General features: G+C 37.1%; 3 protein-coding genes and 2 non-coding genes across 5 annotated transcripts in view; 2 read left to right on the top strand and 3 right to left on the bottom strand.

Moving 5' to 3' along the window:
• The first annotated feature begins 8,077 nt into the window (after window positions 1-8,077).
• Window positions 8,078-12,299, top strand: LOC147277716 (uncharacterized). The gene is made up of 3 exons (XM_086255702.1): window positions 8,078-9,386; window positions 9,522-12,114; window positions 12,161-12,299. The coding sequence occupies exons 1-3, from the start codon at window positions 8,078-8,080 to the stop codon at window positions 12,297-12,299; spliced, it is 4,041 nt and encodes a 1,346-aa protein (XP_086111828.1).
• LOC147277717 (small nucleolar RNA R71) lies at window positions 8,465-8,571 on the bottom strand. Its single transcript, XR_015124130.1, has one exon. It is a non-coding gene; the product is annotated as a small nucleolar RNA R71 (small nucleolar RNA).
• An 8,829-nt stretch (window positions 12,300-21,128) lies between the features above and the next one.
• TRNAT-UGU (transfer RNA threonine (anticodon UGU)) lies at window positions 21,129-21,201 on the bottom strand. Its single transcript has one exon. It is a non-coding gene; the product is annotated as a tRNA-Thr (tRNA).
• Window positions 21,202-32,055: 10,854 nt separating this feature from the next.
• On the bottom strand, window positions 32,056-35,498 carry LOC147277714 (uncharacterized). Its single transcript, XM_086255701.1, has 6 exons — window positions 35,356-35,498; window positions 34,987-35,301; window positions 34,593-34,880; window positions 33,039-33,977; window positions 32,855-32,935; window positions 32,056-32,350 (listed from the first exon to the last, which is right to left on the bottom strand). Exons 1-6 carry the CDS (start codon window positions 35,496-35,498, stop codon window positions 32,056-32,058), a joined length of 2,061 nt encoding a protein of 686 aa, XP_086111827.1.
• A 24,288-nt stretch (window positions 35,499-59,786) lies between these two features.
• The window catches only part of LOC147277713 (protein BYPASS1-LIKE-like), a 1,789-nt gene continuing 418 nt past the window's right edge, over window positions 59,787-61,157 (top strand). Inside the window, exon 1 of the mRNA XM_086255195.1 lies at window positions 59,787-61,157. This exon is cut by the window's right edge and continues 418 nt beyond it. Within this exon, the coding sequence (XP_086111321.1) occupies window positions 59,953-61,157 (1,205 nt within the window). The 5' untranslated portion in view covers window positions 59,787-59,952.

Below are 61,157 nucleotides of genomic sequence, written 5' to 3'. Positions count from 1 at the left end.
GTAGTCGCACCGACTGAAGTGGGTTGGGTTTTGTGAAACTTTTCTCTTTTTTAATTATATATTTTATGAAATTGGTTAATAATAATTTATAATTAATATATTTTGTGAATATAATTATTTGGTTGTAATAATTGGTTAATATCAAAGCTGTTTTCATTATTTTTGTTTTATATAATTGTTTTTCAATTACGTTACCAGACGCCTTTTCATATTTTGAGAATGAAAAATTTAATTTGTCATTTTCATTTTACAATACAGTTTTTTAAAAATTGTTCTGTAAAACATTACCAGACGGACCCTTACAAACTCATAATTTCGTAAGAAAATTACAAACTCATAATTTCGTAAGAAAATTACAAACTCATGATTTTATAAGAAAATTGTTTCCTGTGTATTATTTCTGTCATGTTACACCATATGATATATAAATAAATTTGACTATAGAAAATTTTGTATTTTGATAATGAAAAATGAACTTGTCAGAATTTAAGAATTAAAAATATCTTTATATATCATGCATATTTGTATGATAGAATTTTTCTTAAATAATGGTATAGATCTAATGAGGAGTGCTCTTAAAGCTAACTGCACTACAAGAAATGTGAGCAAAGCCCACCCTCAGCTAGGAACTAAAGTTTCCAGCTGGTTAACAAGTTAATACGAAACTAATTATGGTTTTGGACCTACCACGTAATTAATCTTTTAAGCCGAACTATTCATTTTTTAGGTCATACTCCAAAGATTATCATTGCAAAAAATCAACTAAAAATCGGAAACATTTAGCATCTAATTGTGATCAAATAAATAGATGATCATTGTTTTCAATAAAAGCATATAAATAGTTGTTATTATAATCAAATGGCGAAATGATTTCCGATTTTGAAGATTTTATACTGAGTTAATTTTTGAAGTATGACTTAAAAAATAAACGATTCGAATTTTAAGATTTCATTGTACGGTGGGCCCAACAGAGTAGTTAACATTATATTAACTTACTAACCAAATGATTTTAGAGCGTTCTTTATAACCATATTATAATCAAATTTGAACACTTGTTATATTTCAAGTAAATATTTATGCACTCAAAATTCTTACATAATACGAAATTGCACAAATTTTTCTCTCAATAAAAATATGAATCTTGAGCGCCAAGAAGGGAAGAGCCCTATGTACGTAAATGAAAGAAACATGAAAGTAACAAGTTTTATATTTTTTTCTTCTCTTTTTCCCTCTTGAACACGTGCGTAATTGTTGAAAGAGATAACACTTCATCCAATATTTAAATGGGTGAATGATGGGTTTGTGGGTTTCTTGTTTTTTAGGGCAGAGACATACCCATGATTTATTGTAGAAAGGAGACGTGTGAATAGAGCCAAACATGTATATTTCACACTTCATGCCATATAATTTTCTCAATATTCTATTGAGAATTGTGGCCTCAAGGCCCTCAACAATATAAAGTTATAAACAATATTTCAAAGGACAACAACTTGGGGCATACCAATTTAATAAGATGGACAACAACTTGTGGCTGCCTCAGGTTGTTCATTGTAGGCCCGCACTTTTGGTACATAGGTTATTAGTTCTATGTTTGTATTTTTCAAGAAAAAGACCAAGTGGTTACACAATTAATTATCACAACATTTCTGAAGATTCAAGACTAAGTGATTACAGTTATTAAATATATAATTAATTGAACATAAAAATTTGACCACTATTCATTGGTCTAATGATATATCTCTTTACTTTCTTAAAGAAGCTCTCAAATTGAATTCTATCTTTCGAGCATTTTTTTAAATAAAAATCATAAAATTTGAAAGTAAACAGCAATAAATTATTTTGTGAATGTTTTTTTTTTTTTTTAAATAAAGTAACTGTCATGCATGAGTTTTGAACTCAAGATCTCCCCTTGACAAAGAAGAAATTAAATGTCATTTACATGATCGATCAAATGATCATTTGCAATTATTGGGGCATGATAAGTTGATTTTTGTTTCATTAAGTAAACATTTACTTTGTAGTTAACTTTTTTATTACTAGATAGGTGATAAAAGTAGAGTAGAAATATTATGATGAAAAATGCAAGATAGTGAGTAGCTTGGAAGTGGGCTGAGGTACTTACCAGATTATCTTTGAAGTAAATAAAGTAAAGATGACATTTTCTATATTCCATTAACGAAAATGACTTCTCTTAATAAAATTATAGATTTCAATTCTTAAAAAATAAATCATAGATTTACGAAATAATTTTTATTACCTTGTATGATGTATATCATGTATTTTTCCAATGGAAATCTGTTTAGTTCTTGAAATTTGAAAGCTATAACAAGTGGACAATCAAGCTGAGTATTAGACTATTAGTATTAGCCTAGTTTGGGATGCAAGCTGGCTTTCTTGTAAAATAAAATTGGCATGTCATTTATAATAAAAAACTATTCACGATATTTGTAATTGTGTTATGTGTATAAAAAGTGAATTCCAAGAACCAATGACGATGATGTTAACTTTTCATAAAGAATATTTTTCAGATTCGAAACTTATTGAGAAGTCAATGGTATGTACCACTCTGCATTTCCCACAACATAAAAATTAATGGATGGAGACTATGGAGTTACTTGGATATGAAGTCCCCACCAAGTCTTCTCTATGAATTTACCAGAACAAAAAAAAAAATCTTTCTAAAAGTTAAGAACATAATACTATTAAGCTATATTGTCCTTTTCTTTTCCTATGGCCACTATTCAGCTATTGTTAAATTACCAGAATATCTTAATTGTGATTTTATGGCAATGACAACTTTTTCATTGATTGAAGTCACAAATTATTATTATTACTTTTTTACTCTCTACAGTATAACGGTTTAGCCCAAAAACCATAATCTGAAGCCTTAAATCATTATAAAACCTAAAATCTTATTTCATAAAGTCACCATTGTGACTGCACATGCATGACAGTCACACCTCTCACACCCTGAACTCCGGGTATGTGACAGAGGTACCCACCTTGAGTATCCCAAGAGATCAATACCAAACCACTGGTGTTGATCCCTAGAAATGCTCAGGAAGGGTTGAGCTTTTTTTATTTATTTAAATGGATCGGGTTAGATCAGAGTACTCATTACACAACAGAATCTTTAAGAAAACAATAAAATTAAAATAAATAATAGATATAAAATAACCAACCCGCTAGTGTGAAATAGTTAAATCAACACCTCAGAAAGGTAATTACCAAAGTATAAGTAAAACTCACATGAGTTACAAAATGATTAAAATAAAATAACATTGTTCAAAATGGGTTCTCAATATAAAACGCACATGTGAAAGTAAGAATTACTATGATAGCATGGAGCATCTGTCAATTTCTCAATCAATGACTTCCTCGTCGAAATGCTAATAAAAAGATTACGTGATTTTCTTTTATTATACTCATCGAAGAAGTCATTGATTCTTTAGATGGGGATTCATATTGATAAGTTGTGAAGAGTTTAACCATAGATAATCTCTTAACCATCCCATCAAATAAGTGGAAGACTCATAAAACTGTGAAACGTTACCCTGCCATAATGTGATGTGCTTCCAATGCCAATAAAAAGTTTTAGAACAAGAAGAACATTCTCCTATTATTGGAAAGGAACCCATATTTGGTGAAATAAGTTTATAATCTTAAATTATTACACTGGATGTTGCAGAGGTGAGCTATCTTTGTTAAAATTTGCCCACCCGACTCTTTGGTCTTAAGCTTAAGAATGCTGGTTTTAAGAATGATCGAGTGATTGCCCTTCTCCGACCCTTACTGCCCAACCGACCCTTACTGCCCAACCGACATTCGAGTAATTCTGCTTCGTCCACCGTCACTCACGCGAGGGCTTCTTGCTAGGCGGAACGCTCCCCTACCGATGCATTTTTACATCCCACAGCTTCGGCTGTAGATCGCTTAGCCTCGTTCATCTTCGGCGCAAGAGTGCTCGATCAGTGCTACAATGGCCGGGACAAAGGGTCGGGATCTTGCGAGGGTGGCTAACTCCAAAAACTCGTCCTCAGTTTGAATTGTAGGCTACAACTCGCCTACATGAAGCCGGAATCTCTAGTAATTGTCGTTTGAAGAGAAGAAGGATCCCAAAGAATCGATCTTTCTTTTAGTTGTTGAATCTCTCTTTGATTGATCAACGTGTGATATTATGAATCCTTATTACTAATGGAATCGAAATGACGAATGACCCCCTTTTTGCCTTTGTTTGGGTCTAATACAATAATGCGTGCATCACAAATACGATATTTTTGTTATGACAATGTGGTGGAGAATGGATGCGAGATGTAGACTTTCATTTTGAGTAGGGTTCTCGAAAAACAAGTAATTTCTTATGGGCCTTTATTCTGTTTTTAGGTTTATTGGGTTTTTTATTGGTTGGAACGTCCAGTTATTTTGGTAGGAATTTTACATCTTTGTTTGTGTTAAGGGTCCTCGATATGTAACTGCTCAAGACTAGGGGTGGGCATATTAACCGCGGACCGCCAAAACCGGCCGAACCGCATCGCAAAAAAACTGTAAAAAACTGCGTTGACCAAAAAAGTCAACACCGTCAAAAAAACCGAACCACACTGCTTCTCTTCGGTTCCGGTTCCGGTTCTACACCTTATTTAACCGCACCGAACCGAACCGCACCGCATACTTGCAAAAAATATATTTTTTTATATTTTTATACACATATTGTCATATACACCATTTTATATATTTATATATATATATATTTATACCATTTTTATATACTTTTTATACACTTTTTGTACACATTTTTATACACTTTAGATCCTAAACCTTAAACCCTAATAAAATATTAAAATTAATATTAACCTAGCTATATTTTACGGTTTAAACCCTAAAATATATTTTATATAACCCTATGACCTATTTTATAGATATATAATATAATAATAAATTAATAATGTTTTAGTATATAATTTTAGTTATACCCATTACCCTATATAATAAAATTAGTATATTCTTTATATTCTATATAAAAAAAATTAGTATATTATTTATAGTTTATACTCTATATACTAAAATTTTTAATTGTTTATAGTTCTAGGGTATAATATATAGTTATATACTATATAAGTGTATATAGGGTATATGCCATATAAGGTAATAAGGTATAGGATTTAAAATTTATGGTATAAGGTTTAGGATATTAGGGTTTATAGTATAAAGATTTAAAACTTATGGTATAGGGTTTGGTTGCAACTCATCTCTCATTCTCTAAACCCTAAACCATAAAGTTTAAAATTTTATATATTCTATATACTCTATATAGTCTAGTTACATAAACTAGTTTGTCCAACCAAACCCCAAAGTCCCAAAACTTGTTAATTAGGATGAGTTTGCATCAATAAATAATTGGGCTTAGGCTTAAAAAAACAAGTGTGAGGCCCCATTAGGCCCAGAACCGTGGGGAGAACCGCACCGCACCGCATTCAAAATGGTTTGGTTTGGTTCGGTTTTTTTATTTTTTTCACGGTTTTAAGCACCGAACCGCACCGCCTATTCATGTCTGATGCGGTGCACGGTTCCGAGGGAAAAGTGAGTCGAATCGCACCGCACCCACCCCTACTCAAGACATTATCTACCACCTTATGTGGAAATCGTTGATAATCTACATCATATAGCTAACCTAACAAAACCAATTAATTTGTGTATTTAATTACAAATTGAGAGGAATCACGGATACCGTATATAAACACCAAAATCTCTGTGTTTTCACACCGAGAATTCTTTGCAGATAAAGAGATGCCAAAAGGGCTTCTTACTTCCTGATGAGCCTTCGTTTTCGATATAGGATGATGAGAAGATAATTTGGGTCTTCAGGTGCTCCTTTGATTCGTTATTCGCCCTACCACCATGAAAAAATAAGTCTGAAGATTCCCTGGTGAGGATATTCCTCTTAGGGACTCCGAAGCTTAAGTTAGTAAGCATGTTTATATCAAATCCAATGTATATCAAGTTGTTCTCTTGTTCGTCCCTGGTATCCTTGTCCTTATCGAGCTTTTATACTATCAACTCAAGGTGGTTGATTCCTAGAAAGATGGAGATAACCTCTTGATAAGATGAATATTATACTACATGTATATACCTCTTTCACTTAGTTTTTGTGCCATTTTATTAGAAGGTTGTAAGTGTTTTTGATACTTTCTCACATTTTCTGTCTCAGGAGCAGCATAAGGGCATTTGGTGAAAATACATGCAAACAGAGGAATTTTTGAGTAAAGTCGGTTGGAGATGAAAGAACACATCTTGAAGTTCATTGTGTGATTTTTGTAGATTTTTCCACCCAGCCAATTGATACAGTTTTTCAAGTGAAGTCAGCCCAAACTCCAGACTGGACAGATTAAACCTCCGAAGCTTGCGTGTGAAGAAAGTCCATTCTAAAAGCATTATTCAAAGAAACTTCCTTCTTGACTTTGGAAGCTGACATCCATACCTTTCTAACGCCATCTGATTCATCAAATTCTAAGATGATTTGGTCATCCAACGTTCAAAGGCGGTGCACTGCTGAGATGTCCAACTAAGAATAGGAAAGTTAAAATTAGTAACTTATTATTTTAAGTTTCCCTCTCTGCCAAGGATTGCTTGGACGGTCTGGAAGTCCCTATGGAGTTAGGATTCTATTTTCAAAAACCTATAAGAGGGATGCCCTAGTAAAAAGGAAAGGGGACGAAGAGAGAAGGATTTGCTGGGAGCTGCGTGCAACAGGGGACATTCAGCCTCTGTATTTGCTGTCAAGGGTGTCTTTATTTTCTCATGTTTTTATTCCATATGATTATGCAGAACTAATCCCTTTGCTAGGGTGAGGCCGTGAGCCTTAACATGAATACGTAGAGTTTTCTTTCGGTTGCTTAAGTGTGGTCCATGTTTACTTTGATATTCTCAATTACTGATTTTATACTATCTTTGTGTCTTGATGATTGATCATCATTAGGGTGTTTAGAAAAGTGATTTGATGCAATTTTGAATGAATGTCACATTAAAAATTGGCCATAGCTTCTTGTGATTGAGAATTGTAATTTCTCTTAAGGCGAATGTCACGCGCGCTCTTAAGGATTGCATGGTTTATCAAAAGGTTTCCACAAAGTTTAATGAATCACTCATATTCAAATTTGATCTAAATGTCATGGACGAATTGCATGTTGTGGTATACGTTTTAGCTCGAATGTCACGAGTAAAGCCTACATAAGGGAAACCTAACCTTCAAAGTGGCGTGTGTTCCATCACTTAAGTAATTGAGAGAGATACGTAGGATTGTTAATGGTGAAGGCTGAGCCTTAGTGCTTTGTCAATTTGATTTTCTTAAGTTGTTCTCGCTACCTCTTGTTGCTATTTTTGCGTATTTTGTTAGATCATTAGTCTATAAATCAATTCCCCATTTTAGATACTTTGTCTACATCACGTAGGTTAGGACTTTAGTATTGTTAATTTAGTCCAGTTTATAGAGTTAACTGAGTTAAATACCCCAAAACTCATCCACTGTTTATACCAGTCCCTGAGGAGATCGACCTTGCTTGAGCCGTTCTATACTACAACAACCTTGTTCTCTTGCAAGTATTTTGTATGGTTTGACCCTTGTTTTGCAGGTGGTAAAATCACTATCAAGAAATTGGCGCCGTTGCCGGGGACTGTGCCAACAGTTCCCGAGTTTTTGTGTTTATTTCGCTTAGTTAGCTAATTACTCGTTACTTTCTAAAAAAAAAAAAAAATCAAAAAAAAAAAAAAAAAAATTTGCTGTTTAGTTGGTTCTTTTATTATTGTATTTTGTGTTCTTTATTTGTGACATATTATTTTGGTTGTATCTTCAGGTTATAGGTAGTATATGGTGATTGGAACAAGGTCCCAGAATCAAACTCTTGCTGCCTACGACCCTGAACCAGAGAGAACTGCAAGGAAGTTAGCTAGAGAAAGATATTTAGCACAAGATTCCAGCCTAAGTGACACTTCTCTTGCCAATCTGTTTCGTGAATCTGAGAATAGCACATCTATTGTCACACCATCTTCATTACCATCGTCACAGAGACCACTTGTCGTAGCTATGGCTCTTGCTTTACCTGCGGCAGGACAACCCTTGAGGAATTCATTGGCAGCAAGAGCCAATGCACTGCCAAGATGCATCACCTATCCAGCTGTGGAGGACGGCACCACCTTTGAAATTAAGCCTCACATCCTCAACATCTTGCCCTCGTTCCATGGTTTGCCAAACAGCGATCCTAACATGCATCTGGCTGATTTCCTTGAAGCGTGTGACAATACCATAATCAGGGGTTTCTCATCTGAAGCTATCAAGTTACGCCTTTTTCCGTTCTCCTTAAAGGACAAGGCCAAGACGTGGCTACATTCACTCCCTGCAAATAGTATTACAACGTGGGCACAACTGCAAGATAAGTTTCTCAACAAGTTTTTCCCTTCTTCCAAGACTCTTGCGCTTAAGAAAGAAATATTAGCCTTTGCCCAAAAACCGAATGAGTCGTTCCATGAAGCATGGGAAAGGTACAATGAACTCTACGTCAAATGCCCTCACGCTGGGTTTGATGCTGACCTTCAAATGAACATCTTTTACGACGGTCTCAATGCAGTCACGAAGAGCCAAGTTAATGCATCCGCTGGAGGGTCTATACTGTCTAAATCAGCAAGGGAAGCTTTTGAATTGTATGATATGATGGCATCTGAATCCCAACAATGGACAGAAGAACAAACCCAAAAGAGAGGAGTTTTCGAAATGTCTCAAGGTTCTCCTCATGTTTCTGCCCAAATTGCTAAGTTAGAAAAGACGTTCAACGCAAAGATTGATGCGTTATTGCAGGCTTCTTCAATACCAAGTCCACAACAGTCATGTGCCATATGTAGTGAATCAACTCATGACGTTACACAGTGCCCCAACAAAGACAGTTTTCCAGAGCTTGTGCAAGAGCATGTCAACATGATGAATAATTATAATAGGCCTAGGAACGACCCCTTCTCCAATACATATAACCCAGGGTGGAAGAATCATCCCAATTTTGGTTGGGGTGGCAACCAACAAGGCCGGACATATCATCAGCAACCATATCAACAAGCAGCCGTGCCTCCCAAGCCTTCCATTGAAGATCAATTGTCAAAATTCATGGAGGCTACTCAAAAATATATAGAGAGCAATGCACAAGATATGCAAAATGTGAAGGCATCCATTAAAAACCTAGAGCAGCAGGTTGGGCAGCTAGCCCACCAAAACAGTGAGAGAGAAAAAGGACGGTTTCCTAGCCAACCCGTGCCAAATCCGAGAGGCCAAGAGCACTGCAAAGTCGTCAGGACATTAAGGAATGGGAAGAGCTATGACAATAGACATAGGGACTTGAATAATGAAGATTCAGAAGAAGAGGAACTCTTGGAAGAAGTGCCAGTTAGCTTGCCAAAGGCCACTGCCATGCCAAATCAGGAACCTAGTGACAGCAGTGATATCCTAACCCGACCAGCAGCAGAGGATGCCAAAGCCCAGGCACGGCCAGGCCACATTCCGCAGGTTTCTAGCACTCTTTTTGCACCAAGTGACAGCCCAGTTTACGTGCCACCACTGCCATTTCCTCAGAGGCAGCAACAACGTTCCAAGGACCAACAAGCCATAGAGTTCATGAAGACTTTAGCTAAGGTCCAGATCAATTTACCCCTGCTGGATGCAATAAAACAAATTCCATCTTATGCCAAGTTCCTCAAGGAGTTGTGTTCCAACAAAAAGAAATTTTTAGAATATGAGAAGGTGATTTTGACGGAGCAATGCAGTGCAGTCCTTCTTCATAAGCTTCCACCTAAGAAGAAAGACCCAGGGAGTTTCACTATATCTTGCACGATTGGTAATCTTGAACTTCAAAAAGTTCTAATTGACCATGGCGCTAGCATTAACCTTATGCCTTACTCTGTATTTAAAAAGCTAGGGAAAGGGGAGCTGAAACCTACCTCAGTTAGTTTGCAATTGGCGGACAGATCTGTCACTTACCCAATGGGCATAATCGAAGATCTCATTATTAAGGTGGATAAATTCTATATTCCAGCTGACTTTATAGTGCTTGACATGGTAGAGGATGATGACATCCCTCTCATTCTGGGCCGACCCTTCATGGCCACTGCCCGGACACTTATTGATGTTGAAGCGGGCACTTTGACATTCAGAATACAGGACCAGTCAGTTGTATATAAGTTGTATGAGGCCGCCAAACTCCCATCTGAGCCTGAAGAGTGTTTCCGTGTTGATGTCTTGGATGGGATAGTACATGCCCATTTTGTTTCAAGATCTTCTCAAGATGAGTTACAAAACTGCCTTACCAGCCATGATGCTAGTTTTGACATGGAAGACGAAGTCGTGGATCTCATTGCTGCCCTAGACAAAGCACCACTTCAGTACCCAAAGTGGCGACATGTGTATGAGAGTCTTGGAACACCTAAGTCGGCCCTTCCCCCTTCCATTGAGCAAGCTCCCAAATTGGAGTTCAAACCATTGCCGTGCCATCTCAAGTATGCTCACTTAGGGTTGAATGAGACTTTACCTGTCATTATTGCTGCTGATCTTAATGATACCGAGGAAGAAAAATTGCTAAGGGTGCTGCGCAAGTATCAAGGTGCGATTGGGTGGACTATCGCTGACATCAAGGGCATTAGTCCGTCCATGTGTATGCATAGGATTTTGATGGAAGACGAAACCAAGCCCACTATTGAAGCTCAAAGACGTCTAAATCCTATTATGAAGGAAGTTGTCAGGGCTGAGGTGATGAAACTACTGGATGCAGGCATTATTTATCCTATATCTGACAGCAGGTGGGTGAGCCCTACCCAAGTAGTGCCGAAGAAATCTGGCATTACTGTGATGAAGAATGACAACAATGAGCTCGTGCCTACAAGAATGACCACCGGATGGCGAGTTTGTATTGATTATAGGAAGCTCAATGCTGCTACTAGGAAGGACCATTTTCCTTTGCCCTTTATTGATCAGATGCTCGAAAGGTTAGCTGGGCATTCACATTATTGTTTTCTAGATGGTTACTCAGGTTATAATCAAATTCCCATTGCCCCGGAGGACCAAGAAAAGACCACGTTCACGTGCCCTTTTGGCACCTTTGCTTATAGGCGTATGCCTTTTGGTTTGTGCAACGCCCCGGCCACTTTTCAACGGTGTATGATGAGCATTTTCTCCGACATGGTTGAGAGAATCATTGAGGTCTTTATGGATGACTTTTCAGTATTTGGCGATTCTTTTGATATGTGCTTGGATAATTTATCTTTGGTTTTGGCGAGATGTAGGGACACTAACCTTGTTCTGAACTGGGAGAAGTGCCATTTTATGGTTAAGCAGGGTATTGTGTTAGGGCATTTAGTCTCAAGTCAGGGAATTGAGGTGGACAAAGCAAAAGTTGATGTGATAGCCAAACTGCCGCCACCTGCCTCTGTGAAGGATGTGAGGTCCTTCCTTGGACATGCTGGGTTCTATAGGAGGTTTATTAAGGACTTCTCCAAGCTCAGCCGGCCTTTATGCAACCTCCTTGCAAAGGACGTCCCATTTGCGTTTGACAAAGCATGCCTTGACGCCTTTAATGCATTGAAACAACTTCTTATTTCAGCCCCCATCATTACAGCCCCGGATTGGAGTTTGCCCTTTGAACTTATGTGCGATGCCTCTGACTATGCTGTAGGTGCTGTCCTTGGTCAGCGACGAGACAAGCTCCCCCATGTTATATATTATGCCAGCCGCACCTTAAATGATGCTCAACTGAATTATGCTACTACAGAGAAAGAATTACTTGCGGTGATTTTTGCTCTTGAGAAGTTTAGATCTTACCTAATTGGTGCTAAGGTCATCGTATATTCCGATCATTCTGCTCTCAAGTATCTACTGTCTAAAAAGGATGCCAAGCCAAGATTGATTAGATGGGTCTTACTTCTGCAAGAATTTGATTTGGAGATCCGAGATAAAAAGGGAAGTGAAAATGTGGTGGCAGATCACCTCTCTCGGATTGTCAATCCAAGCAATGAAGAGGAGGATTTACTTCCACTCCACGAAAGTTTTCCTGATGAGCAGCTTTTCAGTATCTCCCACCATGTGCCATGGTATGCAGACATTGTAAATTATTTGGCGTGTGGAGTTGTTCCTCAGGAATTCAGCTCTCAACAGAAAAAGAAGTTCCTTTCCACAGTCAGATTCTATTATTGGGACGAGCCCTATCTCTATAAGCATTGTGCAGATCAAATCATTAGAAGATGTGTACCCATGGAAGAGCAAGAGAGCATTTTGAAGTTTGCGCATCACTATGCATGTGGGGGGCATTTCGGCCCAAGAAGGACAGCAGCCAAAATATTGCAGAGTGGCTTCTTTTGGCCGTCTCTTTTTAAGGATGCATATACTTGGTGTCGTGCATGTGATAAGTGTCAAAGAGTTGGCAATCTATCTCAAAGAAATGAGATGCCCCAGCAGAGTATTTTGGTGATTGAATTGTTCGATGTGTGGGGCATTGATTTCATGGGGCCTTTCCCCTCTTCACATGGCAATCTGTACATTTTAGTCGCTGTGGACTACGTTTCTAAGTGGGTGGAGGCAATAGCTTCTCCAACGTGCAAAAGTTCTGTGGTGTTGGGTTTCCTGCAGAACACCATTTTCCCACGGTTTGGAGTCCCTCGTGCTGTCATTAGTGATGAGGGGAAGCATTTCTTAAACCGCACCATCACTGCCCTTTTTGCCAAATATCATATCACTCATCGAGTCGCCACTGCTTACCATCCACAGACATCTGGACAAGCTGAGGTATCCAATAGAGAGCTTAAGAGAATTCTCGAGAAAACGGTGAGCTCATCTCGAAAAGACTGGAGTTTAAAACTTAATGATGCTCTGTGGGCCTACAGGACAGCATATAAGACACCAATTGGGATGTCTTTTTTTCGTTTGGTGTATGGAAAAGCCTGCCATCTGCCTATGGAACTTGAGCACAAGGCATATTGGGCTATTAAGCAGCTCAATTTTGACTCCCAAGCAGCAGGAGAGAAAAGGAAGTTGCAGTTGAATGAACTTGAAGAAATAAGGAATGAGGCTTATGAGAATGCAAAGATTTACAAGGATAAGACCAAGAAGTTTCATGATGCTCACATTCTTCGTAAAGAGTTTCATCCTGGCCAGAAAGTTTTGCTTTTTAATTCAAGGCTGAAGCTTTTTCCAGGAAAGCTCAAATCACGTTGGAATGGTCCATACCTTGTCACTCAAATTTATCCTCATGGAGCTGTTGATATACAAAATATGCATACTGGTTTTGTGTTCAAGGTTAATGGACACCGCCTGAAGCTTTACAAGGAATCCCCATATGATCTTGCTAAAGAGTCCCTCTCTTTGACAGCACCTGCCGACTGAGCCACATTGCCTTCAGCATTGTCTAGCTATAGACATTAAATCAAGCGCTTCTTGGGAGGCAACCCAAGCACTTATCTTTTCTTTTTTTATTTTTAGTGATTTTCTGTTTTTTTTTACGTATTCTTTTGCATCTAAGTTCTAATTCTGGTATCTTGCTGTAGGTACAGTTGTTCCGAGCTCTCCAGCAAATTCCTAAGTCTTATTGTGGACTGGCGAAGTGACTTTCATACTCACATGACCGAGAACAAATGTGAAGTACCAGCTGAGACACCAAAAGCCTACATTTTGGGGGTTGAGGCACCCAAATTTTGCATTAAGGCCTTTAGAGTAGCCTCCCCCCTGAACATGAGCTTCTATATGTCCAATATGATGTGTAAGAGTGAATTCTGCAAGGAACATCATAGAGGAAGTCCATCTTGGGTAGCTGTTTTATTAGGAGTAGTTTTGAAGTTCCCATGTGCCCAAGTTCAATTTCTCAGTTATTTTTGGTTAAGGGATGGTTCCTCCAGGTCAGTTGTGACCCTACAAAGCTGTCTTGGGTGCTGTTTTGGACTAGAGCACATGGCATTACAATTTTGCCTTTTTGGCCTCATTTTGGTCATTTTCTAATTCAGAGCCTTATGCGAATTATGGTGTTTTTGGTGAGAATCTGGTGCTAGAGACATGTTTAATATGGGCATTATGATGTTTAGGATTAAGTTTGGGGGTGCCTTTGGCCCTAAATTGTGAATTGGGGTGCTGAGAAGTTCATTTTTTGGCACAAACTGCTGCTGCTGTTTTTTCCAGGTGTTCTTCAGCTGCCGTCACTAAAAACCTTTTGCAGGGGCTGTTCATCAGATTTTTCGTTGCAAAAAGAATTCTGCCACCCTTTAGCAGCGGTTTTCTGGAAAAAACACCGTCGCTAAAAGCTCTCATCGAAAAAAAAAAAAAAACAACGCTGCTGCCTACATTCCTCCTAGTCTCGGGTCTGGGCATCCTTTTGCTTCATCTCACCTCCATTTTGTGCAGCTCTTCATCTCACATATCCACCATCATCCTCCACTTTCTCATTCAATTCCTCCACACGCTGGAGCCAACATGGGTGTGTCCTCTTCCTTTTGTTTTTCTTTTCTTGCCCTCTCTATACTTTGCATTATTTGTTTTTCTTTTTTTTTAGCATTGAGGACACTGCTTGGATTAAGTTTGGGGGTGGAAAATATTGGTTGTTACATGTGTTTTTCAATTTTCTTTTACTTAGACAAAAGGAATAAATTTTATGAACCATATAACTAAAGCAAGAAATTGATGAGTTAAATAAGGCTGAATTGTTACATACATATTTGTGGAGACTTTTAATACCCTGTGAGTTTTTGCAACCATTCTTTATTTCTGAGGGATTACAAATCAACTCTATTTTTCTTTCTGTGCTCTTTATTGATATATAGATGATCTCATTATCTTTCTTTTGATCAATTGCTATGAATATCATCAATATGAACCTTTGCATCTTAACAAGGCTTGTCATGAAATTATCATTTTGCTTTTAGGAAAGGACAGTAGGCCATCTTTGGAACGTTTGCTAGCCTTTCAAGCCAACCTTGATACAATTTTATCCTTAGTCACCCGGTTGAGCCTTAAAATAAAGCCTTTCCTTTGTTACACCTAATTATCATTTTGCTTTTAGGAAAGGACAGTAGGCCATCTTTGGAACGTTTGCTAGCCTTTCAAGCCAACCTTGATACAATTTTATCCTTAGTCACCCGGTTGAGCCTTAAAATAAAGCCTTTCCTTTGTTACACCTTTTTATCTCTGCCAATCCTCAAGTTTGGGGGAATCGCCCTTTCATTATCTTATCCTACCTTATCTAAGGAGTTGTAGAGGCTCGCTTATGGTTAAAAGAAAAAGAAAGAGAATTTGCGCAAGGCTTGAAAAGAAAAATGTGTTGTTAAAGATCAAGAAGTCAAAGAATACATCTATGCCGTACCTCTCCTTAAAAAAAAAAAAAAAAAAAAAAAAAAAAAAAAAAAAAAAAAAGAAAGAAGAAGTAGGGGTGTATGTGTGTAAAATTCATAAAGTTGAAAGTTCAAAAAAGCTAGTCTTTGCCGCAAAGTTCAAAAATGCCAAAGAACCATGAGTTTGTTTTCTATCACTTCCTTAGATCTTTGTGTTTCCTTTATCCTTCAGTCCTTTAACCTTCACCCTCAGCTGCTCATTACAACCTAAAAGAAAAAGTCCTAACTAGATCCTAAGAGCAATATGGTATGATTATGGGGAGTTAGTTGAGATCTGGTTCAAATTCATGGTAATTGGTGTCCTTTCATGAGATCATAATTTTAATTTCCACTCTAGTTCGTTTTTCATGATATATATGTGAGATTTAGCTTTTCTTATCTACATCAATCTACTCACACATGTTTGAGAGAGATCTTTAACCAACTTCTGAGTGCTTTTATTCTGAGAGAAACACCTGTGAGAATTCGAAGTTGAAGCTAAGAGTTATATGACATTTTGAGTCTTATTTGGCTTTGAAATGGATTGTGGAAGTTGTTGGTTCGTTCTTTATAAAACCTCTGAGTAGGGAATTGAAACAAGCTAATCTCTAATTGTTTTTAAAGGTGACATAAGTTCCTGGGATTAATGAAGGAGTAAAAATCCATTTTCTAAAGCTTGTGTTTCTGTTCTTTGTTTTATTTTGCTTGAGGACCAGCAAAAATCTAAGTTTGGGGGTGTTTGATAAGATGAATATTATACTACATGTATATACCTCTTTCACTTAGTTTTTGTGCCATTTTATTAGAAGGTTGTAAGTGTTTTTGATACTTTCTCACATTTTCTGTCTCAGGAGCAGCATAAGGGCATTTGGTGAAAATACATGCAAACAGAGGAATTTTTGAGTAAAGTCGGTTGGAGATGAAAGAACACATCTTGAAGTTCATTGTGTGATTTTTGTAGATTTTTCCACCCAGCCAATTGATACAGTTTTTCAAGTGAAGTCAGCCCAAACTCCAGACTGGACAGATTAAACCTCCGAAGCTTGCGTGTGAAGAAAGTCCATTCTAAAAGCATTATTCAAAGAAACTTCCTTCTTGACTTTGGAAGCTGACATCCATACCTTTCTAACGCCATCTGATTCATCAAATTCTAAGATGATTTGGTCATCCAACGTTCAAAGGCGGTGCACTGCTGAGATGTCCAACTAAGAATAGGAAAGTTAAAATTAGTAACTTATTATTTTAAGTTTCCCTCTCTGCCAAGGATTGCTTGGACGGTCTGGAAGTCCCTATGGAGTTAGGATTCTATTTTCAAAAACCTATAAGAGGGATGCCCTAGTAAAAAGGAAAGGGGACGAAGAGAGAAGGATTTGCTGGGAGCTGCGTGCAACAGGGGACATTCAGCCTCTGTATTTGCTGTCAAGGGTGTCTTTATTTTCTCATGTTTTTATTCCATATGATTATGCAGAACTAATCCCTTTGCTAGGGTGAGGCCGTGAGCCTTAACATGAATACGTAGAGTTTTCTTTCGGTTGCTTAAGTGTGGTCCATGTTTACTTTGATATTCTCAATTACTGATTTTATACTATCTTTGTGTCTTGATGATTGATCATCATTAGGGTGTTTAGAAAAGTGATTTGATGCAATTTTGAATGAATGTCACATTAAAAATTGGCCATAGCTTCTTGTGATTGAGAATTGTAATTTCTCTTAAGGCGAATGTCACGCTCTTAAGGATTGCATGGTTTATCAAAAGGTTTCCACAAAGTTTAATGAATCACTCATATTCAAATTTGATCTAAATGTCATGGACGAATTGCATGTTGTGGTATACGTTTTAGCTCGAATGTCACGAGTAAAGCCTACATAAGGGAAACCTAACCTTCAAAGTGGCGTGTGTTCCATCACTTAAGTAATTGAGAGAGATACGTAGGATTGTTAATGGTGAAGGCTGAGCCTTAGTGCTTTGTCAATTTGATTTTCTTAAGTTGTTCTCGCTACCTCTTGTTGCTATTTTTGCGTATTTTGTTAGATCATTAGTCTATAAATCAATTCCCCATTTTAGATACTTTGTCTACATCACGTAGGTTAGGACTTTAGTATTGTTAATTTAGTCCAGTTTATAGAGTTAACTGAGTTAAATACCCCAAAACTCATCCACTGTTTATACCAGTCCCTGAGGAGATCGACCTTGCTTGAGCCGTTCTATACTACAACAACCTTGTTCTCTTGCAAGTATTTTGTATGGTTTGACCCTTGTTTTGCAGGTGGTAAAATCACTATCACCTCTCTAGGACCAACTGTTGAAGTCAGTATCTAACTGCCAATGCAGTTTGTCATTTTGAATTCATTATCTGTTGATAACTAACGAAAGGGTTTATTTGGGCTTTGTGGTTGATAAGTTATTGGGCTTTGAAGAATGGGCCTCAAAATAATATACCAACCAAAATATGGCCCATCAGTTACCCCCAATTCTTCTTTAAGGTTCGCAACCTTAAGGAAGAAGCTCCATTCTACTTTTAGGTTTCATTCTAGTTTTTCTAGAAGCGAGAAATATCAAGATTTTCCTTTGAGAAAGTGACATGGATTCGTCCAAGATTCCTCTAGTTCCAATTGATCCTCCGAAACAATCTGACGTTGAAATCTTGGTGGTTGCTGATGAAAATCGACCCCAAAAATATCCGCTTATTGGGATAGATGGCATTCCGAGCCATGCGACAGGTAAGGACTGTTCAGAGCTCGAACGCCTTCATTGACCTCACAAGATTGTCTTTTCAACTCTAGGTCCCAAAGCCAAGTGTCTTTATTTTTAGGAAGATGTTGTCTGCTTCTTTTTGCAACCTTTTGAGTTTGGTCTTGGTCTTCCTCTTCATCGCACCATTAGAGAGTTCATATGGTATTTTGACCTCCCCCTAGCTCAGCTTGTCCCCAATAGCTGGAGAACCCTTCTTCATGTTCTGACTTGGTGAAATTTATTGAGGGGTAGATATAGAGAAAACATAAGTGAGGCTAATCTCACAGTGAGGGAGATCATGCATTTTTATAACTTAAGTCTGACAGAAAAGGTCACAGGATATTTTTGGTATTTAACTCCCAGAAAGAGACGGTCACTAATTACTGACAATTCATCCTCCAATCATGACTAGAAAGGGTGTTTTGTGCATGTCAGTGGGGATTGGGAATTTGGGGACGATGATCCTAAAGATTTCCCAGTTCCTTAGAAGTGGAACTTTGAGGGTATTCCAGAGAATAGGAGGGCTTGTCCTATTCTCAATAAAAATGAAGGAAAAAGGATTCAGAAAATCACAAGTCTTAGAGATATCTCACCTTTAGGAGACAGTGTTTCAACTGTGGTTGCTCAAACGAGTCCTAGCCTCAAAGTTATCACTGAAACAAATGAGAAAATTGATCCAAAGGTTGATGGTTCTTCTAGTAAACCTGGGATCTCTCTTCTTCCCGCATTTGCCACCAAAAAACTCATGGTTCCAATGAGCCAGGTTTCAAAGAGAAAGAAGGAACTTCAAAGTAACCCCAGCCTCCTCATGCCCCTAAAAAAATTCAAATGCATACCTAAGAGGAAGCTTGAGATTCAAAAATCTCCTTCCAAGGAATGTAGCTCAGAGCAAGAGGTTGGTGAAGTAGCCGATAAGTCAAGTGAATAACTTCTAATTGCTCCTCCAATTAGAGAGTTGGAGAACCTTTCGAATCTAACCCCCAATTCTTCTGAGAATTTCAAGGCGACAATGCTGAAGATCCTTGAGGACTCAAATTTAACTATGCCTTCACCTGACCCATTGATTAGGGACATGAGCATTGAAGAAAGTTGCATTTTTGGCGTTGTAGCTCAAGTGAAGGTTCTTTCAATCATCACTTTATCTCTCTAAAAGCTTTTCTGGCATTAATATAGCTGGATGCTTATTCTAATGTTATCCCATGTTTTTTTCTCTATAGTCTTTGCTTGATAAAGCGAAGGTAAATGCTGACATGCAGAGGCTAAGAGATGAACTCGAAGATGAGGTTAAAGCTAGCCGCAAGGAACTTGAGCAAGTTCGTGAGGCTTCTTCCAGCGAGCATTCCCAATTAAAAGCCTCTCTTACCAGTCTTCAGAAAGATTTAGCTGCTATGGGTTCATCCTTGGAGAAAAGTAACACTGAACTATCAAATTCCAAAGTTCTCCTTGAAAGGAAAGAGCTTTCTCTAAAAGAACTCAAGGCTAAAATTGAGGCTAACTCTTCGTGGGTGTTAAGCTTAGAACTTGAGGTTGCAGAAAACACCGTTTCTTTGATAGTTCTTAAATCTAATTTGGCCGAGAAGGAAAGTGCTCTCCAACTGCTTCAGAAGAAGAACTTGGACCTGAAAGAAAAGCTTGCACTTCCTTTCATTGAAGATTCCCAAAATACATCGAAGTGGTCAATGCCTGCTTCTTGGAAGGCTTCGAAAGCTGTAAAGAGAAGATCAAGAAAGTATATATTTCTTGACATTAGAAATTTAGATACCATTACTCCTGAACATGGGGATGATGATCACCAATGAAATTTCATTAATTATAATTATGCACAAAATTTGTTTATGCGCAGTTTGAATCAAAATTTTCCTCATCGGGCCCCATTTTTCATGGATTTGTTCCCAGGCTCTACTTAAATCTAAATTGTATTTAGATTCAGGCCCCCAAATTATTGAACTTTAATGTAAGCCCAAGCTTTCTAGATGTGAGTTATTTTCTAAAAAAAAAGGGAAATAACTCATCATGACCTTTTGGTCTTCAAAGGTCGCGACGTGGGTTTGTCTTTGTAATCGAATCGTCGCAACTCTAGAATTAACTTCCTCTGGAACCCCAAAGGTTTCTTCGGCACGATCAACGAGAATTGGGTACGTGTTCTAGACACGTCCCTTCAGTTCCTGTTGTTCAATTCAGTCTACAAATTCTGATCTCACCAACCAATTTATTTACCCAAAAATCTTTCAAACTTAACAATCTAGTAAAGAAATGGCAAGCTCTTCGAATAATCCAACTTCCATCCCAAGTAATGGAATGCCGAATTCTGTCTCCATTCTTTCGAATGGAGATTTCTCGAGCGAAGTTTCGCCCCGCCCCAATGTACCACCCCTAGTTCCAAGTTCTCAACCAGACAGGTCCTATTTGACCCAAGCATCTGATTCTGATGGGGATGAAGATTGGATTCATGGATTGGCAGCTGAAAATGCCGCCACTCTGAGTTCCTTTCTCAATGTTTCGAGAAACTAGAGCTATATGGTGAATAGGCTTTAGACCGAGCTTCTCAAAGTCTAGACACAACTGTACGAGACTCATACCACCACTGCTCACCTTCGCGGGCGCTACATGTACTTGAGAAGTGCTGAAGGATGACCTAGACACCACAATCCTTCACCAACACCACGCGACCATGGAGGAAAAAGAGCGATGCTTCGAGGAAGGATTTGAACGCTTCAGGGCCTATGCAAAGGCTGTTGCTCCAGAGTTTACAGATTTTCCTACATCTAGAAATCGAATGGATTCAGTCTTCTACATACATGAGGAAGGTAATAAAAAAAGAAAGAAGATGAGTTCTTCTTCCTTTTATCACTTAGGAGCTGTGCGAGATGAAAACATCTATACAAAAAAATATTATGATTATTAAGAACTCAATAGGATCCCCCTTGAATTAGACAAGGAAAGAGGGAGTAGGTCACGTTGAGTTCTTATAGCAACAACCATTTCATCGGACATGCGTATTTTTGATTTTCCATTGGAGAAAAGCCTACTATCAGAATCGAACCGATGACCATCACATTACAAATGCGATGCTCTAACCTCTAAGCTAAGCGGGCTCGCATAACATAAATTGTACACGTAGACTAATTTGGTAAACTAATTCCATAGACCTCTTTAAAAATTCCAATCTATAAAAAGAATGGACATCTCGTACTTTTTGTGTATCAATTATCATTTCAACGATCAACTTCTCCCATAATGATATCTATACTACCTAGTCAAAATATGGTTTTGGGGGGTGGAATTTGTGGCGTCAGCCTATATGGTTAGACCGGGTCGACTGATCCATTTTAAATTTAAAACAGTTCTATACGGTTCATTCCTATTCTTTCTATGTCGTAGGGTTAAAACAAAAAAATATTTATTGTTTTCCTAATGTTTTCTCACATTTTCAATAAAACCTTCTTGTAATTCCAATCCTCGGGCTTTATTTGTAAAGTTTCTATTCCTCTGTAATTGAATCCCAAAGATCTATGAACTAACCCATGTTTGACTAACCAAGCAGACAAACGACCCTGCATCTTTTTTATCTCTCCCACATTTTTTTTGAGAAAAGAAAAGTCTCTGTCATCTGGCTCCTTCCACGCAATACGACTAGGATACAGAAGTTCCTATAAAAATGGGAAATGCCCTATCTTTGAGTGCAGTTTGAACTATTGATTTACGTAATTGAAAGTAACCACTTAGGTTTACGAAGAACATACGGCTCTTCGATAATGTATCACTTTGGGAATTTCAGGGCCTATCCGAAAGAGAATCCAGTACTTTTCGGTCGTGAATATTTGAATAGGACGAACCGCCTTGTGGATATCTTTGCTTCAGAACAAAACAATTAGAATTAGTCGGTCAATTGGAATGTATATTATCCAAGAGATTCTGAAATTGTGGAGACTTGGTTCAATCAAGCCACCGAGTATTGGAAACAGGCTATAGCGCTACCAACAAGCCACTCCACTACTGGTACAGTAAGTCCAAGTATTGCTTGACGTAAAACAAATAGTGGATTTGTTTATGTCTTTTGTTGAATCTTTTTCATGGCTCGATAGATAATTTGATAAGCCAATGATTTTTTTCCGTGTCAATTTGAACTTGCTTAATCTATTCAATTGCGACCTTATAATGCAATTGCATTCTCCGGTCGATCAGAATTGCTCCCCAACAAAGTTTTCGGAGTAGATGACTCGTGCTCCTTCAGGTTTTTTAAATTCTATGGGTGGCATAGCTACCAAGATCAATGCAGTCAATTATGTCTCTCCTAGAAGTTGGTTAGCTACTTCTCATTTTGTTCTAGGATTATTCTTCATATTCGTAGGTCATTTATAGCATGCAGGAAAGAAGGAGTAGGTCACGTTGAGTTCTTAATAATCATGTCTGCTACTCAGTTTATCTGATTATTACAGGAATGAACCTAATCCGGAATATGAACCATAAAAGAAAATAACAATTAAACAAATCACAAGAATGCAATTTCAATAGTAATATTCCATTTCAGTGATCATTATTATTACTAGCTCTTCTAGTCATTACATTTAGAAAATTCATAAAGGTTTTTCATTCTTATACTACTACATTTGGATGAAATCTAATCTATTCGGATAAAAATTTTTTTTATTTTTTATTGATTCATGTCAAAAAGACATAAATTGAGTAAAAGATCTTCTTTTTTATTTCAATGAATTCATTTTTATGTTATTTCGTGGATCACACCGCTTTTGTTTTGGTTCGACCTATAATCATAAATGAAATAGCGGACGGTATAAATTTAGCAACACTTTTCCCCCAGGATCCATTGCATGAAAGGGATGATCTAGAGCTTAGAGTTGTAAATTAATACCAAGTTATTGATGCAAACCTCAAGATATTATTACAATGAGGGATGGACAAAAATCTAAGGCTTTGATTCAAAATTATCTTGATTCATCCACCCGTGAGGCAGACCTAAGTCAGAATGACCTTTCTTTGAAACACTTTGGTAGGGGAGGCGGTAAGGATTAGATCGAAATCAATTGGGAAAAATGTGAAAGAAGAAAAGAAAGAGGGTGTGTGATAGGTAGTGATCTATTTTTCTTCAAATAAATCCCTAAATTCTAAACTACCCGTTATCCAATAAAAACATAAAATTCCTAATAATAAACCAAAATCCCCAACATGATTAGTTACAAATGCTTTTTGACAAGCATTCGCCGGACTCTAGGAGGATGTTCAATAACCCAAGGAAAGGGAAGAATCGGTGAATTTTCCCTAGATACATCTATTCAATTAAATTTTGGACCTATTCTGAATATATGGATTGTGCTAAAGATTCAGAAACTGGTCAAGTTTTAGCAAAAGACGCTCTCCGGGGTCGTATTGATTGGTTGAAAGATCTGAAAGAGAACATTGTTCTAAGGGGGATGATACCCTTGTAATTTCCGGCGCATGGTAAACATTGGTACTCCAGTGTATTTCTCACTCTCAGTCAGAATAAATATGTTTTCGAACCCTCTCTTTAAAATTAAACGTGTATACTCCCGCGCGAATCTCTGCAATCACTTGTTCTGATTCTACATATTGATCATTTTGAACTAAAGTTAAACTTTTAGGGCTAACGTAAGATCTGCTCAAGGACCTACCGGTTTACGTAAATATCTAATGCATTCTCCGACTGGGGAAATTATTTTTGGAGGAGAAACTATGCGTGTCTTGAATCTCATGTAAATACTATAGAATAAGGTTTGATCCTATTCATGGGGATTCCGTAAAAATTCCATTCGAAAAAGAGAAGATTCGAAACAATTTGGATTTTTTGGAGATTGGATGCAGTTACTAATTCATGATCTAACATGTACAGAATAAAAACTGCAACGTCTTCCTAGTTATATCGCGAATCTTTTAGATAAGCCTCTTAAAGAATTAGCAGGCCTAGTATATTGCGTTGTGTGATTTGATCAAAATTATGATTTTACAGATTTATAATGAGAAACTGTCATCCCATTGCCCTCAGGGGACCTTACTAGGTTTGAAAACCTTTAGAAACATTTTCCTATGAAAGATTGATTTCCAGAATCCCAAAACATTTCCACAAAATTGATTTAACACCTCAACTGCAGCAGTATATGGTAAACATGCATAAAAACCCATAAATAACAATAAATCATATGGTCGATACATATTATGTACAACTATGATGTCAACTGCGAAATCAACTACCATAGCGAGAGTGCCCTAATAAACAGAGATAGGAACTCGCAATTGAGAAACCGAATCAGTTATGAGCCCTGGCTTCGCACAATTACACGATATACGTGACAACACGGCTAAGCACCCCATAACGTAAGTGATCAATTCTTCTAGAAGGTTTAGAGACTTGAATCCAAGGTCATCGACGAGTCTACCCTTACTCTCAGACCAAACACAATAAGCATAATAGTATGTTATAACAGTTTAAAAACTACACATACACACACAAAGTCCATAGTCAAGAATGTAGAATAAATCCTCCTACTTGGAATCCAATGCTTTTCATGTATTCTCTTCGACAAGCCTTCTACGTTCGCGCACGATCCTATCTTGGCAAATCCTCCATAACTAGATAAAATTATAGAAACCTTAACCTCTTAGTAACTCAGTAACTTGGTAATTGGGTAATCCGGTAAAAACAAGATTGACAAAAGAAAACAGATTCTAAGTTATGGATGATTAATAATAAGGGAAGATGGTATGACCTTTTCCTCTAGTCACATGTCGCTCGTTTCTAGTCTTAAGTGAACTAAAATATTCTCTTTACAATTTACTTAAGGGTTCACAAGTTTCAATTTTTATCTTAAAGTCAAACCAATTGACTAGTTGCTTTAACTCAAAGCAAATCCTGAAAATAATTTAGATTAATCCAATTTAATCTCTACAATTGAAACTTGCTAATCCTAGCATGCTAATTATCTTTAAATAAACAAATAAGTCTCCAAAAATAAGGATAGGGATGCTTAATTAATAAATAAATCCTACTTAATTAATCTAAACATGCATCCTATTATTAAAGCATAAAAAAAAAAATAAATAAAGCATAAATAATAAAGTACTTACTCGGTTATAAACCTCCAAAGCTAGACTCTATTCCTATGGACTTCTCTTTACACTTCCAAAACTAAACTATGAAAAGTTTATTCCCTTTTGGTATGTCTCTTCTTAGAGAGACTCCCAAATAACCAAAGAGTGAGTAACTCTAACATCACTTGGTGGTGCAAGTGAAAATGAGGGACAAGAGTCTCTATTTATATGCACTAGAGGGTTGGAAGAAGTTATAAATCTTCAATGTAGGACAAATTGCACTAAAAATGCTGAAAAGCGGCTTAAAATTCGAAGTTGGTCAACAATACCCATCAAAATACTAGTTTACACTCACAAACTATCCACGGGTCGACCCACAAGCATACACACGGGTAAGCTTAACCCAGCGTGAACAGTGACCAACTTTTAATGAAACGAACAGCCCAGATCAATCCTTATTAATGAGATTGTGCTGCTAAGATTAAAACCCGGAGATTGATTACGTGAGACGTGCGTACGGAAGCTCAGTGTGAGCTCGTCTACTTGGCTCCAGTTGTCGCCGCGTCAGCCTACTCGTCCATTCACAGCACATCACGTGTCACTGTCAGTCCCAGTTAGCAAACAAAATTAATTCTTTTGTTTTCCTATTTTCTAATTTCTCCAAACTTCATAAAATCACTAAAAATAGCTCGGGACTCCAAATAATTCCCCGAAAAATTTTACTGACTCGTAGTGATTAATCCTAATTTCCTGTAACCTCAAAACAAAAAATTGATCTCCAGAAAAATTACGAAAAAATTCAACTCCAGTGAATTTAATTCTCAAAAATTAATTCCAACTTGATAATCACCAAATACACACTCAAGGGTACTAGTGCTCAACTCTAAATCTCTAATAGTACAAGTTAATTGCACAAAAGCTAAAGAAAACTTCATTCAATTTAAGAAATCTTAAGTTTTTAAGGACAAAAGAAATTCAAAATACGTGTCAAAACACGATAGGATTGCAAAAATCTGAGGTGTTATAACACCAATATACCAAAAAACTACGGAGCGATAGCCGTGGATCGAAAAGTAGAAAAAAGAAAATCTTCATTCAAAGATTGGTTCCCTAATCTAAAAGATTTTGCTTCTAGTTAATATCTAAACTAAAAAAGAAAAAAAAAGCATATATTGTTTTGCTGAATTTCTTTTAGAGTGCTATTATTCCCACCTTCATGTCTTATCACTACTACAAAAAAGCTCATACATATCAGTAATTTACCGATATCTAAGGCCCCTAAAATTCGATATTGGAAAGCGTGATATCTATTCTCATTGGTTTACATATCAATTTTGAACTGATATCTATAGAGGTTTTTAAATCAGTTTCTTTTTTAAATACGATATATTTTCCCTTCCCGGATGGTTAAAAACACAATAAATGATATATTTATAATATATTATATAAGTATTATATTTATAACCGATATCATATATATTAATAATATGAGTTTTAGTCGTATAACTGGTATAATTATTTCCATAGACATCTGTATTGTGTATAATAACCGATATCTTAGATCAGACTTATATGTTCCTGAATTACGGAACTGGTATACACTGTATCATAGACATCGGTATTAGTTCTCATAAATGATATATGATATGTGAATTATATGTGTTTGAAATATAAAACTGGTATTTATATTTTCATAGATATCGGTATTTTTATAATAACTAATATCGTATATATGAATTATATGTTTTAAGAGTATGGAACTGGTATAAATATTTGTATAGATATCCGTATTGGTGATTAAAAATGATATCGTATATTTGAATTATATGTTTAAAAAGTATGGAACGGGTATAAATATTTTTATAGATATCGGTATTGGTGATAAAAAATGATATCAAGACATCTATTATATGTGTTTTTATTGTAGAACCGATTATGAAGCCATTATTGGTATCAGTTTATATTCCCAAAATAGATATCTATTCTCTATACCATTTCAGTTTTTACATTAGAATTGATCTAATATATTTCGAAATTAGGGTTATGTGGCACCTGTTTTAATATCGGATTTATTTTCAAAAAACTGATATAATTGGTTAACACCATTGAACCATCCAGTGCATATTTATTTAGTGACCAATTTTACCTGCACAGATAAGCTAAACTGATTCATTTCATTCAACAATCCATTCCATTCATCAAATGTCATATATTTCAAAGGACCCAAAAGTTGTCATATCACAAAAATTAGGAGGAGATCTCATCATCTCTAACTACCCCTTCCTTCAAATATGTCTAAGCTAGCTAGGCTAGGCATCACTTAAAACCTACCCTTTACAAAAACTATTAGGCAATAGGCTAGGCATGCAATTCCCCATTCCCCTTTACAAAATATGGGCATGGCAGCATTTAAATTAATTGATCTAAGTTCTATAATATCCACAAAATGGCACATCCAGCCATCACCACATATACCTAAGCCTACACATAATTCAAGTTAACAAAGTCACCCCATTCTTCTCGAACATCATCAATTTGGTCTTTGGTGTAACTGCATCGCTTGATCTTCGATTTGCTCCACTGAAAACACAAAGGAAAATTGCATCAGCTCAATAGTAAGGTAGCTTAAACCTTGCTCATACTAAAATAATGCTTGCAGCTAGCTTGTGCAAATTCACATAACTAACACCGTGGGAAATAGATGCTAGACAACTTTTCAAAGGTTAAGAGAAATTAGACATGCAGTAGAATGGTTAAGTTTGATGTATTATTAGTGACAAACAAAAGAGAACTTAGTACAAGTTGAATGCTTACATAAGAAAGGAACAATATATAGCTTGTAGAAAACAGAATTTTGACAACCATGATAATGGCCAAGAGTGGTTTTGGTACTGACCAGTCTTTTAAGGCAGGTTCAGATGGAACCCTTCTTTACTGCAAGGAGAAACGAGAGATGGTAAATAGAAAGTATAGTTCTTAATCTTATAATTTAATTTTTTTAATTTTTTCTTTTTTACATGAATATAATTGATGAAGAAAATCCATTTGAGTAGGTTCCAGCTGTATTCAATATAAGCAATGCAGTTAACCAAAATTTCAGAAACTTCAAGCAAGGATGTAAGCAAATATATACTGTACGTGAAGGTCATTTGGATTCGATTTTACCGTGCTCTCAAACTCAAGATTCGTATCCTCAATAATGTCCTTCATGTACCTCATAACGTAGTAACCACATTCAACCCCTCCAGGTTGTTTAGGACACTGACCACAAGAAGAAAACAGTGGCATGCATATAGAGTTAGTGTGTATTCATACAGGTTTTAAATAGGAATGGCAGAAATAGTAATTAGGAAAACATTAATGAATTATTTGGAATACATACTGAAAGATGCTTCCACTGTATTGTTTTGCGAGTTCACCTACCCGTAACTACATTGAATTGTCTAATCGCACTGAATCAACAAAACAACACAATCAGTTACACCCCAATAAATTATCCCTAGTGCATAAACCAATAAATATATAAGGGAGCATCAACTCACGTGTTGACAATGTCCATCCATCCCTGGTCAAAGGTCGGTTTTGCAAGAGGGTCCATTATATAAACAATGTCTTTATCTTCAGAAATTATGGTCAACGTCCAATGCGACCTTTCAAAAAGGGTAGCACTATAATTAGCATGCATGAATAAATGGTAGGCATAAAAAAGGTTCAAGAAAGTCAGTTAATCATCTAAACACCCTTACCCAGAATTGTAAGGCACCAAGAAAACACGATCGCTTTTTCCTTGCTGAAAACGAGCTGCCATGTAGGTTGATCGTTTCTCTGAGCTTGCTACTCCAACAGAAACACGGGCCGGATCCACCAAACCAACCATATCAATCATCTTGGACCTGACCAGCTTATCATATAGGTGCCTAATAGTATTTAATTAAAAAATACATATCAGAGCAGATCAGTAGGACAAAACATGACTAGCTTTTCAATTAAACTTAACTACCTCATATAAACCACTATGCATGTCGCAGAGAGTTCCTGCATCTCCATGAGGGAAGTTATATCCTCTCTCAAGATAAATAGTTTTCGGACTTCTCCAAAGACTTCTTCCTCTATCTCAGATGTGATTGTTTTTCCACTCTCATACATTGCTTCCCGGGCATAATGATACAATAGCTTGCAATTTGTCGGCACAAGCTTCTCAGCTTGTGCATCCTTCTTGAATAATTCCTTCACCTTGCCAGGCACTTGTTTCTTCTGCATCTGCCATCGTTAAGCACAAAGACCCAAGGTTAAGTGAGTAATGAAAGAAAAATAAAGAGACATAAGTAATGAAAGTACGTACTATATTTACCTTATCATTGTATTCAATTACAAGGTCTTTAGGCCAAGCGACATGGCTGCCAACGGCATCATCAACGGTTTTTAACTTTTCTCGGACTGGAATGGGAAGCAAAGCTTGTCCATCAATGGCAATGTCAATTGCAACCCGCAGGTTGGCATCACCCAACGGAACCCCATGCACTTCCTTAGATGCAAGATCAATAATTGAACTGTATGCAACAATCTTTCTAGTAGTTCCCAAAGTCAGTTTGCAAGACTTTTCCTAAGCAAACATAGTACATACCAATACATAAATAAAGTGCTATTCAAAACGCTAAAACAACACCATCTCAGACCAATACCTTTACTGTGCAGTCAGCGATGACGTCTTTGTGTACTGACTCCTTCCTTTCTAGCTCAACCACCGCAGCCTTACACTTTCCCTCATCCTGGCAGCTTGCTTTATCGGAGACAATCCCATGGCCTGGAAGTGTCTTAGGTGTAAGAACACCCTTCTCATTCTCGCGCGCCTCCAACTTTTCAATTCTCTCTAACAACATTTTACACATTTCACGCTCCTTTTCTAACATGGCCGCCAACTCATTTTTTGAGACTAGTTCCCTAGGTTTTCTGGGAATGTTGAAGTATGTGGTAGGGTTGACAGTCCCCCTACTGCCCTTACCCTACCATGGGTGTCCGGAGTCTCCAAAGCCATAGTTAGAACGTCCACTGCACCCTCGACTTTCAATTCTCCTTGCTTCTTTTTCTCCAGCAATTCGTCCTGCCACATGTCCATGACAAATTACATTACACAAAAATGACCTCATCAATTATGAATCCACTACAATAACAGGTCAGAATTCTTACAATGACATCAGCCACCGATTGTACTTCCTCAGTTAAGTTCCCATTAGAATCTTCACGTGCCTTCTTCCATAGAACAAAATGGTCAAGATCCTACAATGCCACATTTTGTTTCCTCTATCCATAGAACCAAATTTAACATTAAAAAAGCAAGTGAAAAATGCTAGTTAAACTAGACATGCAGATATCCATTCACAAGCTTACCAAATCCTCCTCAAGCCTATATATCCTTTTCGCGACAATCTATGGTGATACTTCCTCTTTGCAGTTCTCTTGCTTTGTGCCTCATGTAGTTCCTACAATTAAGTACAAGGAACCAAACTATAACACATATCATGAGGAAAATGGGTTCTTGAAATAACCAAAATTTAATACTTTGCAAATATCAAATGTAGCTGGAGCAACAGCTTTTGGCAGCAGCTAGCACAAATGAACAAGCTTACCATAAATGAGTCTGATAGTCGGCGTGCAACAAATGCCTCCCAATGTCGTTTCTCAATGAAGTTCTCATATTGCTTGGGTGTGAGTTTCAAAGCCTTTGGATCGTCCTTGAATGGAAGCATGTATTTTTTTGTAAGATTAGTCTTGAATGTTCTCCACTTAATGCTAGCTGAAGACAACACCATCTTTAGGCTTGTAGAGGGAAGATCAAAGGCAGCCTATATTTAGGGTTAATGAGGACAAACAATCATTAAAAATGTAGCAAATACCTCAGGATAAACATGCAGCTAATTAACGGTTACAATAGGTAAAATGAAGCTGAAATACCTCAACATCCTCCCAGATTTTTTTTTTAAGTCCTTATCCACCTTCGGCCAGCTTTCTTCAATAATAGGGACTGTGGTCCTCGCCTTAACCCCTATGTATGAAGCTAAAGTCTGACGAGCTTCTCCTACCGGTACACCATGTGTATTATACTGCACTTGAACTTTTCGGCCTAAAGCTTTCTTCACAGTTACATGGTGCATCTGTGTAATTCCCCGAGTGGAACTACTATCAGCAGTAGTAATCGTCGCTTGCTTCGAACTTGAGCTTGCTTTGGCATCCACATTCTCCTCATCTTCAGGTGGGACTTTGGTTGCCTTTGGTGTGGACACTGCACCTTTCTTTCCTTTTGGCGTTCTCCTGCCTTTTCTTTTTCCCTTCTTGCCTTTCGGTGTTGCCATTACTCGAAGATCAAAACTGTAGCAAAATTGTGTAATTAAAAACAAAAATTACAGTACATACATAAGTAAGCCATGGAAAACAGCCTAAGTAAGTAAGCATCTACAAGGGAAATTAACACAAGGTATACACATCTATAAGAAAGCATGGATATACACAAGGAAAACACAAGCCTCTCACCTCTATTAATCAATATATACACATCTGTAAGCAATGTTTTAACAGTCTAAGTAAGTATGCCTCTACAAGGAAAACACAAGGTATACACATCTATAAGAAAGCATGGATATACACAAGGAAAACACAAGCCTCTCACCTCTATTAATTAATCAATACTAACACTTAGTAAACTTAGTAAATAATACAAGGAAAATAGCCTAAGTAAGTAAGCCATGAAATATTCAACTTGGTAAAATATACAAGGAAAACAGCCTAAAAAAATACAAATCGTTCTTGAAATGAAAGAAATGAAAGTAGAAAGTATTCAAATTAAATTACAAATTAGCATCAAATTACATGACAAAAAAATGCATGGATTATGGTTTTTGTTTTCTTGAGTGATCAATCCATATGCCCTCGCAATTATCTCTCTTGTAAGTGTTATCACCATCACCAAGTATATCATCAAATTCCTCGATAGATTGTATTCCTTCAGTAAAGGATTGAGCGTGAACACCAGTGTCCCCTAAGTCATCCTCATGTGCACCATCTTGATAATCTGTAGTCGGGGCTGCAAGCACTACTGACCAGCTAGAGTCGAGTGGGTCCTCTACATAAAAGACTTGCTTCACTTGGGCAGCCAAAGCAAATGCGTCTCTCTTGTGACCTATCCTATTCAAGTTTACCAAAAGGAACCCTAATTCATCTGTTTTTTATTCCCTTTTTGTTCACTATCCATTCACACTTAAACAAAGGCACCTAAAAACCGTTATAATCAAGCTCCCAAATCTCTTGGATAACCCCATAGAAAGCCATATCAGCGTAAACTGGATTTTTATCCTTCGCGCTCGCCACCTGCATTGTATTTGCCACCAAGCTCACCCCACTGTTTTGGACAGAACGTACCATGTCACGTGTTTTTGTGTGATAATGGCACCCCTTATCTCATAACCCTCGTATTTAAGCACACTCATAGGTGGCCCTTGAGCTAGTCGCCTCAATGAGGGTGTTATGTCATTCGATCCACTGTTTATCTCATCTACCTCCTATATTAATTATTAATGGTTAATTAACACTTTTAAAATATATTAATTATTACCAAACGTTTACAAAGGGTAAGTGCATTGAAAGGGTAATTAAAAGTATAATACCTTGTCACGTAACTAATAGATAAACGTGCGGTTATGCTCATCTAGCATCCACTTTTCACTCTTCTTTTTACTCTTATAAAAGTCACTCAAGTAAGCCTTATGTAATCTGCAAATAGATTTCATAAAATTTAACCAATTGTAACTTACTATATAAGTGTTAGTAACTTAGTTATTCTATAAGTGTTAGTGGTGGATAAAATGTAACTTACTCAACATAAGGGTCGACCTCATCAGCATTCTCCAATACACAACGGTGTGCCTGCTCCCAGTCTTCACGGTGGACTGATTGTACCTTAGCACCTGAGATAGGTCTGCTAAAGGTTGGTTGACCCATTTGCGAAGGAGGGATTCCAACTGATTTTGCATCAGACAAATACTCGGAGCAAAACTCCACAGCTTCCTCACCTATATAACTCTCAACGATGCTGCCCTCCGGACGGTTATGGTTCCTTACAAAACCCTTTAGCACTTTCATGCCTCTTTCAAATGGATACATCCATCTATAATAGACCAGTCCACACAATCGAACCTCTCTAATAAGGTGCACGGTTAAGTGAATCATTATATCGAAGAATGAAGGTGGAAAGATCTTCTCCAATAAACACAATGTCGTTACAAGTTCTGATTGGATTTTATCCAACTTTGACACATCAATCACTTTATTACATAGGGCATTAAAGAAGAAACATAACCTAGTAATCGCGTATCTCACATGCTTGGGCAGCACCGAACGTATGGCTACTGGTAACAATTGTTGCATCAAGGCGTGGCAATCATGGGACTTAAGACCAAATAGTTTCAACTCTTGCATGGATACTAGATTTCTTATGTTCGAGCTGTAACCTTCTGGGACCTTTATACCCATCAAAGATCTGCATAATGCCTGTTTCTCACCCCTAGACAGTGTATATGGAGCAGCAGGTAGAAAGGTTCTTTTCGGCCCAACTTTGGGTGCCAAGTCAAGTCGTACCCCTATTTCCATAAGATCTAGACGGGAAGCAATCCCATCTTTTGTCTTCCCTGGAATGTTTAGTAAGGTTCCAATAAGACTCTCGCACACGTTCTTTTCGATGTGCAGAACATCTAGAGAATGCCGAATGTGAAGAGACTTCCAATATTCAAGGTCAAAGAATGAATATGGACCTTTTCTTCCAACATGGAAAATGAGTTTCACCACCTAGGCTGCTCTACATGTTGCTTTCTGAAGATACAATTGATACCCGACACTTTAGCTAAGACCTCCTCTCCACTTAGAGGTTTAGGAGCATAACCAAATTCCTGCTTGTTATTAAACGTTGTCATTTCATTCCGATATGGATGGTGGCGTGGCAAGAACCTTCTGTGGCCTTAAAAACTGTTATTCCTACCATGTTTCAGCCTAACACTATCCGTGTTTTCACCGTAGATGGGACACGCTTTATACCCTTTAATGGTGCACCCCGACAAATTACCATAAGCGGGAAAGTCATTGATTGTCCACAAGAGTACACCCTTCAAGGTAAATGTGTTTTTTTCTAAACCCATCATACATCCCATTAATTCCATTCCATAATGCTTTTAGATCATCAATCAATGGTTGCAAATAGACATCTATGTCATTTCATGGCTGCTTAGAACTGGAAATCAAAAGAGTTAACATCATAAACTTCCTCTTCATGCAAAGCCATGGAAGAAGGTTATACGTCACTAAGATGACGGGCCAACAACTATATCGGCTACTTAAGGAACTATGTGGGTTGATCCCATCTGCCGAAAGAGCCAACCTTAGATTTCTAGGCACATTTTCAAAATCTGGCCACTTATGGTCAACCAACTTCCAAGCCGGAGAATCAGCTGGATGACGTAGCATGCCATCGTTGACTCTATGATCAGCATGCCAAGTAAGATCCTTTGATGTCTCACCACATTTAAACATTCGTTTAAACCTTGGAATAGATGGAAAGTACCACAAGACTTTTGCCGGAACCCCTTCTTGCTCAACCCCTTGCTTGTTTAATTTCCACCTAGATTGGTCACACTTGGGGCACCTACTTTCATCTTCGTACTCATTTCTATACAAAATACAATCGTTTAGGCATGCATGAATCTTATCATACTTCATTCCTAAAGCAGACAATGTCTTCTTTGCCTCATACATAGACAAGGGTAGCACATGACCTTAATTTTAGCAGCATATCACCAATAGCAACTAGCAGTTCATAAAAGCTAATATCAGACCACCCATGTTTTGCCTTCAGATTGAATAGTCTAACCAATGCAGATAGCTTGTTGTACTTCACACAATTATCATATAAGGGTCTCAATCCTTCATCAACATAATGACTAAACTCGTATGGATTATCATTGAAATTATCAAAGGCACTCTCACACATGTTTACTGTTTCGGACCCACAGACACTAGGTTCTCTTTCGTTTTTTGTATCTCTACTTGTACAACCATCAACTTCACCGTGCCATATCCACTTCGCATACCTTATGTCAAAACCATTAAATTATAGATGCTCCCTAATCACTCTAACGGTATACCTTTTCAAGTTTACACATTTCAAGCAAGGACAATAGATGTACTTCGGATTGGTAGCATTCTGTAATCCAATTCTCAAAAAACTCTCAACTAGGGCCTCATACTCCACAGACCTTCTATCAGCATGCATCCATGTTTTATCCATACTTTTACACAAAATAACACCATTTCAATATAAACCCAAGTAAACATATGCAAAAGGAAGCATATTAACTGATAATATATAACTAATATTAATGTCAATTTTAATTAGCAGAAACTCATCTAAAGAACACATATACCTTTACCTAGAACTCATCAAATATTCAATTATATTGACACCATATGACCTAGTTGAAGCCTGGCAATGTATTGGGTTTAAACCTATATATCTTTACCTAGAACTCTACCCTTAATTGCAAAAGCCACATAATATATTAGACCTCAAACCCAAAATCAAACAAATTAACCACATACCCAAATTCATAACACAGTCGACCCAAGTTCCATATTTCAGTTAAATACAAACAATTCCAGCACCCAAATTCAAACAAACCCAAGTTCAAACAATCTACAAAACACCCAAATACAAACAAATCCAAATTCCAAAAACACCCAAATAACAAAACACCCAAATAGTAATGCATACATGTTCAAACAACTTGCAGATATTAGAACCCTTAATCCGGAATCTAAACTTCAAATTAAAAAGAAAAAATAACAAAACAATCTTATCAAATACCTGAAATCACGAAGGCTGGGTAGGGGTATCGGGAAGGGTTCTCTTGGTCGATCTCGATCTCGCGACGTTGTTCAGAATCTTCTCTCTCTCTCTCTCTCTCTCTCTCTCTCTCTCTCTCTCTCTCTCTCTCTCTCTCTCTCTTCTCTCTCTTTGCGACTTCTCAGACTTATCTCTATCTCTCTGTCGCCTTTGCTCTCTGCAAGCCTTCGCGCGCGCTCAACCCATCGATCTCGATTTGCAAGTGTTCGCTCTCGACGTCTTAAGGTTGGGTGGATTGGAAAACCAGCTAGCTAGCTTAACCTTCGAGCTCAATCCATATATCTTCGTTAGAAATTGATGAAAAAGATGATGAGTTAGGGTGTGGGTTTGGGTTTGGTTCAGTTTGGATGTGAGTGACTAAGTGTGGGTGTGTGAGTCTAAGTGTATAAATGCGGGCTACCAAATTTTTTTTAAGTCATGAACAGTACCCCGATTTTCCCATTCTAAAATTTAAGCATCATTTATTTGTATAGATATCACTTTTAAATTAGGGTTAATAAATTTGTCCAACATAATATATCACATTCAAAATTCTGATGATATATAAACTAGTTTAAATATCATTTTTTGAAAAAAAAACTTTTAAACGATATTAAAAACCATATTATATTGAATACCCTTAAAACTGATATTAATCTAGTGATATGTATGAGCTTTTTTGTAAGCTTTTTTGTAGTAGTGTATTTTTCCACCTACCCTATAATTCCACCTCCTTATTGTTAGTTTTAAGTATTTAGAAATTGGCTTATCCTTGCCAAAAACATTGTAATCATTCGACTATTATCACATTCAACAAGCTCTAAGAATTTTATTTTCTTAAGGTTTGCTTTTTGGGTTGAAGATATCAAGTTTGAAATTTAAAGACCTGATACTCTAAGGTAAAATGAATTTCATGCATCACATTTTTGCATGTTTGATGTGTCATTAACATGCCTTCAATCTTTATTTTTCTTCATTTAAAATGGCATGTGCTGAGCCCATGTGGTTATATGTGTTGGTTTTTAGGTCAGTCATATGGTTTTCTTTTTCAGCCCATTACATGTGTTAAATGGTGTTGGGAGGTTATGTGTATTGGTATTTGGGCCTATCATATGGTTATCAATTTCAGCCGTTACATGTGTTAAATGGTACTGGTATTGGACTAGTCAAAGAATATTATTACTATAAACCCATTCTTGATTTAATTGTCATGTGCAGTGCACATGCTTTTAGTCATGTTTTAATACATCTTACATGCACTATTCATCATCCTCCTCACTTACTCACGTACACAGCTGGAAACACTCTCTTAGCTGAAATTCTTTCTTCCCAATATTCCTTCTTCAGCCACATCATCATTCTCATCATTATCCCTTTATGACATGATACTTGGATATTCTTTTTGCTAGATTTGTCTTCTAGCTAAATCAAGTAAGAATCCTCCATGTGTCCAAATTAGATGACATTGGTTTTGATCAAAACTTGGGTACGGCACACATTCTTCTTCACCTCTTTCATTTCTACAATTTACGCCTTGGGTATTTTAGAGAGAGTGTGTTTTAATATACCAACGAGGAACATTATTTTTCTAATGAAAAATTTATTTCTAAAATCTGAGTGTGCTTTGTGTGTTCTTCATATTCATCAAACACTCATATATATTTTAGATTTTGGATTCTTCATTGACTCCTTTAAGTTTTGTAACTTGAGGGAGCTAATTTTTTTAAAGAATCGATACTTGCATTTCATAGCATTATCATTGGATCCGTTGTGCTTGGTTGTCGTCAGTGCTGTGCATTGAAGAGCTTAAAAGAAGAGCTGCCAATGACATGAATGACTGACTGGTAGACTCAAGATGTTTGCATAAAGATGCACAAGGGTAAATAGCTGCCACTTAGAGTTAGGATTAAGTGATTGAGCTTGTTTATGTGTCTCTTTGTATTGAAACTCTTAATAGTGGATTGCTTGGTCAACCGAAAAAGAACTCTAGTTTTTTTAACCCTTTAGTGGTTTTTCTGGGTGAACAATATTGTGTCTTCCTCCTCGAGTTATTTCAATTATGTTGCTTAATGATAAAATAGAATCATAAACACACAATAAACACCTCACTTATGTGCATGATAACTTGAAACCAAATGATAAGTTGAATCTGCTAACCATACACACACCACTGTAGTTGTTGATAGCACTGAGATGCCTATACTGATGAATCCTTTGAGTGCCTAGGCTGTCACATAATCCTTGTGTGTGTTTGATTTGTGTTGTTTGGAAAATCTGTGAATTGGTTTCGAGTGTCAATCTGAGAATCAGATTTATGCTTGTTTGATTAGTCTCTGAGTTATCATTTAAATGAAAAATTGGAGTACTGTTACTGAGTGATGTTTTAACTCAGTAAATTAGGCTGTTGTGGCACCTAATACCAAATTACACTTGTAAATTTTAAGAAATAATAATCCTATTTGTTCACCCCCCAATGTCTCTAAAATAACCTTACTAATAAACACACTTTCCACCCTTTTTCTTCCTTTATATTTTCTTTTTTTCATAAACCCTAAACTCTATCCACTCACAAATTTTGAACCGATATACAACCTTATACATACTCCTATATCAGATAGGAAGAGAGTGAGAGAGGAGGGGTCATGGTTAAATTAACCCATAAATTGTACTTTGTAATGTGCCCAAGAACTTTTATGTTAGGGTGAGATTGTGAATAAGAGAAGAAATCAAACAAAACAATTAAAAAAAGCAGGATTTGGGAATATGAATGATCAAGACAAAATCAGATATTGGAAGCAATATCTTAGAGTAAGATTGTGAATAAAAAGAAGAAATTATTGTTCATGAATCCTAAGTGATTTTCCTTGTATATTAAAGTGTGAGAAATGAGTTTAGGTGAGTGTAGAGAAGTGGGTGGGTAGTGTCACACCCCAAACCTCGGGTATACAACTGAGGCACCTACCTTGAATGCCATAAGGAATTAACACCACTAAATCAAGTATTAATCCCCCCAAGATACTCAAGACAGGTTAAACCGTTTGGGTTTAGTACGAGTTGGATCAGAGATAATAATTAAATAGCGAAAACAGGAGAAACAAATACAAAACTTCTTTATAAAACCAACCCTCAAAGTTACGGTAGTTCATTGTAACTTTGAAGAATTAGATGAATTCGAAATACATAGCAAATATAAAATAAAGGTTTTAAAGCTGCGCAAACATAAAATCAAAGTAAATAGTTCAAAACCATCTACAAAAAATAGAGAAAAATCATTAACATTCTCAATACGAGAAAACAAGTAAATGACATCACCAATCAAATCCAGGAAGTTGACAAGTTTCAAGATGATGCTCTGCTCAACCCTCGTCCAAGTTCGTCTCTTTACCGTGCTTCATACTTATAAAAACATTCAATAAACAAGGAACGCAAAAACAATGTAGGGGGTAAGCATCTCATATGATCATAAACGTAAAATCAAAGTAAATAGTTCAAAACCATCTGCAAAAAATAGAGAAAAATCATTAACATTCTCAATACGAGAAAACAAGTAAATGACATCACCAATCAAATCCAGGAAGTTGACAAGTTTCAAGATGATGCTCTGCTCAACCCTCGTCCAAGTTCGTCTCTTTACCGTGCTTCATACTTATAAAAACATTCAATAAACAAGGAACGCAAAAACAATGTAGGGGGTAAGAATCTCATATGATCATAGCTTCCCCTCAAGGGACCCTACTTGGTTTGAAAACCACAAAACCATTCTCAGTGAAAAACATAGTGTAAATCCCTTTTCGTCGGATTCTTAAATCATCCAAAACAAGTTCTTCAAAACTTTCCATTGAAATCTTTTCAAAACATTTATGACTCACTTGTACAGCAATATGATTATAATCATGCAAATTCACAACAAATCATTCATACATGATGGTTGATACACAATGGTACAACTAAGGCCAGCTATTAAAAGAAATAGCATCCATAGTAAGAGTGTCGTGGTAAACAGAAATAAGAACTCTCAATTGAGACACCGTATTACTGCCACCTGATCAATCATGGGTCCCCGTCTCGCACAAGCACACGTAGCCACGTGTGAGCTTGGCTAAACTCCCTATAATGTACTGATCAATTCTTCTAGAAGGTTTAGGGGCTTGAACACAAGGTCACCGAAAAGGCTACCTTAACTCTTAAACTAATCATAATAATAGCATGTTATAATAATTTAAAAACACAAACACACACAAAGTTCATAGATAGGAATGTAGGATAAATCTCCATACCTAGAATCCAATGCTCTTCACGTATTCTTTTACATAGCCTCTGCATCCTCATCCGTCTCAAATCCATCGCCTTCTTGTCATGTCAAAAAGAAATCCTCCGTAACTGGTGTACCTAGTGTCCGACAATACGACAATTTAGTCAAAAGTTAAGTTCAACACAATCTCGTTATGACTCATCTTTTTAGGTCACACATCCCTAAAGACTCTAGTCGTAAGTTGACTAAACTCGACTCTTTCAAGTTTTATCATAAAGTCAAACCACTTAACTAATTGCTTTAGTACAAAGAAATTCCACAAATTAATTTAGGTTAGAATAAATCAAATCTAGCTACTATCCAAGTATCTTAATTAATTAGTATTTCTCCAAAATATTCCACTAATTAACCAAAGTTGGATAATAACTTAAATTCAACTTAATCTCTACCATAGGGTCTTGCTAAGCCTAACATGTTAATAACCTTTAATTAAATCTTCAAATTAAGGTTACAACTAATCATGCTTAATTAACCAAATAAATTAGTCAATTAAATCTTCAAAATAAACCTAGACATGCTTAATTAATAAATAAATCTTACTTAATTAATCTAAGCATGCAACATAATATTAAAGTTTAAGAAAAATAAATAAAGTAGAGATAATAAAATATTTATCCGGTGGTAGACCTCCAAAGCTAGACTCCAACTCTAGGACTTCTTTTCCTTGGCAAACTCTCTAAAGAAAACTTTTAAACTATGAGAAATTTCTTCCCTTTTGGTATGTCTCTTCTTAGAGAGACTCCCAAAGAACCAAGGAGTGAGTAACTCTAACTTCACTTGATAGTGCATGTGAAAATGAGGTACAAGGGTCTTTATTTATAGACACAAGGGGGTGGGAAGAAGTTGTAAGTTTCCAATGTAGGATATGATGCAAAAAAGTGTGAAAACAAGCTAAAAGTCGAACTGGGTCATGCACAAACCGGCGGGTCGTTCGTTTATAGAGAGAAAACGAACTGGGTCAAAGGGGAGGGTAGGTTGGACCAGCTCTTCACACAAAAGGGATAGCCAATGCACTGGGCCAGATGACCCTGTCCATTCGCGCATAGGCGCTGACACGGGCGGCGCATTGGCCCAGATGATCCTAGCGCATCAGTAGGTCCAATGGGCAGATCACACGGGCGGACGTACGGATGACCTTTGATTGTCATCAGACACACTGGGCCAATGACAGCGCACCATGTGTCGTTCTGTCGGCCCGGTCAACAACATTTTCAATTTCTTTCTTTTTCCTAGTTTCTCTAATTTCTCCAACTTCAAAAATTCACCAAAAATAGTTCGGGACTCCAAATAATTTCTCAAAAAATCATACGGAGTCATATCGATGAGTACTGATTTCCTATAGCCTCAAAATAGTTAAATCACTTCCAGAAAAATTATGAAAAATCCTCCTCTCATAACTTAATAATGAAAAATGAAAATAAATAAAATAATCACCAAACTCTTGAATTTCCTTTTCTAAAATTCAATTTCACACAACTAAACTCTAGAACCACAATCAAAGGTCTTGGTTAGTCAAAAAAAAGTTTAAGGAAAATTGCAATTCTTTTACATAAACCTTAAGAACAAGGTTAGAAAACTTAAGTAACAAAATTACCACAAGCCGAAAATTCAGGGTTTTTTTTTTTACATAAGTCTTTAGAGATCATTTCACAAAAGTTAAACAAGTGATTAATATTTTTATAAAGTGGTGGGTGGAAAAATAGGACATGGAGGTGAGAATAGTAGCACTCTTTTTTTATCATATGGTATTTATTCTATATTTCTAAAAAATTGATATTATTTTATGTGTTTTTTTTTCAATATTGTACGTAGTATATTTGTTAGAATAATTTAATTACTAAAATTTTATATTATTTTAGTTTAGTTATGTAACGTCCCAACCTGGTCGGGATTGCTACAGCAGCACTCATCTTAAGAGTCCCCGAGAATATAATACTCGTATCTCGAGTGTTATAATCCCAAGATTTCTTAAAACGAGTTAAGCTCTTTGTTTGATAGATTACGGGTTGGATCAGAGTTAAATTGCACACATGATTTGATATAATTAAACACACTTCAAACTAGTTTATATTAAAAAGCGAACACCTTGTTATTATTCTACCTCAAGTGCAAGGTTTTCAAGTTTTAATATGAAAATGGAAGTGGGAGGTTGTCATACCCAAGAGATTGGATTGAGATTTTAACCACAAGCTAGATTGATTTTAGGGTTATAAAACTAACAAACAATCTACTATGTACTATGCAAAGCCAAGACTAAACATAATGGTATGTGAAAATGTGTAGTGTTAAGTTGTTGTTTGGTTGATTGATGATAAGTAACACTAAAGTTTGAAACTAACAAAATGGAAATGCAAGAAATTCAAGTACAAATTAAATTCAATGATGATAAAGGATTTGGGGTTATTAGGGGTTCACACTAACCCTCTCATGTAACAAACAATGCAATTAGTGATTATGCCAAATTAGATAGATTAGATTCCATCCTAACCCCCGATCAAGGTAAATTATGGCACATTCTCTTTCATGTTATTAACTATCCCAACCAAGGTGATAGGTAACTACCTAAGATTAATGTCATAGCAAACCCTAGGTGCATAAAGTTATAAGGATGAGGAATCCAAGTAATTAAAACAATCCAACCAAGGTGCTTTTAAATTACCATGCTCTTATGCAACAAGCTTTAGAAACTAAAGGTTACCAATCTCCTATTTTTACATGATAACATTTCTCATATGCACAAGTGGTAAATTCACAGATACAAGTCATGATCTTTAAACTAGCATATGAACATATATATCCAAAAGGGCATTTAGATCACAAATCACAAAGTCATTATTACATGGTTGGGCTAGGGCTACATCTCTAGCCCCAAATCAAGAAACTATTCACTAGCCATAAAAGTTACAAACAACATCACAAATTGAAACATAAATGGCAACAAGAAGGAAAAGAGAAAACTCTAGATGTTGAAGTCAAGCTCCCAATGGGTGTTACTCCTCCAAGGATGCCCAAAATAGCTTCTTATCCCAAGTGCCTCCAAGCTCCTCTTGCAATAATGGTGGTGAATATGGGAGATGAGTGTGTGTTTGGCTTTTTGGAGAGGGAGAGTTGATGGAGAGACGATAGAGAAAATAAATGATAAAGAGAGATGAGAAAAGGCTAGGGTTTTGGAAGATGGAAGATGAGATGTGTGTTTTTGAGATGAGATGATAAAATGAATGATGAAATGAGTGAAATTAGAGAGGATGGAGGGGGGAGCTCGAAAATGAGAGTGTTTTATGATTTGGGTGAATTGTTATGTCTAGAATATGTGGCTAGGATTAAAGGAAATAAAGGGATAAAGTTTGGTTAATTCAAAAATGAGAATATTTCATCTTATCCCTTAATGGATGATCCTTAAAGGAGGTTGAGATAGGTAGATGTTCTCTTTGCCTCATTTAGAGCCTTCACACTGTGGTTTCTGAATTTTGCTTAGAATGAGCAAACAAAGGGGAAAGAAAGAGAGCATGTGATAGGCAATTACCCAAAATGGAAAGATGCCTTGAGACCACTTTATCCTTTTGCTGACAGGATATCTGAGCTGTCTTTGGAGAGCAATTTGGAGGTCTTACCCAATTCAGAAATTTACGTTTTATATATCAATAGAAAACCATGGATGTCTTCTTAACAACCATATATTATATGCCTCAATCCAAGCTCAAACCAAAAAGTTATGCCCCACACAATGCAGCTTACTCAGTTCTCCTCGGGTGCAGTTTTGGGCTGATTTTGAAATTCAAAATGAACACCTTAGAAGTCTTCAAATGCCACAAAATTTAACCTGGAATAACTTCAAGGTGTTAGCTTCTATCTCCAATTAGATTCATGTTAAAATCTATTAAGGAGAATAAATGGTGAAATTTCTCATTTTATTGCTCGGAATCTAAAAACACAAAACTAAATGAAATTTAAAACTTTTAATCAAATGAACTTACAAAAACTAAGTAAGAGGAATATAAAAAGATGTAAATTTATGACCATATCACACCTTAGGATGACAAGTTCACAAAAGACCCTTAATACTAAATATCTTCAAAATACATTACAACTTTAAAGGAAAGAAAATGACAACAATAGAAGAGAAAGCAAGGTTCCAATGTGTAACGACCCGACCCTAAGTCTTTTTTTTAAATAAAAAGTTAATCTTATTGGGCGGACTTTATTAAAATTTTGGAAGGGAATTCTAGTATTTAGAGGGGCGTTTTAAACATTCAAATTTGTAGCCTTTAAGCTCGAGACGGCTAATTAGAACTCGAGTTTCCAAACGCGTAGGCAAAAACGGTGTTCTAATTTGAAATTTTTGGTAGGAAGTGTGGAGATTTTTCTAGAAAAAGGCATTTGAGTAATTTCAAAAACCCAAACACCTCAAATTAAATCAGCTCCCCCTCTCACTCTCTCTTCAATTCTCTCATTCTCTCCCTGCACTCTCTCTCTCTCTATGTACTATCTTCCCCGCAACCACCCCTGTACACCAGCCAACACCACCACTCTCACCGCCAACCACCACCCGCTGACCCAGCCTCACCGGCGTGACCTCACCGCTCTAACCATCACCGCTCTGACCATCACCTCCCAGTCACCACCCTTGTAGCCTAGCCCACACACGTGAGTGAACAAGGCCAGAGGAAGCCCATCTGCGACCACCAGCCGTCGCCGGCTATTCCGAACACCTGGAACCTCCGGTGAGCCTCCCCCGACACCGACCACTTCCCCGGCCACTCCTCCAGCCAGCCCAGCCCCCTTGCACGACCTCTGCTAAAAAAACTCTCACAGAAACGCCGGCCTTAATTCTCCAATTTTCGGCCAGTTTTCAACACGAATCTTAGAGGGTTTTAGTGGTTTTTCTCATTGAGGTATGGGCTTCCATTTCTCTCTAAGTTGGTTTTTTTAGTTTGAGTTTTGTGGAAATAAAAAATTTGGGGGTTCGATGCCATTTCAGATTTTTATTGGGTTTTCGGATTTGGAGGCTTTTATGGTGTTATCTTGGACAAATTTCGTCCTAAGGAGACCCAATAGCTGTTTAGGACTGATAAATTTAGTGGCTTTTGTTGAAATTAAGTTTATTTGGTTGAATTTGGACTTAAATAGTCACCTCAGGCGGCACACACGGCAACTTCGAACCCTAACTATTTTTTTTTTTTTTGCGACTGTAGGTTATTTTAGGACAACTTTAAAGTTGGTTATCGATCTTGGTTAGAAAGTTTTTGGTTAGGTTGAGCCAGGGAGCTTGCGGAGTGTTTACGTACGTGTTTTGGGTCTACATATGGATGTTGTGAACCGTCGAGTTAGAACGAGAGTCGGGTGTGACGTTAAGTTGAGCACATGCACATTTACATTTAAGTGTCTTGAGTAGGAACTAATTGTATTTCTTTGATTGTTTATTTTATAGGCGAGATGATCGTTGCTCGTGACGATCCGGTGGAGGATCGAAGCTAGACTTCTCATTGTGAGTGGACTGATTTTTATGTTTTTGAAATGTTTTATACGTTTGATGATTAAATTCTATTCTTGGCTATATTGTGTTTGAACTTAAGCTAAAAGATTTTGAGATAGAATTTGGTTTTTAAAATCTTCTTTCCTAAGTTTAAATCGATGTTTATGGTTTATGCATGACGATCTAAATAAGTTTTACATATTATCTTGAGGAAATTGATTTGAACTAATACATTCATCATGTTGGTTTATTTCCATTGGAGAGCATGTTTTAAACAAATTTGAGGAATTTGATTTATATTCGAAAAATTCTTGTTTTAAGCGTTGAATAAAATTAAATATTTCTATTTGAAAATTGTGGTGGAAACTAAGGACTATTTGAGATGCTTACATTGTTTTTGTTGTTCCTTGTTTATTTGATGTTTTTATAGATATGAGCATGGTAAAGAGACGAACTTGGTCGAGCGTCGAGCGGAGTAGCATCTTGAGATTTGTCAACTTCTTGGATTCAATTGATGTTGTTGTTTATTCGATATTTCGTATCAAGCATGTTTTGTTGATCTCTCCTCTATTGATTTGAGATGATTTTGAGTTGTTCACTTTAATTTTACGTTTGCATAGTTTTGAATCCTTTATAATATGCTGACTATATATTTCGAATTTATGAAATTCTTCAAGGTTGCAGCGAACTACTGTAACTTTGGGGGTTGGTTTTATAAAAAAAAATTTATTTTTACTTCACATATTTTTCGCTATTTATTATCTTTGATTCAACCCGATCTCATTAATTAAAAATGCTCAACCTATCTTGGGTATCTTAGGGGATAAATGCTTGATTGGTGGCATTAATCTCGTAAGACATTCAAGATAGGTGCATCTATTGCATACCCGGGGTTCGGGGTGTGACGGTGATTATATGATAATTACAACTTTTTCATTGAGTTACAGTCACAACTTATTTCATTATTTATTTTTTAGTGTTTAGTCTCTACACTTTAGTAATTTAGTCCAAAAGTCCACATCTACAGCCTTAAATCCTTATAAATCCTAAAAAATTAATAAACCCTTAAACCCTTATAAATCCTAAAAAATTAATAAATTCCATGAAATCACAATTAACTGTGACTGTATGCATGACAGTCACACCAATATACCAAAACATTACTGTTCACTCGTTTTTAGCCAAGGTTGGCCAAAAGCAACACTTTCGTCCGTTTTCGTGTAAATATGGGGCGTGCCACCGTCAAGCCAAGTTTTGGCTCGATCGGAATGTGATAGTGATTGGGATGAGTAACTGCGCCTAAATTGATTCTTATCAAGCGATTGATCGGCCAAGCTAGGAACCACTCTTGGCCTAGGTTTTTTTCTAGCCTCGGGGACAAGGCTCTTAAAGGCCTAGTCAGAATCGGAATCCGACCCACTAGTTGGCCTCCTTAAAATTACGTGATCGAACTCGTGCACAAAGTGGTGCAAGTGCCCAAGAAAAACAAAGAAACCATGGATAACAAAAATATAATGAAACTCAATACAAAGTGGTGCAAGTTAACTTCAAGATTCAAAGAAATAATGAAAATAGCAAGCATTAGATTGAGGGCAAATGAAAGAAAAATTGCATTAAAGTTGAAATAAAGACAAACAAAGTTGCATAAAAAGTAAAGAACAAAAATAAATCGATACCACAAGTCTTTGGGAAGGATGATGGCAAAGCTACAAACCTAGTGAACTAGAACTATTGAAAACTTAAAAGCGCCTTGGACGGTAGCAACTAAGTAAAATCGAAAGCAAAAGAACTTTGAGAGATTCTTGAGAGCTTGAGAAATTTGTGTGTTGATTGCTGTGTATTGAATGTCCTTTTTTCTCTTCTGAATGCGTCTATATATAAGGGTTAGGATAGCAATGGGCCATTACTTGGCCCAGAATTCCTTCTAGACTCCTTGTACAGATGGGACTTGAACTCTTTTGAAATTAGGATTCGACCGGATTCTTCCTTGATAACCACGTGATGTTGAGCATTGATGGTCGATGGGAATCCTTTCCAAATTTGAACTCTTTACTTAGACGAAATTCTAGCTTAAGTAGAACTTCTTGGTGGATGAGAAATCCTTATGTGACTTGGGCAGAGCCATTATTGGCTAAGAAATTTCATCAAGAAGCTTTCGGGCTCGATCAAACTCTTTGAGGCTTTAAACTTAATAAAAATTCGGCCCAAATATTGAGACCCAAACTTAATTAAAAAAAAATTAAAATAAAATGAAACAACCCAGCCTCAAAACTAGGCTAGAACCACCTATTTTTATTTTTTATACCCAATAATAAACTGCCTAGCCCATTTTTATCTTCAATTGGACCGATTTCGTTATTTTAAATTCATAACCCGACCTCTTGCTAGGCCAAAATTATTTCTCTTTGCTTGAAATTATACATGGCCTAGCAAATTGCATTTAGATGGGCCAACTCATTCTATAAAAACACTAGAAAGAGATGACCCGGCCTCTAAATAGGCCGGAATCACTCTTTTATTTAATACGACATAATGGATTGAGCCACTCAATAAAATATTTTGGCCTTTCACTCACACAAGTCGAGCCACTTTCATGATCCCTCGCCAAAATCCGGCCTTCTCTAGGCCTTTGAAGCCACTTCATAAAATATTTTCGCCCAGCCTCTTGTAGGCATTTCCTCCCGGTCTCATATAAGCCATTTCTTCTGGCCTCATATAAGCCATTTCTCCTGGCCTCATGTAGTGGGCGAACAACACTTTTGAAACCAAGGGTGGGGTAACCCGGATAGATTTTAATTCATCATGCTCACAAGGTTGAGTGATCAACATAGTTGATATTTGGGCGAAATAATCATGAAAAGAGATTGGACGATCAAAACATAAAAAATAAGGAAAGAAAGTTGCTCGGGCTATGTAGAAGGTATTTAGGTGTGAAAAGTGATAGAGTAGCTGGGTGGATGAAAATAATGGGAAAAAAGCAATCCAGGCCAATCATAGGATATTTTGTGTTTGGCAGTAGCCTGGATAGCCTATAAGAAATTTTAGTAGAAAATGAGAGGAGAGAGGCTGGACAAAATAGGAAAAAGAAGGCCGAACAAAACAAGAAGAATGAGGCTGGACAAAATATTTATAGGCTTTAGGTGGCCAACTTCCATGTCTCTTTTTCAAAAATAGTTTGGGCCCACTTAAAAGTAAAAAACCACTTTTTGGTCTTTAAAAACATGTATTTGGCTAGGCATATATAAATATACATATATTATTAAGCCAAATATCTAACTATATATATAATAAAATAATGTATATATGTATATATATATATAGAAGGCCATGCCACTTACTGCCATGTTTTCAATTGCATGTATATATATATATATATAGACATATATATGCACATACACCATGCAATTAACGCCACTCACCAACTCAGCCAACTAGATATGTATACTAGCTAATATATATATAGCCAACTAGACATGTATGATATATACCTCACTTTGTATATATATGTATAATATATATATTAGTACAAAAGGTCACGCTACTTTCTTTTGTACTATTCATACACATATATATATATATGCACTCCACACACACGGGTAGCCAAAATCCAATTGGCTTTGGCACTTATAAAGTCTCCTCAATCTCATGAAATACCACTGCAGCCATCCCCTTATATTTCCTTTACTTATGCACGCAGGTATCACTGCAGCCCTTTCTTTCAATGATTTCTCTATATCAAATCAACAACCATGCTAGTAACATATTTCTCTCTTGCAACTTGTGATTTTGGGACCCCATAGCAGCCCCCTTTTGAGCTCTCTTAATTCAAAGAAAATAACGCACGGCAAGTTTTTTATTTTATTCCTCACTTAGGCCTCCTTGTTGAAAACTCAATTAAAAGATGTAGGCCGGCTTCTCTATTTTTCTCATTCTCTTTTCCGATCATCTTGTCATGGTAAATGCCAATTTATGGCCCAAACAATTACAGAGCAATTTGAAGCCTATGGGAGAAACCTAATATTCAATATGGAGTGAACCGGAGCTGGCTGGGGTAGGCTATGGTGGGATAGGATAGGCTATGGTGGACTAAACCTAGTCATGTAATGTTTTGTTGATATATTTTTATCATTTTGTATTTATTCCATATTTCTATAAATTGATAATTATTTATAGTTTTTCTATATTGCACATACTATATTTGTTATATTATGAATAAATTAACAAGAATGATCTGCATGTTATTTTGTTTTTTGGTTAACAAGATTGTTGACCAAGTCCTTTAATATAGGGGCTTTGACTTTAACTGTCACTGTCTAACATAAGGGAATGAAAATAATAGAAAACTAGGATGAAGAAAAATAAAAAAGAATTGAAATATCTGAAGGCTACCCCAAGAGCCAGTCTAGCTTTGACCCGAATTTATGGGTATCCTCCAACCTCCAAGCAATAATTAAATTAAATGGGATATTTGTCATGAAATTTAAAAATAATGCCTGATATGAAATAAAGAATAATGCTATACTTACCACATTCTTATACCACATTTTTATACCATCTGACGTGTCATTACTTTATTGGACAAAGTTTTTCTTTTCCTTTTTGGGTTTTTCTTTTTATTTTTTAATATCTAATGTATGAATGCCATGTAAGTTGCCACATAAGGTGGTATGAAATTATGGTATAAAAATGTGGTATATGTAGCACTACTGATAAAATAAATGCTTGTTTAGAGATTCATGTCTCTGGACAACTGAATAGGAAAATAAATAATAATAAAAAAAATTCAGTGTCTCCTATAAAAATTATTCAATTTTCCTTTAATGTTGGAAAATCACAAATTTTCTGATCATCTGATAAAAGCAAGTCAGATTCATCAGTCGATCAACTCCATGTCCTCCGGGTATAGGGAGTAGCAATCCACACGTGAATTGTTTTTTTAATACAAATATAAATAAATGAGATTCTCTGCTAAAATTGTGTTATATTGTCCATTTGTCCAAAGTTTAATATAATATTATTGCCTTTTATCTCTTTTTTGTTTTTTTGAAATAAAGATAAATATAAGGTATTATCTTTTATCATCTATGTAAGTATTCTATTTTAATTATAATCATTCTTGTAAAGGGTATGCCTTTTCAATTAATGTGAGTGAGTATGTTACTCCTTTTCAATTGTGATATGTTTGGAGCGAGATGTTAGTGTGGTTTTAATCTTTAGTGTTTGCCATCTTGTTTAGCCTTTTTTTTAGAAAAAAAATATAAAAAAATTTGAAGAAGTTAAAAATAAACTTATTTAGGATTTCTCATAAAGGTGTGCATCTTTTTCTATATATAAGGCACCTCCATGGAGGTAGGACCAATACTTCCTTACTTGCAACTGCAAGCACCTCTCAAACCTCTCTCGGCATATATGTTTAGTTAGTGTGTTATGAGTATGTTAGTTTTACTAAAATGATCATTGATGAGCCTTGAATTCTTATGCACACGTCAGCAGAGCTGTCGAATTCTTTAAGACTTGGAATAGATATTCTCTTTTTCCTACAAAATGAAACCGAAGCTCTAATGATCCAGATGGAGATTTCTCTTCAATGGATCTCTGATGCTTAAGTTAGTCTTCTTATTTATGATATTAAAGTTTCCAAGATGTTTTTGTAGTAAGATTCGTACCTCACTATGTTGATCTTCTCGCCTTTATATCCTTGCTCTTTAAGAAGTTAATTCCTGAATTTACGAGGTTGGTTCTCTAAATAATTGTTGATGCAGTTTGTCTAAGCTTTATCTTAATCATTAGTTTTAAGGGTTAAATACAAAAATGGTCCACGAACTTTACAGTGAATCTCAATTTGGTCCACTAACTATAAAAAGTGTCAATTTGGTCCACGAACTTTTTAAGTTGTACCAAAGCAGTACAAATGTTAACTTTCATCGAAAAATTTAACGAAAATTGGTAATGTGCACAGCAAGTGACTACATTTTCAAAGGCATTTTAGTCTGTTCATCACATTTTCATGTGATCAATTCCATTAATTTTTGATGAAAATTAACATTTGTACTGGTTTGATACAACTTGGAAAGTTCGTGGACCAAATTGACATTTTTTTTAGTTAATGGACCAAATTGAAATTCACTGTAAAGTTCGTGAACTATTTTTATATTTAACCATAGTTTTAAATAATTGACTTTAATTTCGAACTGGGCTTCATTAATTGAGTCTTTATTAAAAAAGGATTTGGGCTTTTAAAAGTACTAAAATAAGTACTAGAAATAAAATCCAAATAATAGGCCCATCAGTTACCCCCCATTTTCCTTTAAATTGTTTTGAACTCATAGGAAAAAGTAAATATCTTCTTTGCTTACTTTGAGTGGAAGAACAAAGAATCTCAAATCCCTAATTTTTTACTCTTACCCTATTCAATCTTTTACCATGAGTACTTCGGAGATCCCTAATGTTGTTCCATTAAACCCCTCGTCCCAAAGTGAGGTTGAGGTTCTAGTCGTTGCGAACCAAATTTGCCCTCAAAGATATCCCCAAACTATTGCGGATAACATCAACAGTCACACCAAGGAAGAAGATTGTATGATGCTTGAACGCGTTCACCGACCTTACAGCATCAAGTTCAACATTCCAGGTGTAACGCCCTAGAATTTTCCTATATTTTATTTTGAGCTTATAGAAATTTTCTGAGATTTATTTGGAGTCATTACTGATTTTCTGAAATTTATTTAAGATTATTAGTAATTTATTTATTATTTTTAGAAATTAAGAAAAACCATTTCTAAGTATTCCCGAAATTATTTAACTAGGTTATCGTCGTTGCAAAAACAGTTTGAGGCCTTAGTATTGAAGTACTCGATAAGACGAACCCAATGGTACTAAGATCATAATTATCCGAGGACCGGATTATTTATAAAGAATTTCGGAAGTTAGATTGTAATTTTGAGGAATTAGAAAAATTGAAGAAAATAGGTAAACAAACACTTTTGAAGATATTTTCAATTGTTTGGAGAAAACGTGTAAATCATTGGAGAAACAAAAAATATGGGGAGATAATATAGAACACCACGAATGGCATCTTATTCTTAGATTACATTGACGACTACGAGATAATTTCTGGTAAATTTCAAAAGAAATTAGAGAAAAGACAAGATTTAATGAAACACCTCAAACCTCGAGCCATGAAAATACTGAACATCAAACTGTTAAATCTGCTTTCTCTTACTTTTGAGCCATACACAACAACATAAGTAAATAAAATTCTGTCAAAAACATTTTAAATAAATCTCTCTGGGTCCCACTGCCTCGTCTTCTTCCCACTGCTTCCTCAGTCTGCTTAACCTGCAAAACACAAATCCTACACCGCATCCATGGTGTACCGAGTTATACAACAAACCCGGTAAGCTCACTAAAGCTCGTATGAGTGAAATTTCATAATAATAATTGTCCTCAATAATTTCTTCAATTCCATACTCAATAAATAATCCACAATAAAATCCATAATTATTCAATTTCATAATAGTTCCATCACCAATCATCCAAGCAACAAGATGAACCAAATTCCTCAAATTCACATCAAAATCCCACCAATAATATTAATAATCATTCCAACCAATCAATTGCCTAATCAATCGACCATTAACCTCAACCTCAATCATTCACATTCTAATTAATATCCTCAACGCATAGACACTATCATTTCCGTCCTCACGATTCAAGCCTAGACTTTACTAAGTCCTAGCAAACAAATGCAATACAAGCAACCAAACAACCATCTATCTAATTTCACACACTTCGTTTCATGGAAATCCTCCAGCTTTATACTTACTTTCAAAAATCTCTTCTTTCAAAACCATTTTCACATCCCCTCAACCGTAAATCAAACTCTGAACTGAATTTATCCTTGAAATCTGATATCTCAAAACACTAATTCTTAAAACTCACATCATTCTCGTACCTGTACTGTAGAAAATGTCCTGGCCACAATCCCGCACTCGGGCAGGCTCAAATCCTAGCCATAATCTCGCACATAGAGGTCCTTCTGTAAGAGCAGACTCGTATCCTGGCCACAATCTCGTACGGAGGGGTCTCTCCGAACGAGCAGGCTCGTATCCTGGCCACAATCTCGTACGGAGGGGTCTCTCCGAACGAGCAGGCTCGTATCCTGGCCACAATCTCGTACGGAGGGGTCTCTCCATACGAGCAGGCTCGTATCCTGGCCACAATCTCGTACGGAGGGGTCTCTCCGAACGAGCAGGCTCGTATCCTGGCCACAATCTCGTACGGAGGGGTCTCTCCATACGAGCAGGCTCGTCCGGTCAACACGTGCATTTATACAGCAGTCTTTAAATATTCTTCTCCAAATTATCCTTATCAAACCCACTCATCAAAAGGAGGTGTCTCTCCTCAAATCACAACGTCTTAATCATCATTGGATAAATAATCAATCATAAACAAAATTCACTCACTGTTTACTCCGATCTACACCGAAACCTTTCCGAGATTGAATTCTACTCACGACCCTTCCCTTGTTTGTCACTCAAATCATTCCAATACTTCCTCAGGACAAACTCTAACATTCCAAATAAATTCCTAAACCTCAGATCCTCATCAATTTATTCTCATGATCCAAATCCTACCCTTCACAGTGCCATTGCTCGGATACCAAATCCGGCAGCATAACGGCATCGGAAATGATATTTCCTGAATCCGTATACCTGTTATGACCAGACAACCAATATTCAAATATTCAGGTTTCACAATTTGGCCGTTCAATGATCGAAATGGGCGGTAACCACCACGTACGGTGACTACCCAGCCCCAAAGTACACCCAATACTCACCCACACGTAAACAAACCCTAGGGTTGGCCTCTAAGAGTCCTGGGGAGGCTGATTAACAAGAAAAACCACCCAACTCACCGCCACAAGTGGTGGAGCCGTCGGTGGCAGCGGCGGCACATACCTAGAAATATCCAAATTCAACTCCGAACAATCCTAATCATATAATAGAACCTCCAATTGCACATAAACATCACAAATTTGAGTCCGATCCTCAAGATATTCAAAATAGACGTAAACCCAAAAATCAAATTTCTAAAGTCTCAAAATTGAACATCAACACTTTAGGGGAAAGATTACTCGTACCTAGAGGATCGATTTTGTCAACTGGACCGACGGCCAAAAGTCGCCAGAAACGCCGGAATCGACGGCGGAAGCCGGCGGCTGGCTTGGCTTCCCGAGCTCATTGCTCCGCCGTGGGACATCGTCAGGGCAGGAAGACACCATTGCTGAACTCGCCGTGACGAGAGGTATGATACCCAGTGGGTCCGGCGTCGCATCGTGGCCGAAAAACGCAGATCGCCGGCGAGGAGGATCGGCCCTGTTTCGCGTCATTTCTCCATCGGGGGTGGTCGCCGGAGCAAAGGAGTGGCATGGCTGAACTCGCCGGGGCCTGGGGAAGAAAACCCAAGTGGTCGCCGCCCTCAAATCCGCCGGAAAATGTGAGTCGTCGCCGGAGGCCCAATCGGCCTGAACTGGGTTCGATTTTTGGGGGGTTTCTGGGCTAAACGATCTACAGAGGAAGGAGGAGGGAGGAGAGGCGAGCTCGGAGAGCTTTCGTCCGCCTCCATCCGCCGCCGGACGCGCGCCCACGCGCCGGTGACAGGGCGGCGGTACTGAATGGGCGAGAGAGAGAGAGTATCGGGGAGAGAGGAGAGAGAGTGTGAGAGAATCCCCCCGAAATTTCTGGATTTTTGGGTATTTAAAACCCACTCCTACAAAATTACAAAATTGCCCTTCCCTTCAAATGCTCGTATCTTTCAAACCGTAGCTCCGATTAACGCGTGCCGCGTGTCTACGAACTCGTGGACTCAAGAGCTTTCCAACGTGCCCAAAGTCAAAGATGAAAGTCCATTATTTTTAAAAGTCAACTTTGGGTTGGGTCGTTACATTTAAATAGAAACGAAAATAGAAAACAAGGATCATGATCTCAACTGTTAATCAAGTTTGATCCAACGAAGGAGTGCTTGGCAAGAAAATGGAGTGATGGCCAAGTAATGGACACGTGTCACGCCCACAATTTGCCACCCATTCTCTCTTTTACTCATTGTATCCACCAAAGTGCTAAGTAGACCCACCTAGAATTGCTAAGTGTACTCACCTTGAATCCTATAAATAGGAAGTCATTTCTCATTTCTAAATCACACCATCACCTTGAGAGCTTCTCTCTCTAAAATTCGTCCATTTCTCTATTCTGAAACTCCCCAACTTGTTTCCATCATAATTTCTTCATCCAACGTTCGATTCGAGATCCATTTTCGACCACGCGATTGTGATGCCGAGCCCGATCTTTCCATATGGTTTCTAGGCTAATATTCTACAGAAATTAGGTTTTCATCTTCAAAGGCTAAGATAAGGCCCTAAACCTAGTCGAAGTTCTGCTGAAATGTTGTTAGAATTTTATCATGTTAACTAGACAATTGTTGTGTTTAAATTAGAAAACAAAATAGTACTGAGGTTTTGCCCTTGGGAAGTCTTCAACCAGGTAACCCAATAACCTAGCTTATTTAAATTAATAATTATTTAAGTTTTAGTTATAATCGAAACGCTACTCGACTTTTGTTAATTAATCAACCTAATAATATATTGAAGAAGATATATTAATGCCAAACGATGTGCTATCTAGGCAAGTCCATGAGCAAACGGGCGTTGGACACTAGGCTTGATATCCCTCAATCTCTCATGTACTTATCTGGGCATATCGTAAGGCATTAACTTATCAACTTCCAAGACTTTATTAGAATGAACTTGAGTAGAAACAAAATAGGGGTTCAGAAATTGAGTCGTTACTCGGTTACTGAACAAAAGATCATGACATGATTGTTTGCCTCGGGGTGCGGGGTCATGAAGATTGGTCTTAGTAGACTGGTTTCTGGAATTTTCTGGGAACATGATGGAAAGGTCATGTTGAAATTCTGTCAAAATTACTTTTGACTGAATTATTGTTGGACGTGGACTTTTTAGTTACCGAGAGAAGAAGTCAAGTACATTGGTGCTGTTGGACCGTATCATCAGGTTAAACTTGAACTCCAAGTAGGGGGAATCCTCACACCTTGTCTATGAGACTTTTATTGTGTATATGTATGATAATAAATATTGTTGCGTGCAAAAATGCATTGTTTTTGCTTGTCATATCGTATGGATTTTCATGTGTTAACTGATTGATGATATGAGAGTAAAGGATTGTATTTTTATAACCTTGGGTTCGATTCCCTAAGCTTCCGGAAGGGATTTGTATGGACGAGTTAGTCGAATGTCTAATAGGGAGGCTAGCTTATAAAGTACTAATCAGAGATGACTACTTTCGCTACGGTACCAAACTTTTGCTTGGTAAGCATAGTTGTTCATTAATGTGTTTGATCATTAGGTAAGTTTCCATTATAGAGTACTCTCAAAACGTTTGCAAAACGACTGCATGTTCGTACTCAAAAATTGTGGAAATTCAACTATCATTATTGTTACTGGTTTTGTGGCGAATCCTTTCCAATTGTTTTTCTCTTCTGACCATATATGTATATGTTTATTTTAACCTACTATTTTCAAACTTAGCTAGGGTCTCCCGAGGGGAAGCTATGAACGTATGTGATGCTTACCCCTTACTTGCTTTCTTGCAGCTGTTCCTAAGTTTAACGATCTTAATTAATCAGTTTGGGCGTGACACTCCTATATCTTGGTTGGCTTATACAAGGTCTCTAGGTCCTTTACCATGTTCTTTTCCTACTACCATTAGAACCTTACTTTCTCTTTTGTTGTTGTCATTTATTTCCGTTAAAGTTGTAATATATTTCAAATATCTGTAGTGTGTTGGTTGGGGTCTTTTGTAAAATATTGTTTAAGGGTCTTTTGTGAACTCATCACCCTAACAGGTTGACTTTTTAATATAAACTATTTTGAAGTGTGTTTAATTATATCGAAATATTGTGTGTAATTTAACTTTGATCCAATCCGTATTCTATCAAACAAATGGCTTAAATCGTTTTAAGAAATTTTGGGATTATAAAGCTCGGGATACGAGTATTATATACTCCGAATCCTATGAAGCCATTTATTGATTTTGGGCCTTAAAAAGCCTTTTTAATTTTTTTTTTTCAAAATAAACGAGTTGTTGAACGGTGAAATACTTTTTTCACTATATAACCCATTAACCCACATATCGTTAATTAATTTTTAATCTAATCTACTTCATAGAGTTTATGAAAATACTTTAAGATATTAATATACAAACTAAACATAAAATAAATTTCTTTCTAAACATAAAGTTCTACTTGAAATCCCTTTCATGTTGAAAACAAATCTAATAAATACTGAAAAAAGCCTTTCTTTTTCAATAAAAATTCTCATCTTCATTTCATTATCCTTCTCATATAAAGACAAAAATAAAAAATTCGACCTTTTTCCGTAGATTTTTGTGAATCTTTTTTTTTTTTTTTTTTTTTTTCTGTTTTTCTGTTTTTCTGTTTAATATGAATTTAAAAATCTTTGCAATTTGATGAAGTGAGTTGAACACTTGAAATATTGAAGTGCTGTAACTCAGAGTTGAAATCGGAAGTGTGGGACCAACATACTGTAAGTCCAAGTCGCATGCAAACTGGGAATTGACACTTTCTTGTTCATAACGGAAAGGGCAATTCTGTCCATTTAATTCCCTCACTCGCCTTCTAGAAGGAACGAGTCAGTCTGTCGGACGTGGATCCTCCAGTTTACGCGGCAACGAAGACCCAACTGTAGCGTCGATGTATGCACTCCATTTGTACGACGACTCCGTCGTAAGCCACCAAGTCGCGAAAGCACCGTAAAAAAACCCCACTGGCACCAAAAACCAAATGTAGTCTAAAAGTGACCAATGGTCAAGATGCAATCCGTACTCAGATATCTGTGGAGAGAGAGGTTAAAAGTGAAGTGAGAGACTTGCAGCAGGCGTGTCCACTCCGTGTGCAGTGCACGTAACCTGCACACACAACACAACAAATGGAGCCTAAACTTTATTATTTCTTAGCAAAGGAAGAAAGAAAATGATAAACTTAATTAGTTCGAGTAATTAAGTATTGTATACAAATTATAACCAAGGACGAATTGGAAAGAAGTAAGAACAATCAATTGTTTTTTTTTTTTTTTTTTTTTTTTTTTTTTTTTTCAATTTAAAAGTTTCAATATTATAAATAAGTTAATACAAAATTTCATATTCCATTTTAGTCACTAAGCCAAATTCACTTGATGATGTCATGTATCTTGGTGCATTGAGAAATATCAATTTGTTCATTCCTTTTTTTTATTATTTATAGACGTAAAATTATAATGTTGCCCTTAATTTAATTTAGAGCATAGAAATGAAGTGCAGTTATATAAATGAGATTTAGGGTTTAAAATAAAGTTAGATTTAGGGTTCCAGAGATTATGGCTTATGGTTTAGGTTTGTCCAAAATCTAAACTGTTTTACTGCGTAGTAATTAAATACAAACCTAATACAAATCTAAATATGAATAATAATATATATTTATTAATGTATTGTAAATAATATTTTTTATAAAATTATAATAAAATGTATTGATCAAAATATAATTGCAGAAAATTTTATTAACTTATTTGTAATGAGCCTTATAATTTATACCTCATTTACATAAATTTAATTGAAAAAACACACAATTCTCCGAGAACAAATTATTATTTTACAAAAAAAAAAGTAAAATAAACAAACTTAATTAACAGTAGCACAGATGACTGTGATTAAGATTTCTAAATTTCCAATTATGGTAAAAAAGTTGAATCACTTTTTCTTTCCCAAACCCCAACCACCATAAAACGCGAACGCTCTCTCCTTTGCTCACCTTCCATTTGTATTAGGGCTCTCTCTCTCTCTCTCTCTCTCTCTCTCTCTCTCTCTCAATCTTTCTTTCTGTGTGAGTGTTCGGGCTTGAAAAGAAAAGCTGGTGCTTATTTTTGTTGAGGTTGTGATTAGTAATTTTGGGGAATTGATATATCGAATCAATAATTGGGATATTGGGCGGGTGGGTGATGTGAGAGAATGCCAGCGACGGAATACCAACAAAAGGGCTCGTCAGGTGGCGGTGGCGGTGGTGGTGGTGCCTTGATCAACAGCAACAACAACCACAACAAGCATTTGGCGGGGCGTTCCATCTTCAGCCTCCGGCGCGACCAGTTCAATTCCATGGAAACCCAAGCTCAATCTGTGGACTTGGACTCGTTCCAAACCCATGTGGCCGATTGTTTCCACAATTTGTCTTCTTCCTCCTCCGACGACCTCCTCTCCCTCCACTGGCTCCGAGACCTCCTCGACGCCTTCCTCCGCATCCACCAAGAGTTCAAGCTCCTCCTCATCTTCACCAACAACAAGGCAGCCCCCAACCACCACCACGTCAGCAGGCCCACCGTCGACCGCCTCCTGTCCGATTACTTCGACCGCAGCGTCAAGGCCCTTGACGTCTGCAATGCCATCCGCGACGGGATTGAGCAAATAAGGCAGTGGCAGAAGCTGCTCGAGATTGTGCTCTGCGCTTTGGACCGCGACAGGACCCTCGGCGAGGGCCAATTCCGGAGGGCCAAGAAGGCCCTAATCGATTTGGCCATTTCGATGCTCGACGACAAGGACTCCAACGCCACCAACCTCGCCCACCGAAACCGATCCTTCGGCCGCAACAACCCCTCCAGCACCACCAAGGACCCCCACCGCTCTTTGGGTCACTTCCGATCGCTGTCGTGGAGCGTCTCGCGGTCCTGGTCCGCCGCCAGGCAGCTCCAGGCCATTGCCACCAACCTGAATCCGCCGAGACCCAATGAAATTGCGGCCACCAATGGCCTTGCGCCGGCGGTTTTCACCATCAATTGGGTGTTGTTGTTCGTTATGTGGGCCCTGGTGGCGGCCATTCCATGCCAGGACCGCGGGCTCCAGGTGCATTTCTCCATTCCGAGGACCTTTTCGTGGGCGGCGCCGCTGCTGTCGCTGCACGAGCGGATTCTGGAGGAGTCGAAACGGCGGGACCGGAAGAATGCCTGCGGCTTGATGAAGGAGATTCATAAGATGGAGAAGTGCTCGCGGGTGATCAGCGAATTGGCGGATTCCGTTCAGTTTCCGCTGGCGGAGGAGAAGGAGGGGGAGGTGAGGCAGAGAGTGCAGGAACTGTCCAACCTCTGCGATGGCATAAAGGAGGGGTTGGACCCCTTGGAGCGCCAGGTCAGGGAGGTCTTCCATGGAATTGTAAGAAGCCGAAC

This window comes from Dryas octopetala, chromosome 8, assembly GCF_963921425.1.
Source record: "Dryas octopetala chromosome 8, drDryOcto1.1, whole genome shotgun sequence".
NCBI classification, from domain to species: Eukaryota; Viridiplantae; Streptophyta; class Magnoliopsida; order Rosales; family Rosaceae; genus Dryas; species Dryas octopetala.
The sequence above is the reverse complement of the archived record's forward strand: the minus strand, read 5'-3'. Positions and strand labels throughout refer to the sequence as shown.

Bases quoted from the DNA above. Each gene is read 5' to 3' on its own strand.
- LOC147277714 (XM_086255701.1), bottom strand. From the start codon at position 35,498: ATGGATAAAACATGGATGCATGCTGATAGAAGGTCTGTGGAGTATGAG. The intron at 34,881-34,986 runs GTCATGTGCTAC...TATTTTGTATAG, and splicing joins GATATGCTGCTAAAATTAAG to AAATGAGTACGAAGATGAAA. The intron at 32,936-33,038 runs GTAAGTTACATT...ATCTATTTGCAG, and splicing joins GAGGTCGACCCTTATGTTGA to ATTACATAAGGCTTACTTGA.
- LOC147277716 (XM_086255702.1), top strand. From the start codon at position 8,078: ATGGCTCTTGCTTTACCTGCGGCAGGACAACCCTTGAGGAATTCATTG. The intron at 9,387-9,521 runs ATTCAGAAGAAG...AAGCCCAGGCAC, and splicing joins TAGGGACTTGAATAATGAAG to GGCCAGGCCACATTCCGCAG. The intron at 12,115-12,160 runs GTATGCAGACAT...GTTGTTCCTCAG, and splicing joins ATCTCCCACCATGTGCCATG to GAATTCAGCTCTCAACAGAA.